The following is a 55564-nucleotide window of genomic DNA, read 5'->3' on the forward strand; positions in this document are numbered from 1 at the left end:
TAACCCATTTCACTGGGTTTGGGGCTTCAGAGGGGCTGCCACGTCCTTCCCTGAATTCCTGGGTGCCCAGAGCAGACACCGCTGCTCTGCTTTTCCGTTCTTTAGAAAAACCACTTCCCAGAAGGATGAGACTTCTTAGGAGGTATTTGCTTAGCAATAGGCATAAATTTTCTGCTCTTCACATGGGTCTGGGTGAGATCAAATATTCTGTGACTGTCTATTTAAACATCTTATGTTAATACCATAAAGTGTTTGTTCAACTTTTATTATTCTTTTAGTTCTGCAGTAGTGAATGCTCCCAGTCATGTCAGAGTACAGCAAATCCAGAGCTGCAGACACTCCATCTAAACTAAACTGGGGCTGAGCAGGCAGGGATATTTCTGGATAAGGGGAACATTTCTGGATAAGGGGACATTTTCCGGCATAGAGGCTGCGGCTGGGAAGAGCTGAGCAAAACAGTAAATGCTGCTGTCACAGCCACTTGCGCAATTGCTCGGTTTTCCCCAGTTATTTATTACTTGAATTTGTTGCTTCTCTCTGCTCTTGATCTAGCTGCTGGAAAGCTGAGGTTGGTTGCCTGGCGAGCCAGGAGTGCTGCTTCAGAACAGAGAGGGTGCTGCTGGAGTGAGGATGCTCTGGGTGCTGCTGCTGGCACAATGCTGGGATGAGGTGATCACAAAGGGAAGGTATCACCACTTATCGAATCTCTGATGCAGCCTGGGCAGGGACAGTGGGACTGTTCCCCCCTGGCTTTGGCACAGGGGTGTCAAGGAGCTGTTTTGAGCTGAAAGCCCAGGTGATGGTGAGGCTTCTGCTGCCTCTGTCACTTCAGCCTTCACCAATGAGAGATTTATAGCCCAAAAGGTGCTCAAAGGATGGCTCTTCTCCTTGACAAAAGTGCATGAGAAAAAGATTGTCAGGGTGTGCCAAATCAATCTGTCACTGAGGAGATAGGCTCATCCTATAACTTAATGCCATCAATCACTAAGACCAAAGGTAGAGATCAAGGCTGCTTACTCACAGGAGAGTACCTAAGGCCGTGTCTAGTCAGGCACATGGTGACAGCCAAATAAATTCCCTTGGTATGGTCCCTGGGGAGCTTGCGCTCTCTTCCAGAGCTTAGAAACATGCCTGCTCTGCAAGGAGCCCTCAGGCTACTCAGCGAGTAGTTACTCTGCAGAGGTGCTTATGAGGATCTCCTTAAAGCCCATGGAATAATTTCAAAATATAATATTTCAGAGAAAAATCCATCTGTCTGCAGCATAGGAATCCCATACTCGTGGGTGAAGGCAGCACTGGGAGGATCACAAGCAGTGTGACAAGGACTGCAGGTATACAGGCTCCAAACATGAGTTCTGTACATTCTTGACACAGAATCCTCTAGTCCTCTAGTCCTCCCTTCCTACATTTTTCCTTTTTTCTGAGAAGAGCTGAGCTTTGTTTCTCCTCTGGAATCACTACAGCACACAGCACTGGGATCTGAAGGCCACAAGCTCTTGCCCAACAAACGAGTGGGAGTAATCTTCCCTCAGTGCCTCATGCCACTGGGCGTGTGTCCAAACTGGGCTTTGCTCAGCTGGCAGGCTTTCACTCCAGCAACCCGTGATGCTTCTGCCATCAGACACTTCTTCATCCAGGCCAGGCAGAGCAGAAGATCTCTCAAGTAGCATCTCCATGAACCTGAGTGCCTGCACTGTAAAAACAACCATAAAAGGATGTTGCTTAGCTCTGCTTCCAGCATTACTGCTCAGCTTTCCTCATGAGGCATGATGACCCTCTTCCAAAGAAAGGGTGTAAATCATCATTTGTTTTCCCTTTAATTCTGGAATGTGCTGAGTCCTCTGTAATAAATTATACTGCTTGCTGTAAAAGGAAATCCCGAGGCAGCTCTGTGAGCCTCTTGAGTCCTTGAGCTGCAGGTGATGGGAGAATTCAGCTCATCACCAGAAGCACTTGTGAGTGCAGTGAGATGAGCCATCAGGTCACTCCAGAGATGAGCAAGGCACTGAGGACACCAAAGCTGTTGGAAACACACAGATCCCAAGGCAGCCAGTCCCAGCCCTGCTGGCTCCCTGAGAACCTGAGGAATGAGCTCAGCTTGGAGCAGGTGCCTTAGCAGGTACCTCATTGCTCAGGGTTTATCCATACAGGATTCTTAAGAAAACTAAATTGAATTAACTAAGTCTAAAGTAGAACATTAAAATTCTGCATAAAATTCTCATTCAGAATTAAAGTGGCCTTAATTCAGTTTAATTTACTCTCAAATGCTGCTAAATAAGGCCATTTAAATTGTCTTTAATTAACATAATGGTCCCACATAGGCTTTTATAAATGAGATTTAATTAGCCCTTTTTTTAGAAGTGAGTTAGCTGCCTTGAACTTCCATAGGGAAGCAGCCAGGTCCAGGGCCACTTTGCTGACAGGGCTCCTGGTTGTGGCTGGTTAGCAGGAGTTGCAAAGAGCTGGCATCACCTCTCAAGGAACTGGCACAAGACCAGCTTCTTCCCCACCAGCAGATAATGGCAGCCTTAAATATCAACTATTTTGGCTGTGTTAAATGCATGAGTGGGAGATGAAAGGCTCTGCCAGATGATGAGCTCTTCCTTTAAAATCTGGGACATGGGGGGTGGAAATCCCTAGAAATATGTGACATCAAGGTTTTGAGGACTGGTTCATGAACAAGGAACCAGGCTGGAGGAAAGCTTACAGAGTCAGCAGAGAAGGGGATGGAGGTGGAGGACAGGGAGGGGCTGACCCCATCCATGGGCTCCTGCTGTCACAGAGCACTTTGGGGTCCCTGCTGCCCCTGGATGCTTTGGTTCCTTTTTGGCACACCAGAATTCCCAGCTCAGCAGGATGAGCTGCTGCTAGCTGCTCTTAATGACCATCCTGAGAGCATTTGGCCTTTCCAGCACCTTTGCTTCCCTCGGTCTCACAGGTTCCTCCTTGGAACAGCCCAGTGTGCTATGATGGGGATTTCCACCTCTTTTCTGTGGCCATGGATGTGTCACAGAGGGACAGAGGCTCGGCAGTGCCAGCTGAAAGCCTGTCCCACTGCAGAAAGAGCATGATGCAGCTGCCCTGCTGTGGGCATGGCGCTGCCCAGAAGAAGCAGAGTCTCTTGCCTGGAGGTGAAGAGCCTCAGTGCATCCACTATCCCAGCAAAGTTCTGTGAATCTGCATAGCCTCAGAAGCTGCAGCCTCCACCACTGCCCTTGCAGTACCAAAAAAAAAATTAAATAAATAAAAAGAAGTCCTGTTCAAAGCAGTTTGCAAATGTGAAAAAGAAAAACAAAATAGTCAAAATCACCCATGAGGAGCTCTGAGTTGTGACCAGCATGCGACTCCCTCTGACTTTTTGGGTGAAGAAGCCAACAGCCTCCCTCTCTCCTAGCTTCTCTTTCACCAAATTAGAGCCATGCGGCTGCTGCCACTCCTTTGCATAAATCAGGAGATTCAGCTTTGTGCCTCCTCTTTGGGGTATGTCCTATAGGAAACACATCCGTGGCCACACTTTCTGGTGCAATACATTTTAGCCTAGAAGCAAAAGCGCACAAACAATGCTAAATTCATGCTGACTGGAGTAGATTCCAAGGGAAAGAAGTGTTGGGAAAGCACCTACTTAAGAACTGAGTAAGGATTATCTCTGATCTGAATCTCGCTCTGTGTGTGTGTTACTGTTGAGCACACAGTGCGGTTTCAGACACGGCCAGAGACAAGGAAAAATGATTGTTTCGGGGTAACCACAAGGAAGATGAATGCAAATACATTCCTGTAAGTGGGAGAGTTCCTCGCTCCTGAGCTGGGCTCCGGTACATGGCCTCGGGGAAGCAAATTTGCAACTTACCTTCATCAAATTGTTTAGGCATGATTAATCAGAAGTCAGAGATGCGAAGTTTTCACAACGCAGATGTTAACCCCTGCGGTTCCACGCAGGTGGCAGGGGAGGCACAGGGCGCACCGGCGGGTGACAGAGGTTTCCTGCCAGCGCGTATCTCCTCCTCCGGCCGATCAGGCAGCGCCGCTGAATCACGGCGGCGGCACCGCCGGGAGCCGGGCGGCGCAGGGCTCGGCCGGGGCCGGCGGCGGCAGCCCGGCAGCGCAGGGCCTGCGCTCCACCCCTCGCCCTGCCCTCCGCCCCCCGCGCTCGCCGCTATAAACGCGGGCCCCGCGCCGCCCTGCCGCGGCCCCATGGAGCGGCAGCGGCGGCGCGGTGAGTGCGGGGGGCCGGGAGCGGGGCCGGTGCTGGCCAACAGCGCCGCTAAAGAGCGGGCAATGCTAACAGACAAACGCCGCTGCCGCCCCACAGGTGCCGGCGGCCGGCCGAGGCCGCGAGCCGCCCGCCGGGAGCCATGAGCCATGAGCGCGGGCAGCCTCGCCCCGGGCTGGCCTGAGGCGCTGCCGCCCGCCCGGCCCGCCGCGGGGATGAGCCGGGGCCCCGCGGGGCCCGGCGACGGCCCCGAGCTGCAGCTGAAGGTGGATTTCTTCCGCAAGCTCGGCTACTCGTCGGAGGAGATCCGCGGCGTGCTGCAGAAGCTGGGCCTGGGCGCCGACACCAACACGGTGCTGGGCGAGCTGGTGAAGCACGGCCCGGCCGAGCGGGACGGCCCCGAGGCGCCGCCCGAGCCCGCCGAGGCCCCGCTGGTCCCGCGGGGCGGCGCCGGCAACAAATCCCCGGCGCCCGGCCCCGAGGAAACGGAGAGCGACAACCTGAAGCCCATCGTCATCGATGGCAGCAACGTGGCCATGAGGTGCGTGCGGGGCGGGCGGGCTCTGAGCCCGGGCTCAGAGCTCTGCTGGGCTCCGGGGCTGGGGGCTGCGGGTGCCCCGCTCAAAGCAGCGCCTCTGGGTGCTCGGAAGGGGGCCGGTAATATTTTCCGAGGTGGTTCTCCGATGAGCATCGCGTTTGGCGATGCGGGCTCGCCTTGGCGCTGCTGTGCCCGCTCGGAGCCGCCAGTCACGGGGCAATGGTGAGGGCAGCAGCTCTGAAACCAACACTTCCTCCTGTGCTCCAGCGCTCAGGGGATAACTGAAGAGACGTTGTCCTCTCAGCTAGTGGCTTTGTGTAAGTTTCCGTAGCAGGAAGTTGCTCAATAAATAATTATAGGGTTAATTAGAGAAGGGTTTGTAATATAGGGCTCCACTGGAGACTTGTCTCTGAATTGTGCCTCTTATATATTGGTGAATTTCTGTACACGGTAGAAAATGATGAGATGTCAGAGCTGTCACCGGGGCAGGCCTCTGGCTCATCCTCAGCATTTCCCAGTGTTGCTGGAGCAGGTCCTGTTGGACACTGTGACTAGAGCCCCCAGTATCCATGAAGCATCCAGACTCTCAGGGCTGGACATTTATTGGTGTAACATCCCAAATTTTCACCATGAGTTTTTGTTCCTACTTTGGTGTGGATTACTTGCCCTCACCCCAGCCCCAGCAGTATGTGTTCCTCACCTCTGCATAGCAGAGGTTCTGGACTCTTGAAATTTAACACACCAGGTTCTGAAAGCTTTTTTTTTTTTTTTCCTGTTGCAGCTCACAAGCTGCTTTCTTTGTTGTTTATGTTTGTGTATGCAGATTTTATAGAAAATAACCCTGGGTGCGGGTGGAGCTGCTGTGTTGCTTGCAGTAGGTTTGTCTGGGGTGAAAGTGCTGTGTGGAGGTTTGTTTGCAGGTGTGGTTTTCACCAAGCCCTGGCTGACAGTTCCGAGAACAGAACTGAGAAAGATGGGGCAGAGGGTAGATGAGAAATGATGGTGGCAGTGGAACAGGGCTGGAGTGTGAAAGCCATGCCTGGCACCCCTGAAGAGAACCTGTTCCAGTTCTTACCCTCTCCACAACTCTGGGAACACTATGGAAAATGGCCTATTGTGAGCCTGGGCTGATAAGTGACTCTGACAGCAAAGTTTACCTTGGATAAGTGCTTGGGCTTTAACAGCAGGATTGGCTGTGCTTGTTAATGAGGAGCCTCTTACCGGTGAAAGTTACCCCAAAATGCAGAGGGGAAATCACAGCAGCTGTGAGTCAGGGCAGGCCAGAGCCCAGGGTCTGACATGAGAAGCAGTCTGGCTTTTTAAAGCAATTTGCTAGAAGGGGAATTCCATTCTGAAACTTCCTGTATTGATGGTGTGATGTTCCCTGCTGATTCATTTGCAGTATGTACAGCGGCCTCCCTCAACAGCTCTTGACAAACTTATGCAAATCATAGTGGAAATTAGCTTTTACTTCCTTCTAAGGGAATTTTTCCTTGGCTGCTGCCAAATCAGATCAGCCCAATTAGCTGCCTTCTGGAGGTTTGAGGTTGGTTGCAGAGACTCAAAAAACAACAACCAACAACCCAAAACAAAGACTAACAAAACACCCACCAAAAAGGACTTGTTTTTCATATTTATCTCTAAAAAACTGTAGTAACCTGTCCCTGGCTATTTATAGCTAAATCCATCTGATATTGGAGAAAACTTTTAGAGCATCTTCTGATGGTGATTTTCAGCCTTCTGTAATTTAGGATTCTTATTGGAAGTATGTTAGGTGTCTCTTTAGGTGTTAGTTCTGTTGCCAAGTGTTTAGTTCTTCTAGGATAAGTACTTTTGCACAGCTCTTCAACTTCTTTTGTAGTTTCAAAAAAAGGGTGAGGCTGGGAGGGGAACTGAAACTTCTCTGTAGTGGTGCTGCAGCAGTGCCACTGCAGGAATGGCTCTGGTGAGGGGTGGTGGGGGCTAAAATACCATTCTGGTGCAGGTGGAAGGAGTGAGATTTGGGACAGGTAGTGACCAGGTGAGGAAAACCTTCCTGAATTCTGAGAGCAGTTCCCCTTTTGGTTTTCCAGAATTTCCATTCCCCAGAATGCTGTCACAGAACACGGGCAGTTGGATCCCCACAGTGACATATCAGGCTGGAATAGAAGTGTTGAAAGCTTGCCAAAACCACTATCAGCAGAAGAGCTGATTGCACTGTAAATACTACTGCTTGTATAACAGGAGGGGTAGTTTCCTCCTAAGAGTTCTGGAAACTTATTGATATGACCTAATGAATAATTAAGAAGCTTTTTTGCATCAGTACGTGGCTTCTGACAAGGTTGTCAAACTTTGTTCTCCAACTGCCATGAGTTGTACTCTCATCCAGTGCTGATGACAGGAGATGATGCCACTTTCTGCAAATAGAGCATTTGTAGATGAGGTTTTGAGCCATCATGGAATGAATCATCTTTCCTTGAGATGGGAGCGCATATAAAATACCTTGTTTTCCTGAAGTGATCAGAACAAGTTTGTAAGCAAACACCCAGTGAGGGTACAGTGCACCCTGGCAGGAAACAGCCACTGGCATTAGCTGTCAGAGCAGAACAAAGGGGTGTTTTAGATCACATTGTGCTCTGGGCTAAAAATAACCATCAGAAGTGCAGGGTTGAACTGTTTCAGAGCAGCTGCAGCAGTTCCAGCTGCTGTCTCACTTCCAGTGAGTATTTGGGTGTTTACTGGTATCATGAGGCGCTGAAATGAACGGGGGCACTGGGCAGGTCTGAGTGAGGGTGTTGTTACACAAGACAAGCGTCAGTGTTTGCTGCCTGTGCTCCTCAACACTTCACTGAAGCTTGTCCTAGTTGCCAGCTCCCTTTGCTCTGCATTGCCTGACTAGTGTGTACTGAATCATGAAGGGATTAAAGTCGTAATTTTCTCCTTTGCAGCCATGGGAATAAAGAAGTGTTCTCCTGCCGAGGTATCCTTCTGGCTGTCCAGTGGTTTTGGGACAGGGGACACAAGGATATTACAGTCTTTGTGCCATCATGGAGGAAGGAGCAGCCCCGACCAGATGTACTCATAACAGGTATGAAAATGTGCAAACCAAAAGTAGCTTTTCAGGCTGACTGCTCTGTCACTTCATGAGCTTGCAGAGTTCTGGCTAAGTCAGTAATTAACTTCAGAATGGAAAGTCTGAGTAGTAGGAGCTGAAATAAGCTGAACTGACCAGGGAGTATTAGTCATTAACTTCTCCCTTAAGCCAGCTTTTGCCTGAGTCAGTTGGAATAATTCAGAAAACAAGGAATGTAATACTGCTCTACTTCATAACTTCTTGTATTTTATTTCCCGAACTTTTTCCTCTTGCAGGGACACGCTTTGTATTTAACTGAAGCATATTTAGCCAGAATTATTCAAATTGAGGGGAGCTTGCTCTGAACTTACAGAAAGCTGAGATTTGAATAACGCAGAACAGCGATGAGCAGGGTTGAGTACAGCCTGAGTTGCGGAGAGACAGAATTTATTTATAACGCTACTTCAACTGCGTGAGGGGCTGTGCAGGTGAGCTCAGGGCTGTGTTTGCTCTAGACCAGCACATCCTGCGTGACCTGGAGAAGAAGAAGATCCTGGTGTTCACGCCGTCGCGGCGGGTGGGCGGCAAGCGCGTGGTGTGCTACGACGACCGCTTCATCGTGAAGCTGGCCCACGAGTCCGACGGCATCGTGGTGTCCAACGACACCTACCGCGACCTGCAGAACGAGCGGCCCGAGTGGAAGAAATTCATTGAGGAGCGCCTGCTGATGTACTCCTTCGTTAATGACAAGTATGGCTCGTGCCTCTGGTTTTTGGCCTTTGGCTCGTGCCTTTTAGTTTTTAGCTTTTATTTTTTTCAGCTGTTGTACAGCATTGCTGCGTAACTCTAAACTCTGTATAGTGTTCGTAAGCTCTCTCTATGTTGTGTCAGGCAATACAATCCTTCTGGGCCTGAGAATCAAGGACACCCTCTGCCTCAGGCCCTGAAAAGTACAAACAAAATTGAACTGGGGGGAGGGGAGCAAACTGGGGAATATGACTTCATTACCTGAAGTTGTAATTGGACAATTAACCCCTGATGTTCAAATAGACCAAACTTAGATCTGGCTGAAAAACTCATGATCATGGGTCCATCTTGGGTGTAGCCTGTGTGAGGCTTTTGCTCTGCTCAAAATACACCTATTGAAGGCCTTTAATAAATACCCCTTTATTCTCCTAACTCTGCCTAGCCTCTGTTGTAGGTAGCCACTCCACGGCATTGTGGTCACATCTTCCTGGGCTTTTAAGAAAGATCTGTGTGAACACACTGGCTTGTTCTAATGAAGCAATAGCAAGTGATGCATGAGAAAAGCAAAATGCTAGTGAAAAAATAATGAAGAGCTGTAAGATACAAAGCCAAAAGTAGTTGGTGGCATCTCAGTAGCTGCTAATTTGAAGTTAGGAGCTCCAAGGAGAGCTTCAGGGTGCAATTTCTTCACAGGACAATTGTACTAATTCTGGTTGATAACCAAGCATTGAACCTCTTCTGTGCCTGAAGGGAAGCATTTTGTGCTGATGTGGACTGGGTGGCAGGAGGGTTATCTCTGCAGGAAGTGGGAGAGTGTTGTAGGGTTCAGATAGCTTTTGATCTTCAATGAAATAGGAGACTTTGAGAAGAAACCCAGCCTCAACTCAGAAAAGTGAACTGCTTCTGAAATTTGTTTTTCTTTAGGTTTATGCCTCCAGATGATCCCTTAGGGCGTCATGGCCCCAGCCTGGACAACTTCCTCAGGAAGAAACCTGTAGTTCCAGAACACAAGAAACAGCAGTGCCCTTACGGTGAGATCTGCCTTCTTAATGTGAAGAACAAGGTGTCTGTGCAAGTGTCACTCATAATCTAGTCAAATCCAGCTGGTCATCTCATGCTCTGGCTTTCCTTACAGGGAAAAAATGCACTTATGGAATTAAGTGTAAGTTCTACCATCCTGAAAGGATCAACCAGCCCCAGCGCTCATTAGCTGATGAACTCCGTGCCAATGCCAGGCTGTCTCCAACCAGAAGTACCAGTGCCAAGGAGGAGAAGAAGGGGAAGCGGGGTTCCCAGGCAGAGCTCTTGTGCTCTGTGCCCACAGAGAGTGACAAAAGCTCTTTACAGAAGGTCTCTGCAGAGAGGAAAAGCTTGGCCCACAAAGCCAAGCCCAGTGATGTTGTGCTTCAGGCCAAAGGCTGTGTGTCAGGCAGCGTCTCTCCTGACAGGTACCAGCAGCCTCCCATGGACTCTCTGTCTTACATCTCGCAGGAGCATCTCGACTCAGGCATTGGGTCTCTGGAGAACCAGCTGTCTGACATGTGGCCTCACAGGTGTACCAGCCACTGTGACCATTCCCATGCAGAGCAGGTGCCCGTCTGCACCTGCGGTGGGCAGAGACCCGTCTACCCGCATTCCCCCAGCTTAGAGCAGAACGGTCTGGTCTCCTACAACCACGGCTCCCATAAATCTTCTTCCTCTGGTGCTAACTTCCTGCAGTACAGCCCTGAGTTGCCTCGCTCGGGAGCAGCCCACTCTTTCTCAGGCTATGGGGTGCCCGTGCCCACCGGTGCTGCGGGGCAGTACAGCCTGCCCGGCGAGTTCGGCGCCGCTGTGCCGCGCTCGCGGGAGTTCTGGTCCGAGCCGTACCCGCTGCCGCGGGCGAGGTCCCCCGGCGTGCACAGCCCCCACGCGGCGCACAGGGCCCCGGCCTACGGGGACTCGGGGCCCTGGGCTGCTGAGGAGCAGTTCGCCGAGGAGCGGGCCAGGGTGCACGTCAAGCTGTGCAGCATCTTCCACCCGCACCTGGTGGATGCCGTGATGAGCCGCTTCCCCCGGCTGCTGGACCCCCAGAGGCTGGCAGCAGAGATCCTCACCTACAAGGCCCAGAACCCAGGTGTGTGAGGTGGGTCCCCAGGGCAGGCAGGTGTGGGGAGAGCTTGAGGGGCTGGGTTTGCCTCTGCAGCTGCTACAGAGGCCTTCTTAGTGCTCCTTCTTGTGCCTTTGGAAGTACTGGGCTCCAGCTGGAGGCTGTGTGCCTGATGTGGTGTGCTCACAGCAAATTCTGCTCCAGCTAGGACCACGTGCCTGTGGGAGAGGTGAGAACACCCCAGCGTCCCACCTTCCCCAGGGGCTAAGCAGGATGGGAGGCTGCAGCTCTAGAGCAGGACTGTTCCTTTGGGGTTCATGGGAGTCTGGCACACCCTGAACTGCAGTTCTCCATAACTGGATGTGAGAGAAGTGGGTGCTGCCTTTGTAGTGACCTAAGGCTAGTTTCTGAGGACCCAAATGCCTTATCAATGCTGTTGTTAGGTCCTGACTAAACCTCCTTAGTAAATCCCACCATTCAGATCTGTGGCAAATGTTGGGTTATTAATGCAACCTGAAGCTGGATTTATCCAACTGGTTTTACTGATGCACTTCTTCAATAATGTTTTCCACACCCTTCCCACCTCGGCTGATCTTCCTGATTGTGCCCCATGGACCACAAGTGCTTGTGAGCTCTCAGCTCCCAGGAGCAGAGTCCCTGCTCAGGAGGAGCAGCCAGACACTGCTCCAGAGCTCTGTGTGTGTGTGTGTTGGGCATGTGCTGACAGCTGCAGTGTCAGAGCAGGTGGGTGAGCTGAGCGTGCTGTGAGTGCTGCTCTGGAACTGTCCCTGTCCCAGGCTGGCTCTGTACAGCACTGACAAGGATTTATTATGTGCCTTGTGCCTTCAAACAGCAATAGAACAGCTGCAGTCACATCTGGACTGCTGCCAGGGGCCTTCCTGAGGAGTCTTGACTACTTTGTGTTGTAAAGCTCTTGCTTCCTCTTATTCCTCACCAATATTCCCCTGTCCCCTTTGGCTGTGCCCAACTAGAGCAACATCCAGAATTGTAGAGTAAGACTTATTTGGCAAGACTGTTCCTGTTTCATTTCCTCTTACTCTGTGAGATGTTTTCTATTGTAGGTACTGTAAGAGATTTTAAATATGCAACACCAATTGCTGTAGTAATTGGTTCTGGTCCTGGAATTTTGCTGTGCAAGGGATGCAGAAATGTTCCTGGCATGTGCAAGCCAGAAGCAATTAATTTGTTGATACACATTGTATCTGTGTGTGTTATTGTTTCTAAATACAATACACCCTTCTGTGGTTAAACCAAGGTTATTGAGTGGCAAATTAGGAAGGGGAGAGTGGAAGGCAGCTGGTCCTGAAACCCTCCTGGGAGCAGTGTTGTCTGGTCCTGCTCTTCCCTCTCCTGTCCAAGGAATGACCTGCCCAGACTGGCACCATGTGCCATGAGACCACAGGGACACAGGAACCTGTATACCTGGTTAATAATGATACATTACAAATTAGTAATGTTTCATGTTAGTAAGCAAAATGCTTCTTAATTTTAAGTAACCTAATACTTTGCATATTTGTAAATTACAGGAAAAAATGGTTTTTAATGTTACTGTTCAGCACCTTGCTGCTTGCAGTTTTAATCAATGCTGGTCTCACCTCAGCCATATGTTACTTGGCAAGGTGGGTTTGGGTTTCTGGTGGAATGCTGGTATCTGCTGCCTCTCTTGCAATGAGAAGATTAACATTGTGTACTCCCCAGCTGACACTTGCTGAACTTTCTGTATCACTATGCAGTATAGTCATGTACTGAATAGCCATGTGACAGCCTGGCAAAGAGCTGTTATAGAAATAAAAACTGCTGAATTGACATGTGTGGTCTCTGGTGGCTTTGTGGAGGAACATTCAACTTTCTGGTTGGCTTTCCAAGGGAAAAGTGAGAGAAATTGCCCTTCCTCCCTGGGGTTCCTCTGACAGGCTTTGATCTCTGTGTGCAGTCTGAGGGCTGGTTATTGACAGGCTGTTAATCGATGCAGTGAGACCAAACCAGCCATGTGCTGTGGCAGATAAGGGCATGTGCAGTGTCTGCTGTTGATTTGGCTTCCCTGGGGTTGCTCAGTGCTTGGGGCAGGCACTGGCAGGGCAGGTGGGATGGGCAGCAGCACTGGCTCTCACTCAGCACCACAGTGTGGGTGTCTTGGGTGCTAAAGCAGCATTTATTGCCTCTTAAAGCAGCAGAATTGCCATACTCCTGGCAATTTCGGAATCAGCATGGACTGTGTTTTGCTTTAAGAGGCAATTTCACAGTACAACTTGGAAATAAATACATATTTTATCCAGTTTACATCTGTGTCATATGTTCAATGTGGAGTATGTGATGGGTAATGTGTCCAGGTTTTGCTCTGAAGATTTGTTATGGGCTGGAAGTGCAGCAGGACTATCAGTGCTCACCTTGTAGTGTAAGGATCTTCCCCTCCCACCTGTTCCACTGCAGCACAGCATGTTCTTATCTCACTGGTTAAATAACTTTATGCTCTGTATTGAAACTTGTGCTCTTCATTTACCACAGGGCAGTGACTCTCGAGTTAATCAGAAACCAGGGAGGCAGGTGCTCCCAGAGACCAGCTGCATTTCAAAACAAACCTGCAACTCTCAGTCTGAAGTCTTTATTGACTGTGGGAGAGGAAGCCTCCGAGGCTGTCACTGCAGTGCCAGAGCTCATGTGGCTGTGTGTGGGGTGGGGGGGATGGAGAGGTGTGTCAGGGGTCTGAGCACACCTTTAACCAGGTGAGGAGTTTGCTGCTGTCCTTCATGGGATCTGTAGTTGAAAAATGCTGCAGGATTTTAAGGCTGGTGTTCCTGTAAAAGACAATAGGTAGTTTTATGGGATGTGTAAAGGGATAAATGTTTTTGTGTCTCAAAGCTGCTCTGAGAAACAATTAAAGGAATTGGTGCAGAAGTGCATTATCACAGCCAGGAGAGGAAGAGCTGGAGCTGACCTGGGTTGTGATGTTTCTATTGCAGTGCCAGGGGTAGTTTGGGAGGGTCAGGCCCGAGCACAGATCTGGTTGCAGTTACTGCCCCAGACTGCTGCGTGTGCTGCTGGGGCAGCCAGCAAGCCCAGCCACAATCCCACTGCTGTGCTCTGAGTTTTCTCCTTCATTCACACAAAGTTCTGTGTCCCCATTCCCCAAGCTCACTGTGGTGCCAGAGATTTGGGAAATGGGAATGCTGGTTGGAGCTGTTGCTGCTGCACATTTTTCCCCCTACATGCTCCTCAGTGCCAGGAGTGGTGGGGCTGCCTGCCTGGACACCTTGGCAACCCTGCTGGGGCTGTTAAGGTGGGGGTTTTGGGGTGCATCTTCTGGCTTAGCACTTCCTGGGGCTTGGGGGTAGAGCCTGCTATGGCTGCTGGTGTTTGTGTTCCTGGGTGAGCCAAACTGGGTCAGATCTGTGTGTCAGCTCTCAGGGCTGTTGGAGGGAAGGAGGTCACACATGGGCCTGTTGAAGGTTTCCTGTGCTCAGGGGCTTCCCAGCCCTCATCCTGTCATCTGAAGCTTTGTGCTGAGCTTCAGGAGAGGCTGGTTCCTCCAAGCAGGCCAGGCTGCTCTCCAGGGCTTGCTCATCTCTCCACTGCCCTGTGCTGCCCTTACTCCCTGAACTTCCATTTGAACTAGGCTGGTTCCTCCCATTGGGTGTTTCCAGGATGTGGCTAGCTCAGTTTCAATATTTTAAAGCATTTTCAGAGGAAGGAATGGGAAAGGGCTGTGGGAAAGGGGATGGGGTGTGTGCACCATCATGGGGTGCAATGATGGGAGCAGATTCAGCACCCACTCAGAGCTGAGGCTGCTGGGCTGCTGCTCTCCCCGTAGAGAGGAGTGGATGTGCCGAGCGTGGCAGCAGCTCTGCTCCCTGCACCCCAAACTGCTGCTGCAGCACAGCCTCCCTGTGAGACAGCGCTGCAGGAAGCAGTAACTGCAGTCAGTGTTCATACAAGAGGGAAAGGTGCTGGGGAGGAGCTGGGTGCTGCCCCAGGGCACTGGGGGGAGGCTGGGGTGGTGCTACCAGTGCAGGTGCTGTCAGCACTCGGCCTCCAGCCACATGCTTTTCAGCTCTCACCTGCTTTCCTAAGGGCTCCGAGAGCCAGGGGCTGCCCCTGGAAGCCAAAGCCCTGGCTGGGGCAGCAGCAGCCTGCTCAGCCTTCCTGCCAAAGCCACACAGGGCCCCGGCCAGGGCTGGGGAGCAGGGTTGCACAAGTGTGTATAACACTTGTGTAAATGGAGTAAATGCAGCCTCAGGTTAAGCAATAGGTCAGGAGGCTCTGGCTGGTGTGGCTGGGGAAAGGTTTCCGTGACCTGCGTGGTGGTTCCTGCCTTGCTGCAGGTGCTGTGGGGAGGGGCTGCTCCTGTTGGGGTGCAGAGCTGGTGGCTGTAGCTGATGCTGCTTGTTGTCACCCTCCTCCTCCTGGCCCCCGTGGGCTGGCTGGGGATTTCCAGCACAAGGATTGCCACAGAGAGATGAGTGGTGGCTACAGCAGGAGCAGGACCTTGTCACATCACGGCAGCATGGAGGATGCTGGGATTCCTGCAGGAGTGGGGGCACAGCTTGGGGCCCCCATGGCACTGCCAGCTCATTTGCAGGACCTGGTTTCCTTCGGTATTTCTGAGCAGCACGGGGCTGTCCCGCGGCCGGGTGGGTGCAGGGTGAGTCAGGGCGCTGCTATTGGCGTTGCATCAGTTCCCTGCATGTGGGAGCTGCACGGGCACGTCGGGAGGACAGATCCCAGCCACTCCTGCTGCTGCTGGAGCCCGGCCCCTGCTGCGGGTGCCTGCTGGTCCCTGCTCTGCTCCAGCCAGAGCTCATCCTGTCCCCCTCCCCAAAGAGCCTGCAGGGCACTGGTGCAGCTGTCCCAGCTCTGCTGGGGAAAGACCAGGCAGACACAAGCGATGGAGAGGCTGCCTGTATTGAACAGTGGGAGCAGGGCAGGGTGCAGCCCCGTGTGCTGGGCCAGGGCACCGGGCAGCCCCCCAGCCCTGCAGGCTCCCAGGCCTGGCTGTTCTGGCCAGCCAGGGGCCCGCAGCCGTGCCTGGGAGCCAGTTGCCCTTGGCTGCTGTCTCAAGGAGCTTGCCCGGGGTTGCAACATGTGCAGGAACAGCTGGAGAGGATGGATCTGCCAGATCAGGCAGTCAGCGGGTGAGTTTTGCAATCCCTCACGCAGTGCAAGGTGACTGAAGTTGGGGCTGACCAAGCCCTTGTTTCTGAACTCCCAACAAGCAGCAGAGCAGGAGGATGCTCCTCGGTGAGCTTCACCGGGCAGAGTCAGCCCGGGGGCAGACCCAGGGCCAGTGGTTTGTCCTGACCTGCCTCCAGCTGGGTCCTGCTCCTGGGGAATGGCTGCAGCTCCGCTGGATGGGGCCGGGCCCAGCCAGCACCAAGGGATGGAGGCACACGCAGGACACGGCTGGGACTGCACCAGCCTGGCCGTGTCCTGCAGGGCCTGGGCAGGGAGGAAGGTGTGGATCCTGCCTGGTTTGCTGAGGCCCTGCTCGCACCTTCACTTACATTTTCTGCCTGTCAGGCTGGATGGAGCCATGTGGTTACTGTGGTGCCACCATCCACTGGCGTCCTGGAAAAGAGCAAAGGAGAGAGAGGGGACAACACCAGTGGGAGCACCCAGCCAGGCTCCTGATGGGAGCAGAACTGGGAGCTTTTCCCAGCAGCTACCTCCCTGGGCTGCCCAGTGCCACCCAGTGCCTGTTGGGAGCTGGTGGGTCACCCACACTGCCCATTAGCAGAGGTCAGCACATTGCCCTGTCCCCAGCCACTGGCTCCCTGTGCCCCCCTACAATTCCCAGCCCCTACCTTCTGGGCTCTCTCCCTCACTCCCACTGGCACTTTGGTCCTCTGCTTCCCCTGGCAGCTCGGGGCTGTCACCACTGTTCCACGGCAGCTCCTGCAGCTGGGACAGGGTGTGAGGGTCTGGGGGGTCAGAGGGGGCTCTGGGGGCTGCCACCCCCGGGACTCACCCGTTGGCGCAGGCTTTGCTGTTCCCGCAGCAGCTCCAGGAAGCGGCTGCTCCACAGGAGCTTCTCAGCCCCCAGCTCGGTGCAGAGGAAGCGGACATCGGCCTCCAGAGCCTCCAGCCTCCCCAGCATGGCCTCGCCGCGCCACTGCCCTGGCACCACAGCTCAGCTCCTGCCAACCCCCATGGCACCAGCCAGCCCCAGGGACACCCCTGGGCCAGGGACCCACCTGTCTGTCCAGGCTCCCATGCAGAATCTGAGTCCACAGCCTCCTGCTCCTCCTCACTTCCCTCTAGTCTAAGCTGCAGGGCTGTGCCGAGCTGGAAGCCAACACGGACACTGGGGGCTCACAGCTCCGTGGGGAGCTGAGCCCAATGGCCCCTGGCACCAGCCCTGGTGCCACCCAGCAGGCCGTGCCACCGGGCTCAGCTGTCCCGGGCCTTGCCCAGTGCTCGTTCTCTCCCAGCAGAGGAGTTACCTCCTCGGTGACCTGGAAGGCACCATCCCAGCAGCTCTTGTAGCACATCAGCAGCACCTGGGGGATAGGAGGGCTCACACCTACCCTGTGCAGTGCAGAGCCTGGAGCGGTGTCCCCGGGTCCCCAGGGCTCCCGGTGGGCACAAGCAGCGCCGCGGGATGAGGCGCAGCAGGTGTTGGGGCTGAGGTGCAACAACCACCAGCCCGCAGCAGCAGCAGTGTAGCGGTTGCATCCTTCCTCCAGCCCTCTGCTGCAACAACCCCCAGCCTGCAGCAGCAGCGGTGCAGTGATTGCACCCTGCCTCCAACCCGCAGCAGCATTTGGAGCTGGCAGCGGTGCAGGGAGGTCTCTGGGGAAGGGCTGGGCAGTCCCTGGAGAAGGGCTGTGCAGTCCCTGGGGAAGGGCCGGGCGGTCCCTGGGGAAGGGCCGGGCGGTCCCTGGGGAAGGGCCGGGCGGTCCCTGGGGAAGGGCTGTGCGGTCCCTGGGGAAGGGCCGGGCGGTCCCTGGGGAAGGGTCCTGTAGTCCCTGGGGAAGGGTCCTGCGGTCCCTGGGGAAGGGCTGTGCGGTCCCTGGGGAAGGGGATGTGCAGTCCCTGGGGAAGGGCCGGGCGGTCCCTGGGGAAGGGCCGGGCAGTCCCTGGGGAAGGGCCGGGCAGTCCCTGGGGAAGGGCTGTGCGCTCCCTGGGGAAGGGTCCTGCGGTCCTTGGGGAAGGGCTGTGCAGTCCCTGGGGAAGGGTCCTGCAGTCCCTGGGGAAGGGCTGGGCGGTCCCTGGGGAAGGGCCGGGCGGTCCCTGGGGAAGGGCCGGGCGGTCCCTGGGGAAGGGCTGTGCAGTCCCTGGGGAAGGGCCGGGCGGTCCCTGGGGAAGGGCCGTGCAGTCCCTGGGGAAGGGTCCTGCAGTCCCTGGGGAAGGGCCGGGCGGTCCCTGGGGAAGGGTCCTGCAGTCCCTGGGGAAGGGTCCTGCAGTCCCTGGGGAAGGGCCGTGCAGTCCCTGGGGAAGGGCCGGGCGGTCCCTGGGGAAGGGCCGGGCAGTCCCTGGGGAAGGGCTGGGCAGTCCCTGGGGAAGGGCCGGGCGGTCCCTGGGGAAGGGCCGGGCGGTCCCTGGGGAAGGGCTGTGCAGTCCCTGGGGAAGGGCTGTGCAGTCCCTGGGGAAGGGCTGGGCAGTCCCTAGGGAAGGGTTCTGTGGTCCCTGGGGAAGGGCTGTGCGGTCCCTGGGGAAGGGCTGGGCACTCCCTGGGGAAGGGCTGGGCGATCCCTGGGGAAGGGCTGGGCGATCCCTGGGGAAGGGTCCTGCAGTCCCTGGGGAAGGGCTGGGCAGTCCCTGGGGAAGGGTCCTGCAGTCCCTGGGGAAGGGCCGGGCGGTCCCTGGGGAAGGGCCGGGCGGTCCCTGGGGAAGGGCTGTGCGGTACCGACCCAGGCCAGGCTCCAGAGCCGCCGCAGCCCCCGCAGCGCGGTCCGGCAGAGCGCCAGCAGCCGCCGCCCCCGGCGCGCCCGGCCGGGCCGCGCTGCCGGCCCGTGGCACCTGCGGAGCGGCACCCGCTGAGCGCCCGCCGCTGCCCTCGCCCCATCAGCGATGCCGAGGGTCGGGGTCCGTCCCGGCGAGAGGGGAGCGGACCCGCGGGACCCCCGCCCCCTCCCCGCTGCCCCCTTACCCAGCCATGCGCCGGGCGCGGCCCCTCCTGCCCCTCGGCGACCAGATGAGCTCCTGCCTAATCCTCCTGGACAGGCTGTGCAGGGATTAGCCTTTCCTCAACGCTCCACCTTTGGGGCCCGTAAGGACGGTGGATGCTCTTCTATGCTTTCCTTTGCTCGGGATTCATCTTTCACAAGCAAAGGACTGGGGAAATAGTTCTAACCACTATTTTTAGCTTTAATTAGCATTCAGGTAAAGTCTGTGCAGCTCCCTGTGACTCCTGTGGCCAGGCACTGGCCACCCTGGGCATCTTTAGTCACTCAGGTTCTTTAGGAAGTAAAACAGAAGTGTTCAGAAGACAAGTGGAAGTTTTAGGCATAACTGCTGGAGTCAGGACCCGGCGGGGAACAGCTGATCCTTTGACTGAATCCAGTGTGTGCCATTTCTCCTTCTGCCCCAATCAATGTGCCCACCTCAGGGTGCAGAACAGGCTGTCCCCTCCTTTGGTGACACACAGAGCCAGAGGCAGGAATGGCTGCACTTCCCCATTGTCCCTGCAGCACCCCAAAGCGTCACAGGGAATGCAGAGCTGACCCTGCCACACAACCTGCCTGCACAGAGGCTTTGAACTACAGCAGCTCTTTGCTGCTTCTCCAAAATGTTCCACCCAAGAAAGTCTGGCAGCTTTCCTCGAGGTCAGAGGTGCAGCAGAGACTTCAGCCTCTGGAATCCAGGTGCTCCAGCCATCCCTGCTTGGAGCAGCAGCAGCAGAACTGTTTTCATACCAAGAGAATCAAAACCATCAGCAGAGAATTTTTTTTTCCAGCTGTGGAGGAGCAGGGCTTTGTAGTTCATGCTGTTCTCTAGATCGTCCACCCCCCTGTACTTAAACTGTAAGTTAAAACCCAGAAGTAGGCCGGCTTTGCAGCTTGGCCTTTAAGCTGCTTTATCCTGAACCCCCGTGGAGAAGCAGCCGCCAGTCCCCAGCAGAGACCCAGCTCCCTGCAGGATAAGCCAGCTCCCTCCAGGAACAAACACGGAGCTGTCTTGATCCCCGGATCAGACACTGCCCAAAGCAGAATTCTGCTCCCTCAGAGAGCTGCTCCCTGGAGAGAGCTGAGGAAGATCCCAAACCCCAGGGGAGCAGAGGTGCAGCAGAACACACGAACCCTCGGCTGTGCCACGGGCCGGGCACACTCTGGGGACTTGGGACAGCCCTGTCCCATGGGCCCTGTCCCATTGCCCCTGTCCCACGTCTCCCTCCAGCAGCAGGAGTTACACAAACACATCCCAGCACTGACAAAGAAAGCAACTCCCCACAGCTCAGTTCAAGCACAGAACTGAGATTCTGACATCCTGACGCGGTGCTGCTCGCCGTGATTCCTGTCCCACTCCAGGGACAATCCAGCTGCCTCATCCATCCCTGATCTGCAAGCAATATGCCAGCAGAACCGTGCACATTCCAGTCCTGCCTTGCAGCAGGATCAGCCAGACACAGCTGGAGAACAGAGCCTGGCACTCCCTGCAGAACTTAGGAACACTACCCCGAGGAGAGAAAGCACCAGGAGAACCTCCCGTGGGCCACAGGGCAAGGAACAGCTCCAGTGCCAAAGGGAAGAACCCCAGCAAGTCCCCATGAAGCAGGTGGACACTAAAAAGCACCAGGAGTCAAAGTTTGGACTGAATAAACCATGAGAAGACACAAACATGGAACTTTTATTGTTTATGTACAAATGACAGAGGTTTGTATTAAAAAGAGAATCCACCCAAAGTCAGCGACAGGGAAGAGTTGGCTTTGAGCTCTGGCCCTTCCTGCACCTAAAACACTGAGGAATATCAGGAGATGGTGTTTAAAATGAAACTAAGAGAAAAGGGTTAAACTGCCTTCTTCTCTGCTTGAGTAAGAATCAAGAGCTGCTCCACAAAATGAAGAACCTTCCACTACACGGACTAAACAAAGAAACCCAAAGTCAACTTGTAACTATACACTTCAGCTTTAAAAAAGGCACAATGAAACCAACGAAATAGAACAAAACCAAACCTGCAAAGCTAAATATCAGCAATGAAAGTAAATTTAAGTCTCACAACATGAATGGGACACACTGAATCCTACCCCAGTTCCAGTGGAAAAGGAAATGCCTCTCTGTGGGTCTGCAGGTGACAGGGGGGCAGCAGTATCAGCCTTTTCAGCAAGTTCCCGACCAAGGTGGAAGCACAGAACAGTCAGGAATTCAGAACTACAACTACTACACCACCTTTGTCTTCCTGCAACTCAGGTGATTTAAAAATGATGCAAAGTACATGGTCCAGGATTTCCTCCCCCCATCCAAGTCCCTTAGAGTGAGTCACTCCTGCTGCAGCTGCCATCCTGCTTCAGGGCTTCTCAGTGGGGAGTCACAGACCTAAATCCCAGGAGCATCAGCACTGATGGCTCTAGTAGTCCTGCAGAGAAAGGACAGCACAGGCACATTAACACCTTCCCACCTCCGATTCTGCTCTTGGAGCTGGGGGTTCTCAGTCCTCTCTCATCTCACACACCACTAGCTGCAGGAAAACAGATCTTTTCCTTGTAGCTAAACACTGAAAAGCAGGACCCTTCCAGCCTTGAGTATCAACTCAAACCAGATGCTTTTGATGCTCCAGATCATGACAAAATAACAGGATGCAAAGCAGCTTTTTCCATGAGAAGCACACAGGAGTTATCTGTGACCTGGGCTCAGAACAGCCCACCTGGGCTCAGTTGCTGTCACAGCCAGGGGACAATGCTGATCTCACGCTGTGACTCCTCAACCATGACAGTAAGAACTCAAATGACAGCAGCAGCAGGAGGGTTTTTAAAGCTTGAGAGTCAGCCAGCCCTTCCAGTGAGCAATGAAAACACAGACAGAGCACGGATACTTACGGCTCTTGGCTTTTTGTTTAACTTGAGATCAATCCTGTGGTTGGAAAGACAAGAGAAACGTCCATGTCAATAGCTGACCCAACACCAGAGTCACTGCACAGGGCACAGCTACGACAGAGACTATGGTTAATCCATCCACTCCCAACTGGCTGAGCCAGGGCTGTTCCCAGCGTTACTGGGCATGAGAGCAGCAGAGGAGAGTCGAGTTATTATTTGCCAAAAAGCAGATTCCATCCACTCCCAGACAGAGTTAATCAAGGGGCACAGTCAATCACAAGGCACTTAGGCAGGTGAACAAGGGGAACTAGGCATGCTTTATGTTAATTTAATCTGCCAGAAGTGTAACTATGCCACAGGTAATTAGCCAGACATGGCGTGAGAGTTATTTACTTGGATAGAGAGAGGAGTTAAGATGACAAGGATTATATGAGCCAAAATTACTGAGTTTAGTACATTTTTCCAACAGGAAATATCCATGTCTATACTTATCTCCTTAAGCAGCAAAGCCAAAAGAATCAGTTTTTAAACTAAGTTTTAAAGTTAAAAAGTTTTATCTATTTAAATATGAAACAGAAAGGTAAAGAAGAGTGAAGTTAATTTATAATTTGCTGAAGTTATTAAATAAAATGTTACCTCCATCACGCTTTTCTGTTTTTAAAAAAAACTTCCCAGCCTAACCTAATATACATACCTACAATTAAACAGATAAACTAGGGGTTAGCGAGGTCTCAAAAGGCACATCGGTGTCTACACACTAACAACACAGCACAAGTACTAATTCAAGTCAAACTTACTCAAAGTCATAATCAAACATGCCAGACGGGCTGAGGGGCAGCATTTGAAAGGAAGAAAGCAATAGAAATTAATATACTAATGAATTAAATCAATTAATTGATTAGCCACCCTAGCGAGATTGCTAAAAAATTAAACGAAATAAATAAGAAAGCCAGTGTTCAAACACCATCAAGTTTTTCAGATATCTGATTAACCAGGACTGGACACAAAAAGCACTCCGGGCTGGCACTCCAGAGTCCCCCTCCCCAGTGGGTTTCTGGGAACAAGAGCTGTTAGCAGAGGTGGGTTTGGTTCACACGGGATTTTAGGAGCTGAAGGAGGGGCAGACCCGCAGAGGGCAGAGCTCAGGGGCAGGATAGGAACCCGAGGGCTTGGAAAACCAAAATGAGGGGTCAGGAAGCTGGGGAGGGGGCTGGGCTGCCAGGGCAAGGCGCAGCTGGCTCAGGAGAGGGGACACACAACTTGGTGCCCAATCCTGCACTGGGCTCTCCCCCCACACCCCCAGCACTGTCCCCAGCAGTGGTGGCCCAGGGACGTTTGGCCAGAGCTGAGCAGTTTGGTGACTGTCCCACCCCTGAGACAAGAGCCACAGCACCACCTCCAGACACAGCTGTGCCCACAGCTGGCACTGGGGAGGAAGGACTGAGCACAGAATCCCATTCCAGCACTGCACTGCTAGGAGCAAACAGTGCTGGGTTCCCTCAAACTCTTATTAGCTGTGACAACAGCTGAGCACACAGAAAATATCCAGCCTGGCCTTGCTGTGGTGTGGCAGGGAGCAGAGGGACAGCAGAGCCTCTGGAGCCACACCTGAGGCCCTGTGTGCACCTGAAGCCAAAGGTCCCCACAGGGGAACCCAGCGAGGTCCTGCAGGGTGCTTTCCCAGCACCTCCAGTTCATGGAGGAGTGAAACCCAGAGTCGTGCTGGCAAGAGGAAGAGCTTCTGAATCAAGAGAAAAGCCAGCATTTCTTTTTATTTTTCTCTTTTTCATGCCAGACCCCTCAGGGGACAGACCCACAGGTCTGGCTGGAGCACCTGTGGGGTTGTGGAACACCCTCGCTGCACGACCAGGGATTGGGTTGTTGCTGGGGTGTTTTTGGCCTAAATATACTTGAGAATTGTTTGGTCTTGTCTGCCAAAATTTAGGGGATAGTCAGTAACAGCAATCACAATTTTAACAGAGCTTTTATTACAGACAAATTTAATTATCTTTTTATCGTTTTTAATTGTCTATCTGGCCCTGCTGAGCATTACAAACAGTCAGTTCCTGCCTCGCTGAGTGTCTGACACAGCCTGGGAACACAGAAGCTGCCACAGGTGAGCAGGGCAGGGCTCCTCTGTCCAGCAGCCTGGCCTGGCAGCAGCAGCCAAAGCTGCAGAGGGGGATGTGAAGGAACCCAGAGCCACACAACCTGTTGGGAGGCAGCTTCCCCCCAGCTCCTGTCCCTAAAGTCCAGGTCATGGACCAGAGCAAAGAGATTTATGTCAGTTCCAGCACCTGCCCTGCACCCCACCATGTTGTTGGCCATGGTTTGTCCAGGGAGAATATTTTATAATTTGTTTGAAATGGCAGTTTTCTTAAGCTGTACTTCAGTTTTACAGGTTGTTTCTCTGGACTTGTTCACGGATGTAGTTTCTTGTGTTATTCCTGAACTTCTTCCAAATATCTACAGGCAAAAAAAGAGATTTGAACTTCTTTGGATTCCCAGCCCATGGGGAACCAAAGGGACATCCAGTCCTTTCGGATATTTGCCCAATTCAAGCTGCTGTAGGAAGGAAATTCTGACCCAAGAATTAAAGACACACTAATGACCCAACACTTAATGAAGGCAAAAAAGGAGTTAAGCATTTTTCAAGCATTGTACCTACCTCGTGTCCCCACCCCAACTGCCCCAGCCCCCCTTTTAAGCTTTTACCACTTTAAATCCTTTCTCTAATTGCATGGCAGGTCCCTTAAAGAGGAGAGCCTGTCCCTAGGCAGAGGCAACAGCTCAGAGCCAGCACAGACTGGCTCTGAGAGAGCTTTTAAAACTAGAGAGTTTTAAAAGCTCCATTACTTCTGTGAGATCCCTAGGCCCCAGTTCAGCAATCCTTCCAGACAGCTCTGAGTATCTCCTCTCCTCAGCTTTCCTCCCTCAGGGCCTGACTCACAGGCACTGTCACTGCCAGAGCCTGGGCTGAGGGCACAGGGACCAGCTCATCGCCCTCATGACACCTTAGGGGCAGAGCTGGACAGGTAAATCCAACCAGAAAAGAGTTCAAGGAATCTGTTTCACATGAATTTCAGGTCAGTTTAATAACAAACACTCTCAGGTGAAGGTGACACAGCAACTCCTCTATGCCAGCACTGAGACTCCATAGGGATGTGAGAGCTGGAAGGGGCTGCAGTGGAAATCCAGACACTGGGAGTGTCCAAAACCCCAAAAACATTCCCATTTGCTTTCCACCCTCCTTCAAAGAAAGCACTAACATTCCTGCCCTACAGAAACCAAGCAGCAAGCTCAGGAGGTCAGGACCTGATGGAAGGAACAAGCTTTATCCTGGAGAGATGGAAGAGCTGGAGAAGCTGCCCAGAAGCACAGCTGTGCCACAGCTGGAGTGAGCACCCTGTGCTGCTTGTTTAATTTCCTTGGCACTCTCCCCTCCTCTTCCAAAACCAAGAAAAACACCCAAACAACTGACCCCAGCTGCCTGTTGGTTATTCCAACGTGCTACTGGTTCCCCTCAGGCAATAAATTCAATCCAGCCCCAGCCAACTGTCCAGGTGTGGTGAGCAGGCTGCTGGTCCCACTGACCTGTGTCTGTTTTTGTTCTTTCTCTTTTTGTGGCTGCTGTGGTGGCTCCCAGAGGAAGTGGAGGAAGCAGCTTTCTGGGGCTTCACACCTTGCACGGAGCCATCCAGCTCTTCAGCATCCTCCTGGTTGGGCTCATTCTCCTGGTTGTGGAAGTCTGGAGAAGTGTCACTCTCTGTGCCACTGCCCGGCTCCCCTAGAGCAGGACAAAGGCAGGTGAGCACCAGGGTGAGCTCCTGGCACAGCCCTGAGTGGGAGAAACAACCCCAGCACAGCAGCAGAGGCACCTGAGCCCTGCAGCACCAGGTGAATCACAGAGCCTGGGACACAGCCCTGCAGGACACACAGGAAGCTGCTCCTCAGCACTGAGGAACTACATCCCCTTTGGTGCTGATCACAAAAATGTTTTTTCAGTGTCCTGGGGGTGTGTGGTCCCTCCCCAGGTCTCCTGTGACTGACACATCTACAGATGCAGTGCTTCAGCTCGTCCAGCCTCTTCCTCCACACAGCACCAAAGCAATTCCAGTCCCTTTTACACACAACAAAGCCCTCTGAGCCTGGAAAGAACTTGGGAAGTCAACAGGAGCAGCCCGAGGGCAGCAGACACAGGGATTGGGAAGGGGAGCCAGACCCCAGCCCAGATCTGGAAGGCTGAGACAGGGCTGAATGGTGGGGGACAGTGTAATTCTTCCCAAATTCAGAGAAAAGTGACGAAGGGACTTACGCTTCTCAATGAGCTGGTCCTGGACTCCAGCTAACGCACTGACAGCCTGGGAAACCAAATGGGATGTCAAGCCAAGCAGGGATTCACTTCCCAGTGCTCAAAGCATGGAGCCCAGCTCACACAGACACGTCCCTCTGATGCCCATGGCCCCGTGTGGCACCGGGGGTCTGGTGACAAAGCCAGGGGACAGCGGTGACAGCAGGCACAGGCAGCCTCCCACCCCAAACACTGGGAAAGGGCTCTGGAAGGGGCTGCAGGGTGGCATGGGGATGCTTAGGGAGCCAGGGCAGGGATGGGATTGCAAATGGGGAAGTCATTCTGGAGGTGATCACAGCGGGACTGAGGCACCAAGGGACAGGGGTGGGATCGGGATAAAGCAGGAACAGGAATGGGGGCAAGGAAAGGGATGGGAATGGAGACTGGGATGGGGATGCTTAGGGCAGGGAGCCAGGGCAGGGATGGGATTGCAAATGGGGAAGTCATTCTGCAGGTGATCACAGCAGGACTGAGGGACGGGGAAAAAACAGGAAGAGGAATGGGGGCAAGGAAAGGGATGGGGCCAGGGATAAGGAGAGGGGTGAGCACAGCGGTCAGGGCTCATCCCGGCACTCACCGCTGCCGAGGTGACCGAGGACTTGCTGAAGAGCCTCTCGGCCTCCTTGAACTTGCGGTTCCTGCGGTCGTTTTTGCTGTTGGAGTTCCTGAAACAGAGACAGGCGGGATGGCGGGGCCGGCGGGCGGGGGGCCCGGGCCGGCGGGCAGCGCCTCCGCCACTCACTTCTGGTTGGTGAGGTAGCGATCCCAGCCGCGGATGATGTTGCCGTACATCTGCGTGTCCTCCAGGTAGCTGCCCTCGAAGGCGTAGATCTGCCGCTCCAGGTTGGCCAGCGTCTCCTGAGGGAACGCCGCCGCGCATGGAGCAGGCCCGGCCGCGCCGCCCGGCCCCGCCGCCGCCCCGGCCGCGCCGCCGCCGCCCGCCCCGCGCCCAGCCCGGCCCCGGCGCTCACCGCCAGCTCCTGCTTGCGCTTCACCAGCTCGGCCAGCTCCCGGCGGGTGTCCGGGATCTGCGGCGGCCCGCCGGCCTTGGCGTGCAGCGCGGCCATGGCGGCGCGGCCTGCGCGGGGCGGGGCGCGGCGGCGCCGGGCGGCCGCCAGGGGCGCTGCGGAGCCGGGAGCGGCGGCGCCGGGCGGCCGCCAGGGGCGCTGCGGAGCCGGGAGCGCGGGGGAGGCGGCGGCAGCGACAGCGGCGGCGACAGGGACAGGGACAGGGACGGGGACGGGGACGGGGACGGGGACAGGGACAGGGACAGGGACAGCGATGGGGATAGAGACAGAGACAGGGACAGGGATATGGACAGGGACAGGGACAGGGACAGGGACAGGGACGGGGACGGGGACAGGGACAGGGACAGGGACAGGGACAGGGACAGGGATATGGACAGGGACAGGGACAGGGACAGGGACAGGGACAGCGATGGGGATAGACACAGAGACAGGGACAGGGACAGGGACGGGGACAGGGACAGGGACAGGGACGGGGACGGGGACAGGGACAGGGACGGGGACAGGGACAGGGACAGGGACAGGGACGGGGACGGGGACAGGGACAGGGACAGGGACGGGGACAGGGACAGGGACAGGGATATGGACAGGGACAGGGACAGGGACAGGGACAGGGACAGGGACAGGGACGGGGACGGGGACAGGGACAGGGATATGGACAGGGACAGGGACAGGGACAGGGACAGGGACGGGGACGGGGACGGGGACGGGGACAGGGACAGGGACAGGGACAGGGACAGGGACAGGGACAGGGACGGGGACGGGGACAGCGATGGGGATAGAGACAGGGACAGGGACAGGGACAGGGACAGGGACAGGAACGGGGACAGGGACAGGGACAGGGACGGGGATAGACACAGAGACAGGGACAGGGACGGGGACGGGGACGGGGACCCAGATAGGGACGGGGAGAGGGAGAGGGACAGGGACGGGGGACGGGGACAGGGACAGGGAGAGGGACAGGGGCTGGGATGGGGACAGGGACGGGGACAGGGATAGCGATGGGGATAGAGACAGAGACAGGGTCAGGGACTGGGAGAGGGACAGGGACGGGGACAGGGATAGAGACAGAGACAGGGACAGGGACAGGGACAGAGACAGGGACAGGGACGGGGGACGGGGAGAGACAGGGATGGGGACAGGGACGGCGACAGGGATAGAGACAGAGACAGGGAGAGAGACAGAGACAGGGACGGGGGACAGGGACAGGGACACAGGGACAGGGGCTGGGATGGGGACAGGGGACAGGGGCAGAGGCAGGGACGGGGACAGCAATAGCGACAGCAGCAGCAACAGGGACAGGGACAGGACGGGGACAGGGATAGAGGCAGGGGACAGGGACAGGGAGAGGACAGAGACAGAGACAGAGACAGGGATGGGGATGGGGACACAGGGACAGGAACAGGGATGGGGACAGGGACAGGACAGGGATAGGCACAGGGACAGGGATAGAGACAGGGACAGGGATAGAGACAGGGACAGGGACAGAGATAGCGGTAGCGACAGCAGCGGCAACAGTGACAGAGACAGCCACAGAGACGTGGTGGCGACAGCAGCGATGGGAATGGGAACGGTCGGTGGTCCTGCCCACCCAGTGATTCAGGTAGTCCCAGTTCAGATATTCAGATATTCCCCGGTTCAGACATTTAGACAGTCCCTGGTTCAGATATTCAGATATTCCCCTATTCAGATATTCACATATTCCCCGGTTCTGCGGTCTTCAGGGTCCCTCTGAAAGCAATGAGGGATTTGTCTTTACAAACCAACTGTGGGGAGGTAAAACTAGCGCTGAGGTAAAAGCAGCAGTGGGATTTCACTGATTGATGAATGGAATGAGAGGGATTTGTGTTTACAGATCTACTGTGGGTCTGCTGATAAATAAAATTGGATATTGAGAGATGAAAGAAGTAGTGGGAAGAAGCATTGATTCTATAGGAATTCCACTGACTGACAAGGAAAAGGTGGGGATATACATTAGAAGGGGGTCTGTATTGGGAAGTTTGTACCTCTCAAATACCTCAGCCAGTGGGGAAAGAGAGAGGGAAATGTGGCTGAGAAATTGGGATAAAAAGGAGGCTTCATCCTCTAACAACTTGAGAGACTCGATGGGAAATGCCCCATGGCCTCTCCCTTTATTGGAATAAATTCCAGGACTCCTCTGTCTCTTTTTTGGGCATAACCCTCAGGTGTGGGTTAGTTTTCCTGACACCTCCAACCCAAACCTTTCTGTGATCCTATTAAACTGTGTCGCTCTGATCCTCTGCAGTTTGGGGGCCAGTTTGCCCTTTTGCAGTACAGCAATTCTGGCACCTCCCATTCGGAGCTTAACAAATCTTTTGATAGGTGCTGTCACTCCTTCCCAAAAATCCCATTTCCCACAATTTTTTCCCAAAAATTGCCATTTCACCCATTTTTTCCCCCAAACATCCAATAAAAAATATTACAACAGAAAGCAATCATGGCTAAATTTACAAATTGTTTATTTAAAAACCCTTGGAGCAGATATAAAGGAGCTCCTCCTGCTCAAACCCCATCCTACCCATCTGAAACCCCACAGCAATGCCCCATATTTACACTGTCAATGTGTACAACAAGCACCTTTGTGTACAGTCTGTACACAGCAGGGACGAACAGGTGAGACCACAAACACCCAGGTGAAATCAGTGAAGGGTGGGATATACACACTGAACATAAAGCAACGTTGGAGGAGACACCAAAAACTGCAGCTCCCACTGAGTGGGACTGGTGCTTCCTCCCTGAACACTGACTTCTTCACTGTGCTCAACAAAGGACTTGGGGAAGTTTTTATAAAAAGAGAACTTAAATAGTGCAAACTGGTTAAAACACGTCACCCTGTCACAGGTGTTTCTGTCTGACACAAACCCTGGGGTGGGGGTAGAAATTAGGGCTCTAGCTTACAACCCAGACACTCCACATCCAGGACAGTTTCAGCATCATGTGTGGGAACAGGGAACTTGGGTCACAGTCTCATCACCTGAAATTCCAGGAATTATTTAACTTCTGTTTCACATTCCCTTGTGATTCCTAGGTGGAATTCCAGTGAAATGCCCATCCCTCAGTAACCATGAGGCAAATTAGATACCCAAAACATACAAATTCATGAGGGTCTTTGCACATTTCTGCCATTTTAGCAGTGATTCCGGTAAATTCTCCTGTCAGAACTCCCAACAGGCAGAGGAATTTGGCAAGCTACAGAAAAGAACGAGCATCAGGTACTCTCTAACCTTTCAGTCTGTAGCATTTTCAAAGGGATATAACAAAACAAGTCATAAAAATTTTCCAGATGCTGTCCGTGTTTGACATGGTTTGCTGGAAGAGTCTGACAACATCTGTGGAGGGTTTCCAGCACCAGAGTTTTCACATCCAGGTGCTCTTCGGCTTCTTGGGAGAAAAATAAAATAAAAATAAAGCTGTATTTCCTGATATGCAAAACTATCAAACACGAATAACGAGCAAAGCCCCCCCAAAACAAACTATGGGAACAGACCAGCAACACAGAAAAGACTTTAAGGCAACAAGAGGCATCAGTGCTGCAATGCTCCGTGTTCACATCCCAGTCCCGTTCAACCACGAGGAGTTTCTCTCCTCTGCCTCTCCCCTGCTTCTTCCTCATCCGTTAACTGTCAGACTCTTCCTCCTTCTCCTCATCCTCATCATCGTCCTTGGCGTTGGCCTCAGATTTATCTGAGGACTCGTGGAGCAGGACGTACTCCCTGCTGCTGAAGCCGAACTTGAGCACGTCCTTCTCCTTCAGTTCGTAGTAGCGCTGGGGCTCGATGCGCTGGTTGTTGAGGAAGGTGCCATTCCCCGAGCCCAGGTCGATGATGTAGGGCCTCACCCTGCGGCCCACGGTGCCGTCAGCTCGGGTGTACTCCACCAGCCTGCAGGACAAAAGCACTGCCTGAGCCACCAGAGACACGGCAAGGGCGCTGAAAGCACGTGAGGCACAAACTGTGCTCCACGAGCAGTGGTTTGTGCAGTGGACACTCATCTGAACCAAGGAGAGCAACAAGAAACTGCGAGACAGCGGATTCTGAGAGAGGCTGCATCATCCCTAAAGCTCTGCTGCTGTAGCACAGCAGCTCCTGCATTGGGACAGATGTTCTCCAAGAGAGCACTGCTGGCAGCAGCACTCCTGTGTCGCTGTCGAGGCAGGACAGGAATGAGAAGACTGGCTTAGAAGGCTGCTGAGAGTAAAACTCCGATTTATTCAAAATACCCTGCTCTTTTATAAAGAGCTTCGTGAGGACCAACTCCATTGGTCCTGAAGTGAAAACAACCCAAACTATTGGTGCAAAGTGCTTGACACACAGTGATAGAACTTAACTATAAACAATGTGAATAACAAGAGAGACAAAGAATTATTTATATTCTTGTCCAGCTCTTTCCCAGGCTTCTGCCCAGCTAGAAACTCTCAGTTTCTTTCTTTGACTGAATCTGAGACCCACACTCCTGTGCATCACAGCGAGCAAACAAACCAACATCTCCTTGAAATGCTCTCACATCCGTGGGGCTGATGCTAAAGCTGTTAGTGCTGGCAGCAGCACCCAGGAGCTGATGGCTCCATGCCCAGGGTGCTTCTCTGGGATTAAGAAACAGTTCCCATCCCACAGAGTTGGGGTAAAAAGCCCTGTTTTCTGTTTCCTGTGAATGCTCCCAGTCAATCACAGCTGCTGGGTGACTCCAGCCTGGATTCACACCCCACACTGTATCTAACCCCCTGTGTGATTTCTCTGCTTGCTGCTAGCTGAACTTCAGATATATTTGGCCACTGCTGGGATGACCTGCAGCATAAATTCCACTTGACATGTGCCAACAGCAAACTGTCCCCTCCCAGCCACCCATTCCAAGGCACTTGCTTTGTGTGCTGCTTTCCTCCCTTGCTGGAATTTGAAATGCAGGGAGCTCTTACATGAACTAAACTCACTTTTCTTACTTACATTAAAAAAGACCCCACAAACTGCATTATGAAAACCAACTCAAAAACCATCTCAAACCCCTTCAGAACTCCTCCCAGGCTTTCACAGGTACTGGAAGACCTTTTAACCTAAGACTCTTGTAACTTTTTAACCCATACTGTAAAAACACGAACTAAACTCACTTTTCTTACTTAGGTAAAAAAACCCCACAAACTGCATTATCAATTCAAAAACCACCTCAAAGCCATTCAGAACTCCTGCCAGGCTCTCACAGGTACTGGAAGACGGTAACATTTTTAACCTAAGACTCTCATAACTTTTTAACCTTTTTAACCTAAGTCTTGTAACTTTTTAACCCATACTGTAAAAAATGTGAACTGAACTCACTTTTCTTATTTAGGTAAAAAAAACCCCACCAACTGCATTATCAAAATCACCTCAAAAGTCACCTCGAACCTGTTCGGAAGTTGTCGCAGGCTGTCACTGGTACTGGAAGACAGTAACCTCTTTAACCTAAGTCTTGTAACTTTTTAACCCTTTTAACCTAAGTATTGTAACTTTTTAACCCATACTGTAAAAACGCAAACTAAGCTCACTTTTCTTACTTACGTAAAAAAGCCCCATAAACTGCATTACGAACTCAAAAACTCCTGAAACCCGTTCAGAAGTCCTGCCAGGCTCTCACAGGTACTGGAAGATGGTACTGTTTTTAAGCTAGGACTCTTGTAACTTGTAATCCTTTTAACCTAAGACTCTTCTAACTTTTTAACCCATACCGTAAAAAAATGCGAACTAAACTCACTTTTACCACTTATGTAAAAAAAACCCCACAAACTGCATTATCAAAACCAATTCAAAAACCACCTCAAATCCCTTCAGAACTCATCCCAGGCTCTCACCAGTACTGGAAGAGGTACTAGAAGACGGTAACATTTTTAACCTAAGACTCTTGTAACCTTTTAACACACTGTAAAAATGCAAACTAAACTCACTTTTCTTACTTAGGTAAAAAAACCTCCACAAACTGCATTATCAATTCAAAAACCACCTGGAACCCGTTTGGAAGCCCTGCCAGGCTCTCACCGGTACTGGAAGACGGCGTGCTGCTTGGAGCAGGAGGGGTGGTCGATGGGGATGTCGGCGATGCGGCGGTGCCGGCCCAGCAGGTAGGCGCTCTGCCTGTGGATGTACATCACGGGCAGGAACTCGTCGTTCTTGAAGGGGTACAGGCGCCAGCGCGTCTTGGGGATGCGCGCCTCGGGGGGCTCGCTGTACTTGATCACCACGCCCCGGAAGGTGTTGGTGTCCTCCAGCAGCGCCCCTGACAGCTCGAAGCTTGGCTTCTCCTTGTTGGCAGCGGGTTTTTCTTTGGGTTTGCTCTCTGCTTGCCAGGGCTCTGCGTTCTGCTCGCTGCTCTGCCGCTGCTCCCGCCGCCTCTCGTTGTGCAGCTCCCTCTCCGCCTGCTGCTCCCGCAGGCTCTGCGCCTCCCGCTCGTGGCCGCGCGCTCCCGGCCTCTCACCGGGGTTCTTCCTCCTGTCTGCGTGCTCCTTGTGCCGCTCCCCGCTCCTGTCCCGCTCCCGCCGGTGCTCCTGCTCCGCCGGGTGCCTCTGCTTCCGCTCCTCGGTGCCCCTGCGACAGTGATCGTCTCGCTCCTGAAGGGAGGATCACAGAGAGCAGCAGCTCAGCCTTTCGGAAAATCCCAGCGCCACGCGCTGGGAAAACACACACTGGGATGTACCGTGCAGCCCTGACAAGACGTGGAACAGAGTTCCTTGCCAGCCTACTTGGGTTCCCACAACTGGCATCGAATAAAGCACCAGAAACAGCGAGTGTAGCCTGCTCTGGGGAGAGGACACAGCTCCCAGGGGTGCCTGTGCTGTGGCAGGAGCAGGGCTCCCACGGGAGCTCCACGGGCACGGCTCCCACGGGAGCTCCACAGGCAGGGCTCCGAGAGCAGCTACAGCCACGGGTGGCACAGCCTGAGCTGGGCAGCAGGAGCTCCGACTGGCCCAGATCCTCTCTCTGCTCATGGGACACGATGTAGGGCCCAATCGGAATTGACACATGAAGAGGCGCCTACCGAACCCGCCGCGGCCGAGTCTCCCCACTCACCTGCTTTACCCTCACGGCGCCGTGGTGCGGGCTGTGGCTGCGGCTCCTCCTGCCTCGCGGGGAGCGGCTCCTCCTCCCGGACCTGCTCCTCCGCCGGGGCGACCTGGGGAACAACGGGAGAGGTTGAGCGGCGGGGCCGGGCCGAGCGCGGGGCCGAGCGGCTGGGCCTCCCTACCTGCTGCCGCGCCCTGCCGGGCCCCGCCGCTCCTCGCCCGGCGGCGACGCACTGCGCCGGGGGCTTCGCCGCTCGGCCTTCACCACCGCCGCCTCCCGGCGCCGCCGCCGCTCTCTCCGCCGCTCCTCCGCCGCCTCCATGGCGCCCGCCCGCACGGAAGTGCCGCCGCTTCCGCCCGCAGCGCTTCCGCCCGCGGGGCGGGGCCGCGCCTGCGCGGGGCGGGCGGCGCGGTCGCCATGGTGACGGGCCCGCGGCCGCCATGGTGACGGGCCCGCGGCCGCCATGGCGGCGCCGCCCGAGTCGCTGCTGCGGTACTGCCCGCCCGTGCTGGTGTCCCGCCGGGGAGACCGGGCCTCCGCGGCGGTGAGCGCCAGCGGGGGGCTCGCGGGGGGCCGAGGGTGCCGCGGCGCCCCGGCCGCCCTCACGGCGCTGCCCTCTCGTGTTCCCGCAGAGCCAGGCCCCGCGCGGCCCCGCCGGCCTCTCCTCCGCGCAGCAGCCGCAGGAGCTCCTGAACGCCATCCTGCCGCCGCGGTGAGCGGGGCCGGGCCGGGGCCGGCGGGGCCGCGGGGCGCCCGGCGGCCCCGGTAACGGCCGCTGCTTCTCTGGCAGGGAGTGGGAGGAGGCGCAGAAGCTGTGGGTGCAGGAGGTGTCCACCGCGCCCAGCACCCGCCGGGACGTGCTGCAGCTGCAGGAGCAGCTGGACCGGCAGCTGCAGCAGCGGCAGGCGCGGGAGACCGGGCTGTGCCCCGTGCGCAGGGAGCTCTACACGCAGTGCTTCGGTCAGTGCGCAGCCTGCACCTGGAAACAGCTCTCAATCCTCTCGGGTGTCCTCCTGGCTGCGCTTCAGCCAAGTTTGTTTAAAGTAACCTGGAGCCGTGTGTGTGTCACACACTGATGACACAGGAACCTCTGAGGGCTCCCCCATGACTGCAACAAGTCCATTACACGTTTTTGAGTGCTTGCTGTTGCAGCTTTAGGGGATAGCATCATTGGCATTGCCCGAAGAGCTGCACCACTGCTCTGCTTTTACCTGCTGCACTCAATGCTACAGCTGCAATGGAACTAAACAAATCAATTGTTACTGTCTCTAGGACATTCCATGTCCTAAATGTGGGCCCATTTACCCCAAAGGCCTGCATTTACCTCCCTAGGACCTTCACTATTCCCTCAGAACCCTCTTTACCCTTCTATACAAAAGCTAAAACTTAAAGCATCATTTCCAGGACTTAATTTTCCCCTCAGGGCCCCATTTACCCTTCCAGAACCCCATTTATTCTCTGACAACCCTCTTTACTCTTCCAGGACCCCATTTACATCTCAGGACCCCACTGACCCTTCAGGGCCACATTTACCCTTCCAAAACCCTGTTTTACACCGCCATGAAATAGGGAAGCTTAAGCTGCACCAAGGGAAATACAGGTTGGGTATTAGGAAAAAGTTTTTTATAGAAAGGGTGATAAAGTGCTGGAGTGGTTTGCCCAGGGAGGTGGTGGAGTCACCATCCCTCGTGTGTTTAAAAAAAGATTGTGTGTGGCACTTGGTGAGGTTGTAGGGCTTGATGATCTCGAAGGTCTGTTCCAACCTGGCAGCTCTGTGATTCAGTGTGTGATTCCAGTTGTGTGGCATAGTGAGTGGTGGAGTGTCACTGCAACAGGTCCCCAGCTGGGTAAGTAGTGACATGAACTCCATGCATTTTACAGAAGGCTGAAATTTACTTTATAAAGAAACCCATTGCCTTTTTATACCCTAGTTTGCTACTGGTGGACTTAATTGGTCTTTTACTTAAAACACCATCACCATGAAGTTGATGCTAATTAAGTAATACCTGTTGGAATCTGTGGTATTGATGATTCTGAGATTGTAAAGAGTCTCTGATTTTTGCCTTGTTGCTAAAGAAGTAGCTATAATTTGTCTGTGCTGGTTTTTAAGGTTGTTTATTTTTGCTTATGTTCTGCTGCCCTGCTGCAGCTCTGTCCTGCAGGGCAGCATGTGGGGCTCTGCCCTCAGTGGGATGTTACAAACATTAAATACCAGAAACTATGTGTGCTGTATTTACAATAATGTGCTAATATCTATTATTTACATTGAATAGTGTGTTTCCAGCCTAAACCAATAGAAAAATGCCAACACCACAGTGAAACATGGAGGGCATGAAGAAGAAGGACAAGACACGCCCAATTTCCTCCATCTTGTCCCCTTTGAACCCCTAATCTAAAATTCTAAAATTTTACTTCTGTACCTGTGCTACATTTAATTATTACTTATATCAAACACTCAGAGCTGGTAATTCATCCTGTAAGATTGAAAACTCTTTTCCATGGACAGAGATCACAGCCAGTGTCTCTGGGGGCTCTGTCCAGGGGGGTTCCTGACCCCTGCCAGGGTCCCAGACCTGCCAGGGCAGCCAGAGGGAAGCCCTGGATTCCCACAACCACCCTTTGGTAAACAAACCCCCATAACACATCCCACATATTCACACCACCCAGTGCAGCAAGATAAGAACTGTTCCTCATTCTTTTCTCTGAGCCTGTCACTGCCTTTCCCAGAACGCTGCCTGGGAAAGCCGTGCTCTGTCTGTGAGAGGTGAGAGGAGCAGCCGTGTCCCAGAGAAGGGCACTGCAGCCTGTGTTGCTCCCTTGCAGACGAGCTGATCCGGCAGACCACGGTGAGCTGCGCCGAGCGGGGGCTGCTGCTGCTGCGCGTGCGGGACGAGCTGCGCCTGACGCTCGCCGCGTACCAGGCGCTCTACGAGAGCAGCATGGCCTTCGGCGTGCGCAAGGCGCTGCTGGCCGAGCAGGGCAAGGCCCACCTGGAGAAAAGGGTGAGGGGAGTGGGGAAAGGCTGGAAAGGCCACCTGGAGAAAAGGGGGAGGGACAGGGGGAAAGGGTGAGGGACTGGGGGAAAAGGGTGAAGGACTGGGGGAAAAGGGTGGAAAGGCCACTGGGAGAACAGGATTAGGGACTTGGTGAAAAGGGTGTAAAGACCACTTGGAAAAAAGGGTGAGGGAGTTGGAGAAAAGAATGTAATGACCACCTGGAGAAAAGGGTGAGGGGCTGGCAGAAAGGGTGGAAAGGTCACCTGGAGAAAAGGGGGAGGGACAGGGGGGAAAGAGTGGAAAGGCCACCTGGAGAACAGGGTGAGGGACTGGGGGAAAGGAGGGAAAGGCCACCTGGAGAAAAAGGGTGAGGGGCTGGGGGAAAGGCCACCTGAAGAAAAGGGGGAAGGACTGGGGGAAAAGGGTGGAAAGGCCACTTGGAGAACAGGATGAGGAACCTGGAAAAAAGGGTGAGGGCCTGGGGGGAAAGGGTGGAAAGGCCATTTGGAGAAAAGGGTGAGGGACTTGAAGAATAGGATGCAGAGACCACTTGGAGAAAAGGGTGAGGGAGTTGGAGAAAAGGATATAAATACCACTTGGAGAAAAGGGTGAGGGAATTGGAGAAAAGGTTGTAAAGACCACTTGGAGAAAAAGGTGTAAAGACCACTTGGAGGAAAGGGTGTAGAGGCTACACAGGGTGTAAGCAGTTGTTTCTTTTCTCATAGTCTGCACAGTAGAGTTTTTGTTCCCTATGCTAATTCCAAACCTCCACCTTCCGTCTTGACACCTTCCTCTTTGCCTTACAGTGCTTAATGTCAAGTTTCTGCTGTGGTGGGTTATTTTATGGGAAGATCCTTCTTTGATAGTGTTCAGGGAATTTGTGCTCTTGAAATCTTTACAGCTTCTCGTTCTACAACGGATTCTAAATAATTACATTAAAAACATAGTCCACTGAATCTGCTCACCATGTATGAACTATGATACTGAATTTGTCTTTTACTGTTGAAAACAATGCAAAAGCAGAGTTTAATTAGTCTTAGTATCCCAATTAATATAATACAATTGTTTTACTGAAATCTGTTATTTTTTGTCTTCTCTGAAAACTAAAGCGAGACAACACGAGCGACGCCTTGGGGCCCCATTTTCTGCACGTGAAAATAGCAGATTTTATATCCTTAAACTCATTGTTGCCGTTTCCACAGGATGGCAGCAAAGACCATCAGAATACTCAGCTCACTGTCCTCAGGCTTAGCTGCGCTTCTGAAGTTTCTTCTACAGCTTTAAAGACTGCATCACACACCACTTTGTCCTGATGCCTTACATTTTAGCTCTTGTGTTTTTCAGATTCTGTAGTATATAGCTCTGAACTTCATATAGAGTGTTAGCAAGTTCTCTTCACAGTTTAGTTAGACAAAACAATCCTTCTCCAGCCTGAGAACACCATTGTAGCTTCAGGCCCAAAAAGTATGAACAGCAAGTTTAGAGCAAACTGGGAGGATGGGACTTTATAACCTGAAGCTGGAATTGGAGAATTTACCCCAATATGGAAATGGACCAATACTTACAAAAGTGTGAAAACTCGTGACTCGGCATTTTGGGTGTAGCCTTGTCCAGGCTCTTGCACTGCCCAAAGTTTATCCTTTGAAGGCCTTTTAATAAACACCTCCTTTATTCCTTTAACTCTGTCCAGCCTCTGTTCTAGGTAGCCTCTCAAGGCATCAGTCCCATGTGAACTGAAAATTGACTGTTTGCCAACAAAACTAGACACATATGTACTTTTTTTTCCAAGATTGCAGAGCTGGAAGAGGAAAAGGAGGAGCTGGAAAAACAAGTGAGTGAAGAGAAAGCGAAATGTGAGGCTATTGAAAGGCAAGAAACTGAGCGGCGAGAAATAGAGGAGAAGAAACACAGTGAAGAGGTTCTGTTCCTCAAACGGACAAACCAACAGCTGAAGGTCAGTAAAAATCCAGAATTCCAAATACTAGTGGTAAAATACTCATTAAAGCCCTAGTAACACAACACACCGTTTAACATTAAATATTACCCAAGAACAACTGTGCAGGGATTGGATAATTATTTGTGCATGTGGCTTTGGGGAGAACAGAGCTTCTCCTCTGTATTTTGTTTTTAAAAGGAAAAATAACCCACATCTTTTGAGTAAGGAAAGAATGTCACCCTGAACAGTATCAAATGTTTCTGGCTACAGCTAAAAACATTTCACTTAGAGCAAGCTGCTTTTCCTGCAGATCTTACTTTTTAACTCACATTTTCAGGCTGCCTTGTAATGTTTTATGACCCCAAATCTTAGATCAGATGTGTGTTGCCCCTGAATCCGATTCTTCCTTGAAGTACCTGTACTTGACCAGCTGTGTGTGCCACTGCTGAGGGTTATTTTAGCTGCTCCCATCCATCCACAACTGGCATCAAATTTTCTCAGTAATCACAAAACTTGCTGTTCCCAGCTACTCTTGTCCCAGAGTCAGTTCATGTTCCAAATGCTAGAGAGCCAAATACTTAATTTAGCTCAGATAGTCCAGCTTCAAATCAGAGAATTCAGACCACTGTTTTAACAGCTTTTATTCAATTTCCCCCTTGATGCTTCACATTCAAAACAGTTTCTCATCATATGGAGCCAAGGCCAGCTCTGTTCTCCTCAGAATGCAACAACTGTGCATGCCAGGAACGACAAACTAATTTATAAAACATGTAAGAATGGAATTACTGGGGAACAAACCTGGCCTGGCTCTCCTGGCAGCAGCACAGCATCCCTCTGCTCCTTGCTGTGAACATCCAAAAGAAAATTTATCCCTTCACAGCACTGAAGGTTTATTTTTTAGGTTAGGAAATCTAATTTGTCTCACTGTCTCATTTGTTTTTCAGGCCCAACTTGAATGCATCATTGCAGCAAAGAATTAATTGTTTTGTTGTCCTCAAGGCAGGCTCAGAAGAGCTGTCAGAGCAAGAAACTTGCAATTAGTGACAAAGATTTGTCTTCCTAAAACAATCTTGAGTTTTCACTTACCAGTAACAGCAGGCAGTGTAACTGTGTTCTTTCTTTCTCTCTTGAAGAGTTGAAATTCAAGAACTTCATTAATTACTGCTCCCTCCTTCAGAGCCATCTCAGCAGTCAGCTCTTTGAACAGTGAACTTGTCTGGAACTTGCTTGTTGGTAATGTGCTAATGACCTTTAAAGCAATAACTAATAAACATTTTTAAATGCAAACATCTCTCTGACATTATTAATTTGAAAAGGTTGTAGAAAATTCAGAAACAATATAAAAGTGCCTAGGAGAAAAGTAAGTCACATGCACCAAGAAAGAAATGGTAGCTCAGTTTTGACAAGGCATCTTGGGGACATTTCCCTGAGTAGCTGCAAGCTGGTGTCAACTGTTGATGGAAATCCCTTGTCAGAACCATCAGCTGCTCATGGAAATGTTGATGGAAATCCCTTGTCAGAACCATCAGCTGCTCATGGAAATGTTGATGGAAATCCCTTGTCAGAACCATCAGCAGTAACTGAGCACAGGCGACATCAAAGCTTGGGGTGTGACTGTTTCTGGTGAAATGAAGGGGCCTGATCCAGTCATAGATTCACTTCTCAATAGAAGCAAATGAAATCCCTGCTGGAGGAACCTCTGTGAGCAGCTGGTTACACAGAAGGTGAACACGGGAACGAGAATTCCCCGTAGTCATGTGAAAAACCCCATAAAGCAAATTTCCAGAAAAAAAACCCACCCAAAGCCCACCACTGAGCAACACTGGAAGAGCTGTTTGGCTACTGCAGTGTTTGCTGGCCTGGGACAGCGATGTGGAAATACCATCAGCTCCAACTGCACAAAGAACTTTCAGATGATGCAGAAACAAAGAGAGAGATGCTGCTCCTGGGGCCAGGACAGACCGGTCACACTGGGCTTTGAACAGGAACCGCAAGTTTTATAGTAAAAAAAGCCACCGCATACTAGAGCTGTTTTATGTAAAATTTAATAGAATAAGCAGCTATTGCTTATGTTTGTATTTTTTGTGCTTTGATCTTTGTCCCTCCAAGCCAGTTTTTTTCTTGTTCTTATTCTTATTTTTCACGTTGTGAGTTTCATAATAGCGGACTCCGACTTTCTTGGAGCGTTGCTGCCTCTCGGCTCGTCTCCTCTGCAAACACAAAACACATTAGCAAATCCCCAGCATCCAGAGCCTCAGTGTCTGCAACTCTCCAATGGTGTTCACTTTGCATTCCACATGCATTAAGTAAAATAAATAATTTCAAACAAAATGTTACTGATGTGACTCTATACGGAACCCACCCCCTGCTCTTACAAGAGTAAGCTCCACTTCAGTCTTTACAGCAAGATACAAGATTCAATCTGGTGTGCATAGTCAGGTAAAGGGAGCTGACAGAAGTTGTCACAGAACATTCATAGCAGAATTTTGCTTTCATTCCCAAAGTCTCAAAGCTCTTTAGTGACAACAGGCTCTTTAGTGACATCGCCAAGGATAAAAAAGCTCATTTCCCTGCTCAGTTGTACTGCAGGAAAGCACACTTACTTCTTTGGATGTGAGTTTCTTACGAGGCTGTTTACCCAACTGGTCATCATCATCATCACTTTCCTCTTCTTCTTTCTTCTTTCTTTTCTTCTCTGTGCTGCCTGCAAACAGCAAAGATCATGCACTTGGTATCTTCCAGAACACTCATTAGTTTGAAGAACTTCAGGCTGAGGTCACCACCTCAACACATTCCCTTGGCTGTATTTAAGAGCTTCTACCAAAACAACATGAATGCTCCTCACAAGAGCATCACAGCTATTCCTGTGAAAACTGCTCTCGAGAAGCAGCTTGCTCCAGCCCCATCCAAGTCCAGGAGAATTCCACAGTCCTGTCAGGACAGAGCTCTCCCACCAGATTGTGCCTTTACTCAAACTGACTACAACAACTGAAGCCTCAGTAAAAACCTACAGCCTGAAGTATCTCTGCTTTTATGACATCTCAAACCCCATCCACTCCTTCCTGTAACACCCCAGGGAATGGGAGCTGCTCTGGCTGCAGCCTGCCTGGAGCCCAGGCTGTTAGAACTCAAAACTTGCCTTCAGTGTATCTTCCCTCCCTGAGAGGGACACCTCCCATCACACACAGCTGCTCTACAGGAAGGCTACACCAGGTTAGCAGCAGCCCTTGGGGCAGCTAAAGGGAGATTTAAGTAGTTTTAGGGGAAAAGATCTTGCACACAGGAGCCAGTGGATGTTTCTACCCTTAGTGCCATTTTTTTCTCTGGCTCATAGGATTTCCAAATGTAGATTAAGAACATCTACTAATCTTGTTTTACCTCCGTCTTCGGTTTCTTTGGGTTCTTCAGCCTTCTCCATGGATTTTGCAAACACTATGTCACTCAGTCTCTTGGGGATTCTATGGAAGATAAAACCAGCAATAAAAGATTATTGTTACACAAACAGTGACCACCTCTGAGAAGCCATCAGACTCCAGCAGATCCCAGTCTTCTGTCAGCAACAAAGCCAATCTTTGCACCAGAATATTGCAATACCATTGTTGCTGGAGTTACTGTGCTTGTGTGCTGTACGAGAGAGAAAATGTAGCACTTAAGCCTTGAAATCTCCATCCTCACAAGGCTGGTGGGTGAGCTTTACTAAAACTGGGCCTGCTGTATGGGCCAGGATTCACTGCACATGTAAAAAGGCCCAGGCATACCCAGCCTTGGGATTACCCAGCATCAAGGAGAGATCCAAGGATGCAGTACTGCTGCCCAAGAAACCAAGATAATGCTAACTCTAATCCATAGTTTAAGAGGCAGCTTTCCAAAAACATTTTTAACTTGCTGGTAAATAGCAGCTCTTGGAATAATCTTTCAAAAGCAAACTGCTACTTGGCCCAATTTCCAACCCTTACAGCTAAGCCAGATAAGCTGTGGCAATTGTATGTGGCAGCACAGGGGAATTCATCAAGCAAATCGGAAATGGAGTCAAACTACAGCACAGCCTCATCAACCCTTTCCCCTCTGCAATGTATTGGACAGATTCAGGTACCTTATTGCTGAGAATCTCTTGGCCTTGGCTTTATCCAAAAATTTTTTGTATTTTGCAATCTTGTCCTCTAATGCCTTAAGAACTGCTTTAGAGCTCTCCTGGGCTGCAGGTGCAGCCACCTGCAATTCCTCCCCTCCTGGATCCTGATGTTGCTCATTCTCTTCTTTCTCCTCCTCCTCCTCTTCTCCAGAGGAATCATTGTCTGTGTCATCAAAACCTGGCACATCCACAGGAACCAAGTCTTCTTCTGAGAACTGAGGTGCCACGTTAATCCTGCCGAAGTTCTGCCGAACCTGGGACATGAGCTGCCTGATTTCAGTGTTTGTGTTGTTCTCCTCTTCTGCTGGCTCCACACCTGATGCCACCAGCTCAGAGACTTTCTCCTCAGTGTTATCTTGGCTGCATGTCACAGAGGCTTCCAACACAGGAGGCTGCAAGGAAGAGCAGGATGTATTATCCCCAAAGTCTGTCCCACCACCTCCAGGAACAACTTCCATTTTCTCTTGTTGGAAAAAACCTAAGATGACAACATGATTACTGACATTTCTGGTAGTCAGTAATGACTCAGAATCTCTGTAAAGAGCACTGCTACCTGGTCATCACCAAATTCAGGTGTCACCTGAAGGACCAAGCTTGGGCAGAGCCCATGACATGCACTGCACAAGTTCCATGGCACTCTGGGAAAAGCAGCAGTGAATACCATTAAGAAGATCAAATATGAGGGAAGAGGAGGCACAAGCATCACATTCTTACCTGGGGATCTGGCTGACCTGATTCTGCATTCGGTGGCTTCACAAAGAAAGGGATTCTGCCCCTCTGCCAGTCATTAAGAACCATCTTGCTCACAGTCTGCAAGTCAGGCTCACCACCCTGAGAAAAACAGGGACAGTTTATGTCCATGTTTGCAGGGCACACAGCCCTCCCATGCCCCGTGAGCAACAGAAACATTGCCATGTTCAGAACAGGCCACACACTCTTCCAGCCTGCAAATGCAGGAAACTGGCACACCTTTAGCAGTTTTCCAGTCCTAGCAGCAAGTTTCTCAAGGAAATCTTCTGTATCCGTCCAGGAATCAATTTTGTATGTCTTCCTGATGTACTCTGCTTTGGCTCTTTCCAGCACAGCACCAATATGGTCTTCAGGGTTCTTAATCTTTTCAACTTGAACCTGAAAAAGAGAGCAGAGGATCAGCAGAGGATCAACGCTCTGAGACCATCACAGTAACAACAAGCAAAGCCTTCCAGCAGCCAGTGCAGACACATACCACTCCCTTCAGCACAATGTCTGTCTCTGAGTCTCCTGATGGATAAACCACCCCAGGGCAGTCGATGAGGAAGATCCGCCGCATCAAGGTGATGTACTGCCACACCTGGAAGAGATCAGCAGCTCCCCATCAGCACCTTCCACACAGGCCTTGGCTCATTTTTGAAGACCAGAGTCAGAGAAACAGAGCCTGACCCAGCACAGACAGGGAGTGAGCACAGCTGAGCACTCCCATCACAGCCCTGTGGCAGAGTGGGAGTGTGGGAATGCTGCGAGAGCAGTGCCTCAGAGCAGGGACTGTCCATTAGCCCCTCCTCAGGGTCACACAACCTGTGCAGGTCAGTGCAGAACGTGACAAGGTCATTAGGCTGATTCCACATGACCACATTTGTACCTTTAATGCTGGGATGTTCCTACCTTTGTTTCCCCTGCAATGGGGGCCACGCTGCAGACCTTCTTGGAGCGCAGGGTATTGATCACTGAGCTCTTGCCAACGTTGGGGTAACCAATGAATCCCACACTGATCTGCTTCTTGTCAGAGTGTAACTGGTGAGAAATAACAGATCCTTTTACATCCTGGAGTGAGGGACAGAACTACCACTGCAGTTCTGAACCCCAAACGCTAACAAAGGAAAAGACAACATACACAGTAACCATCCAAACCAACCACAGATCCCCAAAATGGTTTTGTACCTTTCCAAACTGCCTAAGGAGCTGTATGAAAGCACCTTTGCCGAATGGGTTTGTGAGGCTGGCATGGAAAGCCAGTGTTGGATACTCCTGGGAAAGGACAGCAACCCAGCGTTTCTGGAGAGGCAAAGGGAACTGAGTTAGAGACCTGGGGCTGGAGAGTGACACTCTGTGCTCAGAGAGGAGGACACAGCATCTGCACTGGGCTCACAGCTGCAACTGGCCATGAGCATTGCTAGGGAAGAACCTTTGAAGCACTTCCCCAGCCCGACAGCTAAAAGCCCTGAGTATTGTTTGTATTAAAGACAAACAATTTCCCAAAAACGCCTTCACTGCTAGCTAAAACTCATTAGTTTAATGACATAAAGCAAACCAGCTGGGGTGGATATGGATCCTAGGCAGACTAACATTTAGCACACTCTGGAGACAACAGCTGAACTGTTAAATCCAGACAGAGGAAGTAGGGAATTTGTGGCTGGCGTGTGTTGCTCAACTTGGCCAAACTTGGACAGATTTACATGGTAATTGTTACTTTTACTGCAGGCAAGCAGAGAACTCCCAGCGCCCCAGTTGCAGTACGCCCTTCCAGAGCAGCATGGGGACTGGCACGGAGCTACAGCACAGCCACAGCAGGAACAAAGAAGGTCCACAGAGTAACAGCCAGGACTGTGCTTACAGTGGCCCAGGTAGGAATGAGATCACATTTGTTCAGGACAAAAATGAGATGTTTCCAGTGCTTCTCCTTTTTAAGGTAGGATTCCACATGAGGGGAGCGAGTGCCTATGGGATCCCGGGCATCAAGAACTTGAACAACAACATCTGATGAGTCAATCACCTGAAAAATAAAAAAATACACACAGAAGTAATGAATTTTGCAGAAAGCAATATATCTGTACCTCCCAAAGGAAAATTAGTCATATCTGAAACGACTTCATTACTTTAAAAACCTTGTATCCTTCACAAACTGCTACTTCCCCACAGACTAGTGAAGTTCAGACTAACATCCCTTGATGCTCTACTCTCTCCTCTCCTAAACCCCCTCTAAATTCAGCTAGGACAGCTGAACAAATTTTACCTGCTCTTATGCACCAGGGAAAAAAACACTACACCCAAATCGGAAAATTAAAGTGCTGCAGCACACAAACCCCCAGTGTTCATCATCCATTCAGCAACAACTCCCTTCTACCATTTCATAATGGATCAGGGTATAAAAGATATTTTCTGGACCAATATGAAACACACAACCAAGCAGGAACCTGCTGTTAGTCCACGAAACAACTACAGCAGGGAGCTGTCATTTTACAACTTGTTTCAAGCCAAGTAAATTTGTTTCACAGCTTTTTCCTGCAGTTTTGGCAGCCTCTTACTGAAATCTGTTTTGCTCAACCATTCCCAATGCTTTTAGATCCAAATGAAAAGGTTTTAAGCTACATTCAGAAATTCAGAGCAAAAAGTCAAGCAATTTCACACCTAAGAGTCACTGAGAGCACACAAACTGCTCATACCACCCCAATTCAGTCTCCATTTCTCTGGCAGCCATGGTGGCTCATGGAGAATTTAGGGTCAGAGCTCTCCCAAGATGACCCCACCAATATGCCAGATGTTTTTAGCCTAAAGAAACTTAAGGAAACATTACTCTTTTACTTATGGTAAAGACCCAGGAATCCAATAGCAACTTATACCTTCACTCTGACAGACCTCTTCTGGATCATGTATTTTAAGAATGTTTGTTCCTGTAGGACAAGAGCTCGAGAATCAAGCTCACTCAGGCAGAGATTTAGAAATTAAAATCTACTCTTTTTGCATTTTTCTCACTGTTGCTGTACAGGATTTCAGTGCTGAAGCCCAGTGCTGTGTAAAGGCTGGCAGATGTGACTGCTGCAAACTCCAAGTGCCATTTACCTTGTAGAGCTCACCCCAGATTCTTTTGGACTGTCCTTTCTTAAAGATTTCCTCTTGTGCTTCATCCCTAGAAGACATCACCAGAAACATCAGCAACCACAGACACAGGGTCAAGATCTTCTCTTAAGCCATTTGCAGACAAATGAGGGGACAAAGCCCAAACAGCAGTTGGTATTTAGCCAAAATCCCAAATTCAGTAATCTCCTTTTCCTTCCTCCTCACACAGTAACAGCATTGATGGAGGCACCAGATCCTTCTTTAAAGACAAGGCTGGCTTTTCATACATACATACAATGAATCATTTTTCCTTTCCAGTCACCTTACACCAGTGTCCTCTGTCACCAGGTCTCGGTCCTTGCCCTGATCATAAGACTCTGACGAGGCCTCAGCATTCTCCACCAGAGACTGCACATCACTTGCAGACAGAGTTGGTCTTTTCCTTTGTGATTTGGGGCCAAACGTTGTTTCAAATGTTTCTGTGTCAAGAATGTGAACTCTGGAGGTCTGAGGAAAAAGAGGTTGGTTAAAAAAAAAAAAGCCCCAAGCACCGTTTCCCCCCATCTTTCGTGACACACAGGGAAGGAGCCCCAAGTTCAACACAGCCCTGGCAGCCTGTAAAAAGTGACAGGCACTTCCCTAAAAATGTTTGAGTTTTCTACACAGCCCTGGCAGCCTGTAACAAGTGACAGGCACTTCCCTAACAATGTTTGAGTTTTCCAGCTCAAGCTTCCAGAAACACAAGAGTGGATATTTAATAAGCAACAAAACATTCTGCACTTGCCAACAAACCATGCTTCAGTTCTTCCACCATAAATGGTGTCAAATGCAATTACAACCACTGTGATGAAAATTCAGCTGCTATCTTTGATCATTTCTTGTTTTTCTAACAAGAGCACAAATCTCGCCAAATTCTCAGATTTTTGTCAAGGATAATTACAATCAAAACTAGATTTTAAAGCTTGGAATGAAAGCCAGCTTGTCTTGGAACAGCACACAATCCATGGCTGAAAGCAGCAATTTGTTCTTGTAATGCATGTTTTAACACAACCTTTTCCCTAATTTAAATAATGTTCTTATGACATGAACTTACAAAGTTTCCATATGATATAATAGCTACCAATAGTCCAAAATAATGGTTTAGACACCGTGAAAAAAAAATGGTAATAACTAAAACTTAACATACTAGAAATCAAGGCTGAATGAACAAGAATTTCTGATACAGGATAAAACACATCTGAGTTCAAATTCATCACATGAGTGTCTGCAGGGTGAAGCAGCCTCAAGAAAGGCCCAGGAACTGTTAGAACATCAGCTGGCACACTAACCTATCAGAAATCAGACCATACTATGATAGTATCATAACCTGTCACAGACTCAGAGAAGGCTTTGGGCTGGAAGGAACCCTAAAGCCCACCCTGTGCCACCCCCTGCCATGGCCAGGGACACCTTCCACTGTCCCAGGTGCTCCAAGCCCTGTCCAACCTGGCCTTGGGCACTGCCAGGGATCCAGGGGCAGCCACAGCTGCTCTGGGCACCCTGTGCCAGGGCCTCCCCACCTAACAGGGAAGAATTTTTGAGGTAATTTCCTATTGGGAAATGAAACATTTATTAAAGAATGTATCTTTCTTTTCCCTCACACTTGATGTCCACAGTGACAGGGAATTAGAACCATTCTTCCCCAAGGAATCCAGTACAGCTGTCCCTTCCAGAAGCCATCGTTTCCTCAGACTGAGCAGGGAGAGCACAGCTGCTCACAGGTGTGCACACACGTGCACAGGCAGTGATACCCACGTGTGGTTTGATCCGGTCATAGAACAGGGACATGGGCAGCTTCTTCTGCTTCATGATCACCCTGTAAGGATCCTTCATCACAGTCTCCATGTCCTCCTGGAATTTCTGTAGGGATGATTGCTTGATCACACGAGTATTTCCTGAGTGTAAAGAACAAACACTGCACCTGGCTGTTCCTGATCTCATCTGCTCCAACTGGGGACATAATAAAACATCAACTTTCCATCTAGGAACAAAAAGACCACTGAAAACTCAAAGGGTTTTACTTGAAACCAAGCCCAAATAGGCAGCCAATCCCTTTCTTTCCCACCATTTATAGGAAATCTAATTTAAAAGTATCTCTAGGACATTTAACAGCCATATATATGGGCAAACCATGGGGAACAAAAAAGGAGCCAAAATAATCATCCTTAGGGGAATGTGTGGAAAGCAAAGCCCCAAAGCACAGGTACAAGCAAGGGGGAAAATGATGCCTTAGGATTTGAGCTTTTCTATTTTCCATTTATTTGTAATCCTGCAGTTCTTTAGTGCAGAACTCCAAACTCCACGTGCAGTGTGAGCTGCTGCTTTCCCATTTGGGGCAGACACAACAATTCCTCTCCAGGCCTGGCAATCAAGGACACCTCACTGCCTCAGGCCCTGAGAGATGGAAACAAAAGTGAGTTGCGGGGAGCAAACTTGGGGTAAATGACCTCATTAGCTGAAGCTGTAATTGGAAGATGCACCCCCAATATGCAAATAGACCAAACATATTAGAAGTGTGAAAACCTGTGATCCATTGTCCATTTTTGGCTGTAGCCCCTTGGGGGGGCTTTGTCTGCCTGAAATGTACCTGAAACCCCTTCAATGAATAGAACTGCTTTTTATTGCCTTAATTTTGTCTGTCCCCTATTTTTAGGTAGCCCCACAAAGCATCAACAGCAGCAGGGGTCCCTCACCTTCTCTCACAACTCTCAAACCACCATTCTGAAACAAACACCTTGCAACACCCTAAGTTCAACAGCTTTGAAGCTTGCTGAGCCTGGAAATTGGCCAAAACTCACCAAACCATTTGATATTTGGTTCCACTCTGGCCACGGTGCCTGGCGCCACGGTTGACTGAAACTGCAGAGGTTTGATCACTTTGCCACGCTTGTTCCTAGGGGACAAATGAAGACACATCAGTGCACAAAGGGCAGCAGTGACCCCTCCAGCCCCTGTGTGCACCGGGCCAGAAGCAGAGGCACAGAATGCAAAGGGACCCTTCCCCTGCAGTGGTGCTGCCCTGCATTCCATGGGGGTGAGTTATCCCAACCTGTGGTCTCCTCTAGCCTGGCCAGACCCTCCCTGCAGCTGCTGGTGCAGCCCAGGAAGGGCTTTTGGGGTTGCAAAAGTTGCTGTTTTCTGGAAAATCTCACTGTGTTCCATCACAAAGCCTTTTAACCAGTTCTGCTCACCCGCTCACACAGGGTGGGACCTGGTTTAATTCAGCAATATCTCAAAATCCCTTCCCCCATCTGCTCTGCAAACAGTGGGAAATTTGGCAAAAAAACCAAACGTGCTGATGCAAAACAGGGCTCTCAGAACTGCCACGGCACAGACGCGTGGGTGCTGCTCCCTGCCATGGATCTCTCAGTGTGGCACAGAGGGGAACAGGGGGATCCTCTGTGGAGGTGCTGAGGGGAGCTGAGGCTCTCCAGGTGTTTTGGGGGCAGCTTTTGAGCTGTGCTGCTCTGGGAAATTCGGGAATTCTGTGTGCTTTGGGTCTCTCCACACAGATGTATCAAGTATTTTCCGGCTGTATTGCTGGGACCAGAGATATCCCTGGGCTGGGGAGAGCTCGGGATCAGGCTGGGGATCAGGCTCGGGATCGGGCTTGGGACCAGACTCAGAATCGGGCTCGGGCTCAGGATCGGGCTTGGGACCAGACTCGGGACCAGGCTCTGGACAAGGCTCAGGATCAGAATTGGGATCAGGCTCAGGATTGGGACCAGGCTCAGGATCAGGCTCGGGATCAGGCTCAGGATTGGGACCAGGCTCAGGATCAGGCTTGGGACCAGGCTCAGGATCAGGCTCAGGATTGGGACCAGGCTCAGGATCAGGCTTGGGACCAGGCTCAGGCTCGGGACCAGGCTCAGGATCAGGCTCAGGCTCGGGACCAGGCTCAGGATCAGGCTTGGGACCAGGCTCAGGATCAGGCTCAGGCTCGGGACCAGGCTCAGGATCAGGCTCGGGAGCAGGCTGGCGATCAGGCTCGGGCTCGGGATCAGATTTGGGACTGGGCTCAGGATCGGGCTCAGGACCAGACTCAGGATCAGGCTCGGGACTGGGCTCGGGACCGGGCCCGGGATCAGAGTCGGGCTTGGGCTCAGGACTGGGCTGGGATCAGATTCGGGACCGGGCTCGGGACCGGGCTCAGGATTCAGGACCAGACTCAGGATCAGGCTCGGGATCGGGCTCGGGACCGGGCTCCCAGCTCACGGGGTTACAGAACACACGCCGTGCCATCACCCAGGCGTTTTGTCGCCTGTCCCTGGCGCGGCCGTGCCCGGCCGGTACCGGGACCGCGGCCGGGCCACGTTCAGCTGCCCACCTGCGCTCCTTCTGCCGGTACATGTTGAGGCGCCGGATGGTCGCTCGGTCCCGCATGTTGTTCCCTCCCTCGCCGCCGACGCGATCTGCGGAGACAAGAGAACATCAGCCTCGGCTCGGCTCGGCCCGGCCCGGTTCGGCCCGCCCGGCCCGCGGTCCCGCCCGTACCGGGGTTGGTGCTGGCGCGGGAGGGGTTGATGGAGCAGCGGCCCTTGTAGCGTGGCTTCACCATGGTGCCGGTGTGGGTGCCGGTGCTGTAGGGGTCTTGGTGTGGGTGCCGGTATCGGTGCTATAGGGGTGCCGATGCCGGTGTCGATGCTGGTGTCGGTACTGTGAGGGTCTCGGTGCCGGTGCTGTGGGGGTCTCGGTGCCGGTGCTGTGAGGGTGCCGCTCTCGGTGCCGGTGCTGTGGGGGTCTCGGTGCCGGTGCCGTGAGGGTGCCGCTCTCGGTGCCGGGGCCGGGACAGGCCCGGAGCGCTCGGGCCGGGCCGCGGACACGCGCGCGGCGCTTCCGGCGCGCGCAGCGTCTGACGCACTTCCGGCGCAGGCGGCACTTCCGGGCCCGGTTGCCACGGCAACAGCGCGCGGGCCCGGCCGGGTCCCTTTGTGTCCCTTTGTGTCCCTTTGTGTCCCCCTCCCGTGTCCCCCCGTGTCCCTCTCCCGTGTCCCTGCGCGCCGTGGCGCTGCCCGTCTCCGGAGTGCCGCTGCCGGGTCCGGCCCCGGCCCGCGGGCTGTTGGAAGGCCCGGCGGGGCGGCTGGCACGGGAGCCCCCATGGTTTGGGAAGCGGTGTTTGTTCGCTGGCACGTTAATGGGAGTCGTTCCGGAGAGCTCCCTGCCTCTGCTGATGGATCGGGGCGGCTGCTGGGGCACTGGGGCTGCTGATGTGACACTCTGGTGGCTGGTGTGACACTGGGGTGGCTGGTGTGACACTGGGGTGGCTGGTGGGACACTGGGATGACTGCTGGTGTGACACTGGGGTGGCTGGTGGGACACTGGGGTGGCTTGTGTGACACTGGGACTGCTGATGGGACACTGGGATGGTTGGTGTGACACTGGGACTGCTGGTGGTACACTGGGGTGGCTGCTGGGACATTTGGTCTGCTGGTGGGACACTGGGGTGGCTGGTTTGACACGGGTGGCTGCTGGGACAATGAAGTGGCTGGTGGGACACTGGGATGACTGCTGGTGGGACACTGGGGTGGCTGGTTTGACACTGGGACTGCTGGTGGGATATTTGAACAGCTGGTGGGACACTGGGGCTGCCAGAATAACACTGAGGCAGCCAGAGGGGCAGTGGGGCTGCTGGTGGGACACTTGAACAGCTGGAGGGACTCTTGAGCAGCTGATGGGACACTGGGGTGGCTGGTGGGACACTTGAGCAGCTGGAAGGACTCTGGGACTGCTGGTGTGACACTGAGGCAGCCAGAGGGGCACTGCTGCAGCACAGACTCAAGCACAAGGCAGTGCTGGTGGGTGTTTACAGGCACACGGGGCTGTTCTTTCTGGGTTACTGGCAAAGAAATTTAAAAATTAGCAATAACAGCAGTGTGTGTTTTCCTGTGCGGGCAAAGCACTGCGTGGATGGCGCATTAACAAATCAAATCTGTGCAGCTCTGTGTCCAAGGCGTAAGCCCTCGTTCTGCTCCTGCCAGATTGTAACAGCAATTTGCAAGCTCCTCACCTAGGGGAAATGAACGAAGCTGGGCTGAAACAGTGTTAATTGATAGCAGAGCTTGGGCTGGGGCCAAGCTCAGCACCTTGGGGAATACTTGCCCAAAACACAGCTCTGGCCCATCCTTCCTAAACACTTATTAGCAGCAGAGCATTCCCAGCCAGTGCAATGTCCTTCTGGTGCTGCTAATGCTCCTTTAAACCCAGAACAATAACAGAGCTGCTGGGATTTTGTTCTCCTAATGATTTTCAGCGTTTTGCTGTGAGGTGTAGAGTCCCTGCTGTACAAGGGAGCCATGATGAGTCAGGCCTTGGGACATGTTTTGTAAGACTGAGTCTGGAGCTGGAGGCTGTTTGGCTTAAGCCTACACATTCTGGTTTTTCTCTTAATAGAATTATCTGTGCCTTGGGCATTGAAAAAGTACACATTGATGTGGGCATAAAAAAATCAATTCCAAATTGTAGATAATTGTTTAAGCTATCAGACTCGAGGCTCATGCAGAAGAGTTTTCCCAGGACAAGTGTGTTTTCTATTAGAGTTGATATCAATCTGTCAGAAAAGCCTTTTGATTTTCAAAATTTTAGACTAAATAGTTGAGTAATAGTTTTGCTCTGCTCTCCCCAGCTCTTTCTTCCTTTCTCTTAAGAAAACTCCCTCTTCATTGTTAGCAAGAGATCTTGGGGAGCAGCCAGAAAGTCGCTGTCTCTTTTCTGTGAGAGAGCAGACCCAGCCAGCTTTGGGCAGGAGGTTGTGGCAGGGAGAGCTTGTCTTGGGGATGCCCCAGAGTTGGATGCTGAATTCCCAGATTGGAGGCATTGGTGGGAGGGCTCAGACCCTTTACCAGCTCATAGGGGTGGGCTATGAACCTGGATTTTCTGTCATGAGATCCTACTGATAACGTGTGGGACGTGTGGCACCTTCCTGCAGCACTTCCCTCACTCTCACACATCCCCTGACCCGAATTCCAGCAGTTGGTGTTGAACTTGCAGCATCCCCGAGGCTGCAGCTGCTTGTGGATCTGATAACGTGCGAGTCAGATATTTTGCTCCACTAAACTGATGTTTTGTTGCTCTGTGACTCACAGTTTGCTATTGATGCATCCCCCCATTTCAAACTTTAGTTTTTCTCATTCTTTCCTGGCCACATTCATGTCCTGGCCACAGCCAGCCAGGACAACAGGGTCACAGATCGTTGTCCATCGCCTCTGCTACGTTGCCTCAGCTTCTCAGAACCACTGCCTGAAATAAAATAATTTTGAGTTTTATGTGGCCTCATCTTTGTCAAATCCCAGTGAATGTGGTTACGTGATGCCATTGGAATGACTCATTCCCATAATTACATATGTTCTGAGGGGTTATTCCCATTGTATTATTAAAAACTAGTGATGTTGGATTTTTGGCAGGGATGTCTTCCTCGTATGATCTACAGATTTTGTCAATTAAATGAAGGAAAAGTAGATTTCCAAGAGTTCAGAACAAGATCGGACTTGCACTCAGAGCCCTTTTTCAGTGTGGTATTGAGCTCTTCTGTTTCATTTAACAGGATAAAGCAGCCTCAGCCATCTTCCCCTATTGCAGCAGTTCCCTGCAGAGCACAAGGATGCAAGTGGATTTTGTAGCTCATCTCCAAAATCACAGCAGAAGATCTTGTAGGCAGTTTATCACCACAGCAGCTTTCCCAGCTCAGTTCCCCAGGCATGGCTTCCCAGGGATACAGCTGGCAGGAGCAGGATGGAGGTCTCCTTGGCAAAACGCTCCAGGTGTGACAGTGTTGCCCTGATTCTTAAGATTTTCTAAAGCCTTCTAAGTTTACATTCTGTTAGAAAACTTTCCCACACATTTTCTATAAACAACCTATTGTTTTGCATTCCTTCGTGGGGGTGGAAGAAGTTGATGTATTAGTAGTTTGTCCAATGTCTTTGGAGAGGTGACCCATTCACTCTCCAATCCACTGTCACCTTTGGAAAAGTATAAAAGTTGAAGTCAGAAAATAAACCTTCTTTTTTACCTTGCCATCGCAGTGGCTCGTGTTGTGCTTTCTCGTGTCCTTTAGCAACATGACAGGAAACACAAAGTGATCCTGGGTTGTTGCCTTGAATATGGAGTTCCCAAAATGGTAACTGAAAGCAACAGGGCAGCTCGGGAGGGAGGAGGAAACTGAAGTCAAGAAAAAAGGCAGAAAGGTGTAAGAGGGCTTTGAGAGGCCAGGCTGAGCCTGGGGGGCTCAGAGCTGGGCTGCAGAGCCCTGGGCTTCACCCTGGGCACATCTGCCAGCCCCACGGGTCCGGGGTGCACCGGTGCTCCCGTGGGTAAAGCAGCTCAAGAGAACATTTTCCTGTGGTTTGATTTGAACAGCCATGGAAAGTAACTCCTGCCCTTACGGGCTCCTCTGTGGCCCTGTCAGTGCCTCCAAACCAGCGCTTTACCTCAGGCTGGAAATGACAATACACCACCTTCCTAGCTGCCTCTCTTTTCCTGTTCTTCAAAAATCCTGGAAATTTCCAGCAAGCAGCTCCATCCAAACGATGGTTTGGCATTCAGTTGGGTGTGATGTATTACCATGTACAGAAATGCCATCAGGGTGATTTATTGGTGGTGACTGATTA

The 55564-nt window shown here is 52.0% G+C and overlaps 5 protein-coding genes and 1 long non-coding RNA gene across 12 annotated transcripts; 2 read left to right on the plus strand and 4 right to left on the minus strand.

Annotated features, from left to right (window-relative positions):
* Nucleotides 1-247: 247 nt before the first annotated feature.
* Nucleotides 248-4101, minus strand: LOC144247531 (uncharacterized). Its single transcript, XR_013341189.2, has 2 exons — nucleotides 3848-4101; nucleotides 248-1693 (listed from the first exon to the last, which is right to left on the minus strand). It is a non-coding gene; the product is annotated as an uncharacterized LOC144247531 (long non-coding RNA).
* Nucleotides 4102-4344: 243 nt separating this feature from the next.
* ZC3H12A (zinc finger CCCH-type containing 12A) lies at nucleotides 4345-12463 on the plus strand. The gene is made up of 5 exons (XM_021554813.4): nucleotides 4345-4751; nucleotides 7676-7815; nucleotides 8316-8550; nucleotides 9472-9578; nucleotides 9683-12463. Exons 1-5 carry the CDS (start codon nucleotides 4360-4362, stop codon nucleotides 10669-10671), a joined length of 1863 nt encoding a protein of 620 aa, XP_021410488.3. The 5' UTR covers nucleotides 4345-4359; the 3' UTR covers nucleotides 10672-12463.
* Nucleotides 12464-20398: 7935 nt separating this feature from the next.
* MEAF6 (MYST/Esa1 associated factor 6) lies at nucleotides 20399-27063 on the minus strand. 6 transcript variants are annotated; one of them, XR_013341179.2, is made up of 9 exons: nucleotides 26946-27063; nucleotides 26717-26832; nucleotides 26552-26639; nucleotides 25939-25984; nucleotides 25218-25410; nucleotides 22421-22450; nucleotides 22260-22317; nucleotides 21627-21660; nucleotides 20399-21166 (listed from the first exon to the last, which is right to left on the minus strand). XR_013341179.2 is itself a non-coding variant. In XM_021554829.3 (8 exons), exons 1-8 carry the CDS (start codon nucleotides 27039-27041, stop codon nucleotides 21158-21160), a joined length of 612 nt encoding a protein of 203 aa, XP_021410504.1. In that variant the 5' UTR covers nucleotides 27042-27063; the 3' UTR covers nucleotides 20399-21157. The 6 variants fall into 6 exon arrangements, 3 of the variants coding, with proteins under 3 accessions (XP_021410504.1, XP_021410505.1, XP_085416132.1); XR_002467720.2 differs by lacking the exon at nucleotides 22421-22450; XR_014949955.1 differs by lacking the exon at nucleotides 22260-22317 and having other exon boundaries at nucleotides 22421-24089.
* Nucleotides 27064-29458: 2395 nt separating this feature from the next.
* SNIP1 (Smad nuclear interacting protein 1) lies at nucleotides 29459-34510 on the minus strand. Its single transcript, XM_021554811.3, has 4 exons — nucleotides 34227-34510; nucleotides 34052-34154; nucleotides 33023-33591; nucleotides 29459-30901 (listed from the first exon to the last, which is right to left on the minus strand). The coding sequence occupies exons 1-4, from the start codon at nucleotides 34508-34510 to the stop codon at nucleotides 30637-30639; spliced, it is 1221 nt and encodes a 406-aa protein (XP_021410486.3). The 3' UTR covers nucleotides 29459-30636.
* DNALI1 (dynein axonemal light intermediate chain 1) lies at nucleotides 34456-40264 on the plus strand. Its single transcript, XM_021554766.3, has 6 exons — nucleotides 34456-34589; nucleotides 34678-34757; nucleotides 34836-35005; nucleotides 36869-37047; nucleotides 38831-38995; nucleotides 39922-40264. Exons 1-6 carry the CDS (start codon nucleotides 34509-34511, stop codon nucleotides 39955-39957), a joined length of 711 nt encoding a protein of 236 aa, XP_021410441.2. The 5' UTR covers nucleotides 34456-34508; the 3' UTR covers nucleotides 39958-40264.
* A 740-nt stretch (nucleotides 40265-41004) lies between these two features.
* GNL2 (G protein nucleolar 2) lies at nucleotides 41005-51815 on the minus strand. Of its 2 annotated transcripts, none has more exons than XM_021554765.4 (16): nucleotides 51456-51815; nucleotides 51289-51373; nucleotides 49760-49854; nucleotides 48717-48856; nucleotides 47245-47429; nucleotides 46926-46992; nucleotides 45700-45858; nucleotides 45027-45140; nucleotides 44751-44879; nucleotides 44335-44439; nucleotides 44079-44237; nucleotides 43824-43940; nucleotides 43071-43501; nucleotides 42356-42435; nucleotides 41581-41681; nucleotides 41005-41187 (listed from the first exon to the last, which is right to left on the minus strand). In XM_021554765.4, the coding sequence occupies exons 1-16, from the start codon at nucleotides 51517-51519 to the stop codon at nucleotides 41038-41040; spliced, it is 2181 nt and encodes a 726-aa protein (XP_021410440.1). In that variant the 5' UTR covers nucleotides 51520-51815; the 3' UTR covers nucleotides 41005-41037. The 2 variants fall into 2 exon arrangements, with proteins under 2 accessions (XP_021410440.1, XP_077644592.1); XM_077788466.2 differs by having other exon boundaries at nucleotides 41581-41684.
* Between the last annotated feature and the right edge of the window lie 3749 nt (nucleotides 51816-55564).

Source organism: Lonchura striata, chromosome 23, assembly GCF_050655825.1.
Source record: "Lonchura striata isolate lonStrDom1 chromosome 23, ASM5065582v1, whole genome shotgun sequence".
In the NCBI taxonomy this organism is placed as follows: Eukaryota; Metazoa; Chordata; class Aves; order Passeriformes; family Estrildidae; genus Lonchura; species Lonchura striata.

Excerpts from the sequence above, each read along its gene's own strand:
- ZC3H12A (XM_021554813.4), top strand. The coding sequence starts at position 4,360 with ATGAGCGCGGGCAGCCTCGCCCCGGGCTGGCCTGAGGCGCTGCCGCCC. Across the intron at positions 7,816-8,315 it reads ACCAGATGTACTCATAACAG|ACCAGCACATCCTGCGTGAC; the intron begins GTATGAAAATGT and ends TGTTTGCTCTAG. Across the intron at positions 9,579-9,682 it reads GAAACAGCAGTGCCCTTACG|GGAAAAAATGCACTTATGGA; the intron begins GTGAGATCTGCC and ends CTTTCCTTACAG.
- DNALI1 (XM_021554766.3), top strand. The coding sequence starts at position 34,509 with ATGGCGGCGCCGCCCGAGTCGCTGCTGCGGTACTGCCCGCCCGTGCTG. Across the intron at positions 34,758-34,835 it reads AACGCCATCCTGCCGCCGCG|GGAGTGGGAGGAGGCGCAGA; the intron begins GTGAGCGGGGCC and ends CTTCTCTGGCAG. Across the intron at positions 38,996-39,921 it reads GGACAAACCAACAGCTGAAG|GCCCAACTTGAATGCATCAT; the intron begins GTCAGTAAAAAT and ends TTTGTTTTTCAG.
- SNIP1 (XM_021554811.3), bottom strand. The coding sequence starts at position 34,510 with ATGGCGGCCGCGGGCCCGTCACCATGGCGGCCGCGGGCCCGTCACCAT. Across the intron at positions 34,155-34,226 it reads CCGGCAGGGCGCGGCAGCAG|GTCGCCCCGGCGGAGGAGCA; the intron begins GTAGGGAGGCCC and ends GTTGTTCCCCAG. Across the intron at positions 30,902-33,022 it reads CACGCCGTCTTCCAGTACCG|GCTGGTGGAGTACACCCGAG; the intron begins GTGAGAGCCTGG and ends TTTGTCCTGCAG.
- MEAF6 (XM_021554829.3), bottom strand. The coding sequence starts at position 27,041 with ATGGCCGCGCTGCACGCCAAGGCCGGCGGGCCGCCGCAGATCCCGGAC. Across the intron at positions 25,985-26,551 it reads CCTCGGTCACCTCGGCAGCG|GCTGTCAGTGCGTTAGCTGG; the intron begins GTGAGTGCCGGG and ends TTGGTTTCCCAG. Across the intron at positions 22,451-25,217 it reads AAGAACAAAAACAGACACAG|CCCGTCTGGCATGTTTGATT; the intron begins GTCAGTGGGACC and ends GCTGCCCCTCAG.
- GNL2 (XM_077788466.2), bottom strand. The coding sequence starts at position 51,519 with ATGGTGAAGCCACGCTACAAGGGCCGCTGCTCCATCAACCCCTCCCGC. Across the intron at positions 43,941-44,078 it reads GGACTGGAAAACTGCTAAAG|GGTGGTGAGCCTGACTTGCA; the intron begins GTGTGCCAGTTT and ends TGTTTTTCTCAG. Across the intron at positions 41,685-42,355 it reads CAAAGAAACCGAAGACGGAG|CAGGCAGCACAGAGAAGAAA; the intron begins GTAAAACAAGAT and ends CTTTGCTGTTTG.